Below are 72089 nucleotides of genomic sequence, written 5' to 3' on the forward strand. Positions count from 1 at the left end.
TTAAAGCGCGAGTATAAAGGAGAAGAGACAAACAACATTTTTGGATTAGAGAGCATTTGGATTTTGGAAAACCTGCACTACAAAGCTTACCAAAAAAACTTATGTTATAATACAGGCTTTAACTTTAACAGTATTAACAGTATTAGCAGTATTAATAACCAGTTATATCAATCTCTCCTGCTCTGTCAGACATATAAACATTTTCAACCCTGTCAAATTACACATACAAACATAAAAGAGGAAATCTCAACAAACAAGCAGCTTATGAGTGAAATAGCAGAGTCAAAAGAGGAGGGAACAGAGGAGAAACCACCTCAAGATTCAAATAATCTTCCAAAAAATCGTGCCAAACCTAATCTCGAAGTGGAACCTCAGCAATTAGAAACTCAGCTCAATACAGCGAAATCTTTCTACAGTTTGCGGAATAGAAAGTTTCTAAGTCAGGAGCAGTTTCCGAAAGGCATTACCCCAAGAGTGAGTAGAAAAAAACAAAAAACTTCACTCAAAGGCTACTTAAAGAGTAATTTAGAGAAGGGAGAAAACAACTTGGAGTCTACTCAGAAATCTAAAGTTAAAATAAAAGTTACTCCCTCTCTTCGGTCATACTTTAAAATCCAGCAACAAGACCAGAGCTTAAGATCTTCTAGCTCTTTAGAAGCACAAAGAACATTGGAAGTTTTGGAAAGTGAGAAAGAGGAAACAACAGCCAAACTTACAATCAAACTACCAGATACTCACCCCCTAAGAAAAGAGAAACAGCGAGCAGCTCCCATTCTAGCCGGAAAACTGAGTACAGGGAGCGCAAAGAAAGGGAGAAAGCCACGAACTAAGAAAAAGATTTTGGTAGAGAACATAAGTCTGGAAGAAATCTGGAAAATCAAAGAGAGTAGCTCGGAAGAGAAACCGGAAACACATATGGCGGAGGGGGGTGCAGACCTCTCCGCTGCTGCAGCAGCAAGTATAAATGCCAACATAACGGAAGAGGTTGAGGACAAGGAAGATGAGGATTCAAGGACTGTAGAGTTCAATAAAGATATAACAAAAACTCATACAGATGAACTTCTTGAAAGAATATGGGTAGAAATGAAAGAGAAATTCTCTATTTCCGAATCAAAACAAAACAAAATACAAGAGGTGTGTGATAAATTGGACAGTAAGCTGAACGCACTAGGTGATAGAGTTACAGCAGTAGAAAATGAAGTTTCCAGTTTAGACAAAAGGGTGGAGAAAAACAGAAAGGAGATAAACTCTCTGAGATTGGAAAATAAAACCATAAATGAAAAACTGGAATCCTTAGAAAACCAAGCAAGGAAAAATAACATAAGGATCCTAAATGTGCCGGAGAATCAAGAAGGCAAAGATGTAAAAGCATTTGTAGTGGCACTACTGATGGAACACTTCCCATGGGCGGACAAAGAGACTCTAGATGACGATATACAGAGGGTACACAGAGATCCTTATGGAAAGAGCAAAGAAAGGAAAACCCCTAGAAAGATCCTAGTAAACTTCAAAACTTATATACTGAAGGATAGGATCCTGGGAGAGGCATTGAAAAAAGGGACGTACAACAAAGATAGTTGGAACTTTAAAATAAGATCAGATATGTCAAAAGCCTCTCAGACAAGACAATGGGAATTGGGTAATCTGATGTCCGAATTGCATCAACTAGGTGCCACGGTGCAAATGAAATTTCCACCCTCATTACGGATTATGTGGAGAAATAAAATGCGTAATTTAAGAGAACCTGAAGAGGTGAAAAACTTGATAGAGCAAATCAAAGATCAAATACGCGCAGAAGAACCTCTGAGTTAAATGTAGCCTGTAACACATATAGTCCTGTATAAACTTCGAAATACAAAAAAAAAAAAAAAAAAAAATGCATATGTATATATATAACAGGAGTATAAGAGAAATAGATCTAAACTACACTTAAGGACAAAACATAAAAATAAGTATGAAAGAGTTACAATCTAACCAACTAATTTCATTATTTTAACTGTATATAGATAAAAATCACGGGGAGGGGATCAGGAAGCCAAAAGGGTTACGAAGATAACCGAAGGAGAAGAAGATGGAGGCTTCCCCGGGGAGGGTAACTTTAAAGCACGACTTAGCAAGTATAAAACTACACGAAAAAAGGGTGGGGAGCAAAATAGGGAAAAAAAAAACAAAAAATTCCTCATCTGCGAATACTCGGAAAATTAGAACAAATGGGAGTGAAACATAATTTACAAAAAGAGAACAGAATAAATGGGGAGTGCATGTAGGGATGTAAATATTCTATCCTGGAATGTAAATGGTTTGAGAACAAAAAGCAGAAGGAATAAAATCTTAGAGTATATCAGAACTGGGAAAAGCGAGATAATAATATTACAAGAAACCCACCTGTTAAAAGAAGAATGGGATCAAATAATGAAGGACCTATGGTGGGTAGACACTCTAATATGCACAACGCAACAATGTAATATAAAGGGAATAGCGATAATCTTTAAAAAGTCATTAAAAGCCACTATAACCAGTTCAGAAGTGGACAGTAAAGGACGATGGGCCATAGCTAATGTTAGAATAGGAAATTCTCCCATTACTATCACAGGGTACTATGGTCCGAATTTGGATGATGCTGATCCTCTGCGAAAATTGTATTCACAGCTATTACTAGTTACCTCTCCCATAATACTGGGAGGTGATTTTAACTTAGTGATGGACCTAAAACTAGATAGATCACCACCGGGTAGACATACTAACTTAAAGAAAATGAGACAATGGATTGGGACTTATAAAAAAGATCTAAATTTGGTAGACATCTGGAAAAACAAAGGAGAAAAGTCACAACCGTTCACTTTATATAACAAAAAACTGGGACACAAATCCAGGATCGACTTCTTTTTGGTTAGCAACGAACTATCAAAGAAAGTGAAAAGAGTATCTCATTTACCAGCTCACCTCTCAGATCACTCAGCAGTACAGCTAGAACTACAAATTATAGACAACATATCTGAAAGAAGATTCACGGTCGAAAGAGTTTTGCTGGAAGATGAAGAGATCGTAAAGGAGCTGGAAACTGAAACAAATATCTTCTTTGAGTTAAATGCGCTAGGTACCACAGAACAAATAACCTGGGATACCTATAAAGCTGTTATAAGGGGTAAACTCCTGAGCTTAGGGGCACATAAAAACAAACAAGCAAAACAAGAGATATTAGATTTGGAATCAGAAATCAGATTCTTAGACATCGATATATCCACAGAACAAGAGGAGGAAAAGAAACAAGATCTTTTTAACAAAAGACAGACTCAAAAGGACAAAATAGATCAAATTTTGGAAGAGAGGTTGCAGAAAAAATGGGATTCTAGCAAACTGGCGAAACATGAGTTTGGTGAAGGTTGCGGAAAATGGCTAGCGTGGAAGCTTAAATCGGATCTAGCTAAAAACAAAGTGGAAAGTATTATCCCGGATGATCAAACAATTCCTTCCTCTGATGAAGACACTATCAAGCATGAATTTTGGAAATTTTTTAAAGACCTTTACACGGAAGACATAAATCCCTCAGCTCAAATGATAGACTCTTACTTGAAAGATGCAGCACTACTAAAACTGGAAGAGAACGAAAGAGAAGCTCTGGATAAGGTAGTTCAAGAAGAAGAAGTGGCAGAAGCCATTAAAAGTTTGAAAAGGGGAAAAGCCGCAGGGCCAGACGCCTTACCAAACGAACTATACATGAAGCTGAAAAATTCTATACTCCCTCATATAACCAAACTAATTAACCTAATTCTAACACAACGGAAAACCATACCAGACTCCTGGAATGATGCTATAATTACAATCATTTTGAAACCCGGCAAGAACCCTCTTAAATGCGAGTCATATCGTCCAATCTCGTTATTAAACACAGACTATAAAATATTTACTAAAATAATGGCAGCACGACTAGGGAGAGTACTATCAAAATTATTACATCAAGATCAAAAAGGTTTCATAAAAGGAAGATATCTACATGAAGTAACTCAAGAACTTTTGACTTCAATAGATATCGCAACAAATGAGAAATCCCCACTTACCATACTCGCCGTTGATGCCGCAAAGGCTTTTGATAGGGTCAATTGGGCTTTTCTTGAGAATGTCTTGGTTAAGAACAATTTCGGACCTTACTTTATTAATATGGTAAACCAGATCTATAAAAATCCAAGATCAAAGGTCCTAATTAATGGTAGCTTAACAGAAAATATAAAGATAACCAGAGGAACGAGACAGGGATGTTCACTCTCCCCCTTACTATTTAATTTATATATCGAACCGCTGGCAAATAAGCTAAGAAACAACAATAATATCATTCCATTCAAATACGGTTCATGGGAGAAAAAAATCGCTCTTTACGCGGATGACCTAATGATTTTTACTGAGGATTATCCAAAAGCCAAGGCAAGTATCGAGAAAACCTTAAAGGCATTCGGGAAAATATCAGGATACCTGGTAAATCAAACCAAGACAGAAGTCATGACATGGAACACGACCTTTCAAAGCAATTTTATAAAAAGCGAAATAAGGTATTTAGGAATTTTAATAAATCATGATATAGCGAAGATTGCAAATAGAAACCTAAACAAAGTTGCCGGAGAGGTAAGGAAACTGCTTGAGACATGGACCTCTCTACCGTTGAGCTTGATTGGGAGATCGAATATAATCAAGATGACCGTCCTGCCAAAGTTTACTTTCCTATTCAACGCAATGCCAATGGAATTTGGAAAGACAGAATTAGTTCGAGCACAAAGAAACATAACAAGCTTCATATGGGCAGCAAAAGGATCAAGAATTACATGGAAAAAGATCAGGAGGAGCAAGAAAGATGGTGGATTGGCCAGCCCAGACCTGGTGGAATATTGTAGAGCTTTCCAATTCAAAAATATCAAAGTATTACTAAAAAACCACAAACACTACCCTGACTATTTTAAAGCAATCACAAAATCAGAGGATCATGTGTTGTTTAAGTTTGGACACCCCAAATACTTAAAAAAAATAAAGCTTAAGATATTAAGGGATTCAGCAAAGATGTGGACACAAATCAGAGGCATTCTAAAAATACCGTACTATAGCAAGTGCGCTCCAATCTGGGAATCTCCTGGAACCCCAGAATGCTTAAAAGATGCTCTTGCATTGGCACTGAAAAAAGTCAACATCAAAAATTGGGGACAAATACTAAATGGTTCAAACCTAAAAACATGGTTAGAACTGCAAGAAATGACAAATAATACTATATCCAGATTCAAATACTATCAAATGTTAAGCTGGTCTAGAACTTTGCCCAGTATAAACGGCAATGAAAAATTGGAAGATGACATGATCAAATCAACGCGACAACCAAAAGAAGTGGCAAAGTGGTACTGGGCTCTGATTATGGCCAACAACATTAACGTTAACATGGAAACCCAAATATGGGGGAAAGACTTTGCAATAACGGATTTGGATTTAATTTGGGAAAAATCAGTGGACAAATGCTGGTCCAACTTGAAATCCGCGGCTCTGAAGAGAAATCATTTATATACAATTCATAGGGCGTATTGGACACCAAAAAAACTCTCCAAATTTAAAAATGCTGGAATAAAGAAATGCCCCAAATGTGGTGAGGAAAAATCAGACGACATCCACATGTTTAAAAACTGCCCTCAATTGAAAGAGTTTTGGGATCAAGTCGGTAAGACCCTGTGCACTATCCTGTCCAAACAACTAACTGTGAGTATTACTCTTGTTCTTTTTGGGATATTAGACTCAGGTAATGAAGGGGGGCTTACCAAGGAGCAGGAGAATCTCCTCTTTGTGTTAATAGTTCTTGCTAGGAGAGAGATTTGTATCAAGTGGATAGGATTCGCCTGTCCGACTCATGCAGAATGGATGAACTCGGCAATAAGAATCAATAAACTGGATAAGTTAAGCAATGTAAGCAAAAGATTTAAGTTCTGGGATAGTTTTGAAACCTTCTTAAACCTCAAATAAGTACCACACTTAAGTCCTATGATTAAAGCGATACATTTTCTGGTGGACAAGTATGGTACTTGCCGAGTAGTCAAGTTGGCTAGCTCCCCTCGATCCGATCCAAGCCAGAAGCATTGTTATGTAATGAGTAAAGGAAACTCCTCAAACTAACAAGAGGTCAAAACTCCCCAGCCAAGAGAGATCAAGGGGCAGTGTCGGAAAAGATCAAAGAGGCAGACACCTGATACTCCGTAAGCATACAGTAATCGCAAGATGAGGACAAAATAAAAAAAAAAAATAATAATAATTGTATAATATGCCTACATCTCAATAAAGTTTATAAAAATAAAAAAAAAGGACTAGCCTATTTGTGAATTTACATAGTGTATCCTGCTTTGAGCATGCCCATGTGCGGGAGAGTAGTGTATCCTGCTGTGAGCATGCCCATGTGCGGAAGGGTAGTGTATTCTGCTCTGAGCATGCGCAGTGCCGATTGTCGGCACCTGCGCATTGGGTGTGGCTGTGTAAGCTGTACCGAGTGTACACAGATTAGTGTACAAGTGTAGTAACATGAGCAGGTTGAGAAATAAAGAGCGCTAACTGGGAAAAAGGACTTAAAAAGCACTGTGGGGTTAAGTTGTGAGGCCAGGTGTATTATAACTGGCTAATACAACAGAGGGACATTTAACACGGAGAGGAATCAAGAGTAGTGTTCCATGTGAGGAGAAATAATTTCATGTTTTCAGTGAGCTCCAGGGTATGGAGTCATTCAAGCCCAAACCCAGTTGCTGGGTGGAGAGGCGCTAGATCCATCTCTGTTCTTTTGTATGAAGGATCCGGTCATTATCTGTTTGGTTAATGTCAAATTGTTCAATGACAGTCCAGGACATGTCATTGGGGGTGTGGTGTGCTGTGAGGTAGTGCTCTGTTAGTCTGCTGATGTTTTTGCCACACCTGATTGTGCTTCTGTGTTCAACCACTCTAGGCCTGATTTTGCGGGTCGTCATGCCCACGTAACGGAGCCCGCAGGGGCATGTTATAAGGTACACAAGGTTGCTGGAGTTGCAGTTGGTGTGTTGGCATGGAGTCCAGATTTTGCCAGGTTCAAGGTTGAGAGTTTTCGTTGGTTTAGTGAGATGGCACACACTGCAGTTGTTGCATGGATAATGGCCAGTGACTTTGGGGAGGCCCCAATAGTTGAGGACTGTATTGTCCATAGATTTAGGACTGGCACGTGGTCTTGTTGACACTAGTTTGTCTTTAAGGTTGTTAGCACGTTTAAATGCAAAGCGCGGGATCTCCCATTTTCTTTTGCCTGAATTGATTATCTTCCAATGTTTGCAGATGATACTAGAAACTTGATTTGACGCTGTATTATAGGTGGTTACACAGGTCATTGGTGGCGATTCCTGGTATTTTGTCACCGTTTCCAGTAGCGGGGTTGTCTTTTGTAGTCCTCTAGGTGGCTGCAGTTTCTGCGTATCCGCAGGAATTGCCCAAAGGTTAGGTTTTCTCTTAAGTGTCTGGGGTGGTAGCTGTCAAAACATAACAGAGAGTTCCTAGCTGTTGGTTTGTAGTAGGTGGTAGTGCGCAGAGTCCCTTGTTCTACTCGAAAGAAAGGCCAGCTCGGTGGCACTAGAGTTGCACGTGAATCGTAGGTAGGGGTCACGCTCATTAAGCCAAGTGAGAAAAATGTTTAGTACATCCTGTGTTCCCTCCCAAATCACGAAGATGTCATCTATATACCTGTGCCAAGTCTTTATGTTTTGTGAGTATGGGTTGGTCAGTGGCATGACGTGTTCCTGCTCGAAATGGTGAACGTACAGTCCTGCCACGCTAGGAGCAAAAACACTACCCATAGAGGTTCCGTTAGTTTGCAGGTAGTAAGTGCCTTCATACTCGAAGTAGTTTTCTTTAGTGCTAGGGCTGCGCAGTCAAGGATGAATTGCCGCGGTTTATGGTACATCCAGGGGGTTTGCATCAGTACATATTGTAGGACTTGCGGCGTGGCGTCGTGTAGGAGGCTGGTGTAACGTTAAGTCAAGTCAAGTCAAGAATTTGTATAGCGCACTACTCACCCAGAGGGTCTCAAGGCGCTTGAGGGAGAGGGGTTCGCTAGTTATCAAACAGCCAAGTTTTGAGTTGTTTTCCGAAGGAGAGGTGGTTCTGTGTAAGATGGAGGTGGTTGGGGAGGGAGTTCCAGGTTTTGGCCGCTAAGTAGGAGAATGATCTTCCTCCCATGGTGGTTCTTCGGATGCGTGGAATCACGGCGAGGGCTTGGTTGGACGATCGTGGTTGGCGGGTGGGGGTGTGAAAGGTCAGGCGAATGTTGAGGTATCTGGGTCCTAGGTCGTTAAGGGCCTTGTGTGCGTGAGTGAGGAGCCAGAACGTGATTCTCTTGTTGACGGGGAGCCAGTGAAGGTCTCTCAGGTGGCCGGATATGTGATTGTGGCGGGGTATGTCTAGGATGAGTCGAGCGGAGGCGTTCTGAATGCGTTGAAGTCTTTTCTGCAATTGGGCTGTGGTTCCGGCGTAGAGGGTGTTTCCGTAGTCCAGTCGGCTTGTGACAAGTGCTTGGGTGACGGTCTTCCTTTTTTTCGGTTGGGATCCATCTGAAGATTTTTCAGAGCATTCGTAGGGTGTTAAAACATGACAATGAGACGGCGTTGACTTGTCTGGTCATCGAGAGGGAGCAGTCTATAATGAATCCCAGGTTGCGAGCATGGTCTGTTGGTTTGGGTGCACTTCCTAGGGCCAGTGGCCACCATGAGTCGTCCCATGCCGAGGTGGATGATCCTAGGATGAGGACTTCCGTTTTGTCTGAATTCAGTTTTAGGCGGCTGTTCTTCATCCACTCGGCTACGTCTTTCATTCCTTCGTGTAGGTTGGTTTTGGCGGGGTTTGGGTCTTTGGTGAGGGAGAGGCATGGGGGGGCAGAGACATCAGACGAACCACAGGAGGTGGAGCCAGCATTGTGGAGGGAAGGAACAGCCCTATTCAGGTCCCAGGTGCAACTCCTCCCTCCCATCTAGATGCAGATCGCTCTATTCACCACTGGGCTGACTCACCCTGTCTCTTGGAATCCCCCAGCCCTGTCACTCAAACTCCAGAGAAGGAATACACAACCTAGCAGAGGCAGAGCTGGATAGTTAGACAAGAAAATACCTACTTTCTAAAAGTGGTATTTTCAAACACAGAATGTTAAAATCAACTTCACTAAAAGATGTATTTTATCATTCTGAGTTCATGTATACTAAACTCGAATTCCTACCATGGTCCATGAGTCAGTTAGGATTAGTCAAGTTCATTTTATTTGATGTAGTTCTCCCCTGAGAACCACAAATATTCAGTACATAACATAACATTTTTTAACAGTTTTGTTAAAAAGGAAAGTTTTTCATTCTATACAAAGTTAAAATAGGTTTTAAAAATTTGTATAGATTGTAGCAGAAAAACTCATTTGGCGGAGCCTCACCTAGTATGATCAATTCCTGTACCTAGTTAATTCTACATTTTGTATAAATTGGTTGTGTAAACCTTTTCCTTGCCTTTACCACTTTTGCATTTGGGCAAGTGAACAACAAATGTTCCAAGTCCTGCTCACCACCATTACACAAATTACAGATAGTACTTGATTTTTCTTTTGGTAGCCACCTATATGTATAAGATTTTAAAAGAAGTATCCCAAATCGAAGCAGCGCAATTGATCTCCTGACCCCGTGTTTTAAATTAAAGTTAATATACTGTTGTGTTTTCTCACAAAAAACAATAGTTTCTGCAAATATTTTATTTACAGACAATTTCATGCAGTGTTGAGAATCAAGATCAAAGCTGAGTCTTGGGGTAAAATGCTTTAAAAAGAGCTTCAGCTGAGCAGATGTCCACGATTGTGACAAATTAATATTGACATTAGATAACTTAAAAGCAGTTAAAACATTCCTTGAGAATACAAGATTCAGAGATTCTTTTTCAAATGTTTCTGTTTTAAGAAGAGATCGGAGTGTTCCTTCTTCAGCATGGAGGAGATTTTATGCCCATCTAATGATATTGGTAATTCCTCTGGCCTAGGAGCTGGTCAATTATAACTCGAGGCGGAGAGCTTGTACCGGTACAGCTTGAGACAGCTTTGTTAGCTTCCGTAAGATCTTCCCTTCTTTTAGGTCAAGATAGTTACACTGGCTTATTGGGATGTATTCAAGAGCATATGACAGCACTGGTGGAATCTTGGCGCTGTATACCTGAAGCAGAGAAGAAAAATGTCTTTGTCCAGTTGAAGCGTATAAACGTGAGAGTGCCCCCACATGAATGTCAGATTTGTGAATCAGATTCTGAATATGGGGCATGCTTTGTAGAGACTTTGTGAAGATTCGACCTAAATAGGTATATTCATTTGCAACTTCCAATGATTTCCCCCCTAAAGTCCAGTTGAATGTGGCACTCTGTTTCTTTCCTGAAAACAGAACTATTTTTGTTTTTGCGATGTTTGGTATTACATAGTTTTCCTCTGTGTAGTTGTGGAGTGCTTGGAGGCTTCTTTGCAGACCAAATGGTGTTAGATCTAAAATGATTACATCCTCTGCATACATCATGGTGTGAATTGTGTGGAGGCCAATTTTAGGTGGAAAGTTGCATATCTGTTTAAAACATTCAGACAGGTCGTTGAGATAAAGGGAAAACAATAGGGGAGCAAGAAGGCATCCTTGCCTAAGGCAGTTTGGAGTCGGGATAGGGCTTGTGAGACCCTTTTCCCTCCCCATTTGAACCTGACACCAAGTCCCGGAATGTAATGATGTTATTATATGGAGTAATTTATCTGGGATACCCATTTTGCTGAGTTTTCTCCAGAGTATTCCTCTATCGACTCTATCAAATGCGGTGGTAAAGTCAATAAAAGCAGCATAGACGACCTGGGATTTTATTACCACATATTTGTCTACGATGGTTTGGAGCACAGCAATATTATCATGACCGAGTGCTTTGGTCTGAATCCGGCTTGATATAGGGGGATTAGTCCTGATGAAAAAGCCCAGTCCTTAAGATGGTCTAATACTGCTGCTGTGAAAATCTTTCCTGTTGCATCTAGAAGGTCTATCTGCCTGTAGTTGCCAGGATGCAGCCTTGAACCCTTTTTGTGTATGGGTATTACAATGCTCCCCTTCCAAGATTTGGGGATTTCCCCGGTGGTAAAGTTATGGTTAAAAAGGGGAGATAACATCTTGCTCCATGCTTTGGGAATGCATTGGAGGACCTTAATCGGGATTTGGTCAGGCCCTGTTGCTCCCGTCGTTCTTGCCTTTTTTATATATAGCTCAATTGAGAAGGGACCTGGTGCTCCGATATTTAAGGATTTCACTTCTGGATTTCTAGCCAAATTATTAGTTATTTCTGAATTAGTATTTAGTTTATATAGATTGGCAAGGTATAATTCCCATTCTGTCGGAGGCACCGGGATGGCTTGTAATGCTTTTTTCGTGCCAGTTTCTTTAGCAACTATGTTCCAATAGGCGCGTTGGTTATTTTGTTTTGCTGCTATCTGCATATCTACCCAGTTTTTATCCTGGGTTATTCTCTTGTTTTTTGCTTTTTCTCTCCTACGTTGATTTTTCAATGTGTTAATTTCTAACTGTTTGGATACTGAGTATTCTAGAAACTGCGATCTTATCAGTTTGTTTAATTGTTTTGTATTAGCAGCTAATTTTGGTTTTTCGTATTGATTCTTTATTGTACCCCATTGCTTTAATTTTTCCTGTAGTTTTTGTAATAAGTTTTTGATAGCCATTTCAAAATTTATTATCGGATTTATAGAATGAGTTATTTGCAATAGTTGTGTTGTATCGATTATGGTAATAATTGTATTGAGCCAAGTGCTGCTGAATTCCATTGAATCTGTCTTTGGGCCTTATTTACCAAAACTGTGCTATGAATGTACATAATATGGCTTGACAAGGAAAGTTGTATCTTCCACTCTGTGTTTTCTTGCAGGATAGCATGGTCACTGCCAAGAACAAAATTAATTTTAAGTTGTGAAACTGTTCCAAACAGGTCTGCGCTACAAATCATGTAGTCTAGGAGTGAGGAACTACAGTTCCCTTGTCTTGTAGTTGATGCTGGAATATCTCCTTCTACATTACCATTTAGTATTATTCCACTTAATAATGGGAGTAAAGCTACTAGAATTTTCCCTCTTTTATCCGCTTTATTTTCTTTAGGAAATAGTGGAATGGAGATTCCCAGAGCTTCTTCTTTGTGCCAGTTTGCCCATTTTTGAAGTACCTCATTTGAGATTTTCCCATTGAAGTCACCCATAATGAAAAATGATGGATAACCTTGTCCTTCTACTGTTTTTTCGATATCCTCGAGGATTTTTATAGCAAGTACATACTTTTTTTTTCTCCAGGGGGGATATAAACATTACAAATTAGTAGATCTTTTATGGTTTCTAGTGTGTTTATCCCAAACTTAATCTTGATACATTGAACATTTTTTGTGTTAGTTGGGGTTATTTTTTGAGCCCACTTGTAATCTTCATTAAGTAAAATCGCTATCCCACCTTTCGCATGACCCCGATCATCCTGCTCTGCGGGAATATCATATATGTAGTATTTTCCTTGATCGAAATTTGATGTAGACCAGGTTTCTTGTAGGGCCACTATCGCTGGACAGTTTTTTATTATTTCAGCCATCTTATCTTGAGTTCTCCTGGCAATGTTCCAAGATGAGATAGTCAAGCCTATGTTAAACGGAAGATTTATTATCCTTAAGTTGTTTGTTACTATTCAGGGTCTCTGAGATCCAGGCCCATGAGTAATCCCTCATTGTTATTTCCCTCTTAGGGGAATTTGTACTCCAAATTCCTCTTGCATCATTTTTTATGGAGACAAATATATTTTCTGTATAGGGGTCTGGGGGGGGTTGTTCATAGTATTAAGGCTTTGATTCAGTCGCTGCAGTTTAAGAGATTCTTTTGTTATTTCTCTCTTTTGGACTTCTCGATTTAATACTGGAGTCAAATCATAGCCATATTTGTGGAGGATCTCACTCTCCTTTAATATAATTCCTGGTATTACTGGAGACCAGAATTCTACAGTCGCTGTTGTTGTTTAAGTTTTTTCCGGGAACATAACTAGTTTTATTTAATTTCTCTCTGGTGAGTGTAACGGCTGTATCTTTTGAAGCAGACTGATAATTTGGTCGCGGTTAAGAGGAGCATTACCTGAAGGAAATAGATCTGTAATTTCCAGATGGTTTGGCCAAATCTCCTCTACTTGTGGGTTCTTTTTTTCGATGGTAAAAGTTCTTTTTGGGATATCTCTTAATGCCAGAGTCATAGGACCGTGATCTACTAATGAGAAACGTATTGCTTTTGGATTAAGTTTGTAAAGTTGGTTAGAGTTGCCTCTTTTATTTTCACTGGCGAATTCTGCTCTTTTGCCTTCGAGTTGCGAGGTATTTCTTCCCTTTCCTCTTTATCTAGTGATCGGATTGGTGTAGGGGAAATATTCTGGAACCTTGTTTTACGGGCTTTCTTTTTCTCGATCCTTCTTATCGCCTTTCTCCTTTTCGATTTGGTCTTCTTTTGTTTTCTTTTGCTATTTGAAATTTCTAGGCCCTGTGTGGCTTTGTTTGGAAGCTCAGTATCAGCCGTTGCTTTAGAATGTGGTATTGCCGGACTGCTCAAATTCAGTTGTGGTTTAGGTTTTTTTTTGTAAAAAATTGATAATATGGTATTTGCTGCTGGTGAGTCTCTGATTTGTTTTCCTCCTTGAAACGTTTTCTGAGTGAATATATCTGATTATGATCCTGTTTGTCCTTAGATTCCTTATGCAGTTTCCTTCCAGTTTGAGTTGCAATTTCTTTCTTCAATGGGGAAAGAGCTTTTATAATTTCAGCTTTTGGCTTGGAGGGATTTTCCACTTTGCCTTTACCACAATCTCCTGCTATTAATGTTGATTTTAATAGCTCGTTATTCCTTTTTTTCTCTACTAGATATTTTAGCATTCCTAGTTGGGTATCGAGCATTTGATCGGAATTTTCCAATATGTTCCCTAATTGAATAAGTACTGATTCCAGGATGTTTTGAAAAGTGAGCAGAGATTTGGATACTGGGGTATAGTTATTAGAGAGATCTGTAGTTTTAAAAAGAGAAATCCCTCTTGATTAGATGTTTTTTGTGGAGTGTTATTCTGAATGTTCTCTGGCTCTTTTTGGGATCCCGTGTGCAATATTAGATCTTTGATATTAATGTCTGGACAAGTGATGTCATACTCTTGAGATTGCTGTATTTAGAATGATCCCGGTATTATTGAGTCTGATACAGTGAGGTTAGGGTTTGACTCCTCCAGGTCTATTAGGGTACTTTTTGGGGAGACCTCTGGTGTTCTTTGATTTTGAATTTGGGATTGATCGTAGGTTGGTGTTCCATTCTTTCCAGCCTCATTTTCCCCTTTTGTTTGATGGTTTATCTTATGAGTTTTTATAATTGCCCCTGTTCATCTGAGCTTAGTTTTGCGATGTATTTTTTAATTCCAGGGATCGATACAGTCTTTCCGGCTCTTATCGTCTTCCCAGCGCTCTTTCTAGTTGCCTCTTCTGTTCCCATCCTCTTCATAAAGATAGTCGTCGATCTTAATTTTTTATATGCCAGATACTTAGCTATCATGGCAGGCTGCAGTGAAGGAGGCGAAGCAGCAAGCCAGCAGTTCTCCCAGAAATTGTCTTGAAAATACCTGTACTGCACAAAAATGTCTTATCCAAGGTGCTTTTGAGATTGCTTTGATGGATCCAGTCCAATACTCCAGATAAACAGGCTTTAAAGCTTTCCTGAACAGCAACTGATCCGTTCTCAATGATCAGGCGCTGTTGCAGGTTGCCTGCATATGAGACAACCTTAAAGCCAAAAGACTAAACCAATGGAGCAAAGGGGGGCATATAAGTATCAAATAAAGTAGGGCTAAAAGTGGAACCATGGTGCAACCGTAATGTAATTGTTTACTACCTGTACAGTAGAGTGCCATCCAAACTGCCTGCTGTCTATTTTCCAGAAAGGATTGGAATCAACTTAATGCCTGGCCACTGGCACTTATATCCACAAGATGTTGCAAGAGAATGACATGAGAAACTCTATCAAACGATGATGATAGATTAAAAAAAATTAGGGGCAGCGTTGATGCCTACATTAAATGTCAATTTGATGAAATCAGACAACTCCAGGACAGAAGACTGACTGAAAAGGGTGTAATAGTCAAACTGTTCCAAATAGCTTGAGAGTTGTCACTTAATCGGTTTCTCAAGCATTTTGGAAGCAGCGGCAAAAGTAAAATAGGTCTGAAGTCAGATAGTATAGTAAGATCCACCACAGGTTCCATCAGAAGGGGACCACTTTGCCTATTTCCATGCTAATAGAACTGTATGCCAGAACAAGGAGGCATTAAATAGCTTACTGATCTCTGGGAATCTTGCAATAATGGTGCAAATATCCACCTACAAAAGAGAGCAGTGGCAGAGGTGGAGATCTCCATATGTAGGTATGTACCTAAATTTGTAGTTCACAAGTAGCACTACTGTAGGACTGCTAAACATACTACAAAATGAAGTTTGTAAATCAGGCCCATAATTTCAAGATATTTGCATTCAGCCTAAATGTGTCTCTTGACCACGTTTTTTAACTTCAGGGCTAGACATTGGTTTTAAGATGAGAGATTTTGAGCCTTCCTATTCATAATTCTCTCTTGATTTGTGTGGTAATTGAGCACACGTGTAGAATAGTTCCAAGTTATATATTTATTCAGATACAGAACAACTTAACATCCACAGGAGGGAGTACAGCAACTACGATCTTCTTCGAACAGGAGCTCACCTTCCACTGTCCGTTCTACAGACATCAGCAATGACCTCACTGATTCCATACTATGACACATCATAGAATACCACACACCTCCCCTCTTTTTAAAAAAACTAAAAAACAAACAAAACAAAAAAACAGAAAAAGAAAGAAAGAAAAGGAAATGAACGACAAATTAGAAACGAACAAAATCCCTACATTTCATAGGAGGACATTTAACACGTGAACTCCTACGTGAAACAATCAAACCCTGATTGCAGTCAGGGGAAACACTGTTAGAATGATCATTATTTACTGCATTTTCCGAAATATTATCATTGGTTACATTTTCATGAAAGACAGAATTATTGTACATATTAACATTAGTAGTATCTCCAAAAGTATTGTCTTTACATGAAGAAAGATGATCAAAGGCTTCGTGAGTGCCACAAAGCTCTGAATTATCATTAACAGTTTGTAGATTGTTAGTAGGTGCTAAATTCGGTTGTGAAAGAGAAAACCTATGGTTATCGGATTTACACAATGAAATGCGTCCAAAATTCCAGATTTTGCCATCCTCAACTCTAACAGCCTTGCTGAAAACTTCAATGACCTTGACAGGACTGGACCATCTAGGAGCTCCTTTGCGAATTTGTCCACCAAACTTCACTCTCACCAAATCACCAATATTTAATCTGGATGAGTTCATTTTCTGTACAGAATTGTGAGACATTCTTGCTTGGTACTTATTAACTCTATCTCTAACAGTTTTCAAATCTAATTCCAAATAATCACCATTCTTAGTTTTCAACCACCAAGGCATGAGTTTGGAGCCAGGTTTTCTACAGCGTAACATCTCAAAAGGAGAAAGTCCAGTCACGGTATTAGGGGATAAGCGATAAGTCAAGAGAGTAGCTTGCAAAGCTTTTTTCCATTTCAAACCACTACGCAAAGCTAACTGACAAGATTCTTTGATTACTCTGTTAAAACGTTCCACTTGACCGTTGGCTTGAGGAAAATAGTTGGAAACTCTCTTATGTACAATACCACAACTGGAGAGAAAAGATGTAAAAACTTCACTAACAAATTGCGGACCATTGTCAGAAATGATTTCCTCAGGTAAACCTTCCCTAGAAAAAACTTCATTAAAAAATTCAACAATAACATCCGAATTGACCTTCTCAACAATTTTCAATTCTGGCCACTTCGAGAAATAAACAACCAGAACAATGGCGAACCTATCTTTACCGGACTGGTAGTTAAAAGGGCCAATAATGTCTATTCCCAACTTACGCCACGGATTTTGGACAAACTCAATAGGAGTAAAACTCACAGAAATGGGTTTCACGGATTTATCGCTTAAAGAACAAGGGGAACAATTTCTGACCCATCTGTCAATCATACAATCCATGCTAGGCCACCAATAAAATTCTCTAATTCTTCTCTTTGTAGTGGACATTCCCATATGGCCTTCATGTGCAAGATCACAAATAGACTCTCATTCCCTTGGGAGGAATAATTTTATCAGCTCTGAAAACCATCCCACAATTTTCCATTAATTCATCCTTAACTTTAAAGAAAGAAGCCAAATCGCCACTGAGTTTCCTCTCTTCAGGCCAATCGTTGCTTAGAAAAATCCTCACATCTTTCAGGACCTCATCTTGTTCCATAGCTTTTGTCCATACTGACTGGGAAATCAATTTAGATTTCTCATTACCAACAATAACATTTACGTCACACATACCAAAAGCTACATCACATTCTCCAGTGTTTTCAACCATTGGATTATCCTTTATGGGAAAACAAGACATGCAATCTGCATGAACATTGAAGCGACCTGGAACATAGGTGACCACGCAACGATATTCTTGTAACTTAGCAGCAAGCCTTGCTAGGCGGGCAGTGAGAGTTCTACCACCACCAGCAGATAACAAAGTAACAAGGGGCTTGTGATCGGTTCTTAATGAAAATTTTGTACCCCAAATGAATTGGCGGAAATGTTGAGTAGCCCAAGTACACGCAAGTAACTCTTTCTCTATTGTGGAATAATTAAATTCTGTGCCACGAAGAGACCTTGAAGCATATTCACCCTGTTTGTCCTTTTGCATTAAAACTGCTCCTAAGCCTACATTGCTGGCATCAACACAGAGTATGCATTCTTTGCCAACTGAATACAGTTTCAGGAATGGAGCACCAATAATTTTACTCTTGAGGACGTCAAAAGACTCTTGCTGGTCTTTACTCCATACAAATTTTGCTTGTTTTTTTTTAACAAAGAACGTAAAGGATGTACCAATGTAGAATATTTTTGTACAAATTTCGCATAAAATTCAGTAAGGCCAAGAAAAGACAATAATTGTTCTTTAGAAGTAGGAATAGTAGCTGATGTAATACTTTTGACATGATTGAGTTTAGGTTTAATACCATTTTTTGAAATTTCATGACCTAGGCACTCAATTTTGGATTGCCTGAACTTACATTTGGAAAACTTTATGGTTAGGCCTTTCTCTTGGACACTGCTTAAAACAGAATATAAATTGGTGTCATGTTCAATACAATCTTTACCAAAAATCAGAATGTCGTCTTGAAAAGCTAATGCACCACTACAATTCTTGAGTACATCCTTCATTAATCTTTGAAAGACGGAAGCGGCACTAGCTAGACCAAAAGGCATTCTCAAATATTGGAACATGCCCTCAGGAGTAACGAATGCAGTTAACTTTTTGGATTCTTCATGTAACTCTACTTGGTGATATGCACTGGCCAAGTCAATTGTAGAGAATACAGTGGCACCAGCTAAGGAGGAAATTAATTCATGAATATTGGGTAAAGGGTGTTTATCAATCCAAATTTCTTGGTTCAAACTGCGGAGATCCACACATAGGCGGAGATCTCCAGAACTCTTAAGTGATAAAACAATGGGAGATACCCATGGAGAGGATTCAATTGGCTCAATAATTTGTTTCAAAACAAGATCATCGAAAATTTCTTTAAGTTAGCTCCTGTAAGCTAATAGAACATTTCTTACTCTGTGTCTAACAGAAACAGCATTTTCATTGAGAATTATTTTATGTTTGAAATCATAATATTTGCCAAGGGTATCTTTGAAGACATCAGGAACATTTTTCTTAAGATTGTTAACAAAACAAGGGTCATCCACAATCACATTGGTATTTATCTCAGCAAGCAAGTTCACTTCCGGATCTACAAAACATACAGGAGGATTTGCATTGGGATCGAGTTTAATTCCTAATTCGCGTTGGTGTGGCCACCCCAGAATAGCTACTCCTTTAGTAGCTACATACACTTTCCCATTGGTGATCCGATCTCTAACTTGAAGAGTAGCCCAAAAATATCCCTCTAAGTCTATTTTTTTTTCTGTGTAACCTCCAGGAAAAATGTCGGGAACTAGGAGTTCTCTGTTGTCCCATAAACTCCTAAACAAATCTAAATTAATAATAGAATACCATGAACAGGAATCTATCATTAATTCAATTGGAATATTATCTACTAAAATGGGACAAGAGGGAAATTCTTTGAGTTCAACTTCATCTACAGAAAGAATGCAATTGAAACTATGGAGGACTTCTTCTTCCTCTTGAGAAATATAATTAACTCTTTGAGAAGAACGACACACATTACCAAAATGACCTTTTCTTTTGCATTTGACACACACTCTGTCCCAAGCAGGACAACCTTTGTAATTACCAACATGGTTGGGACTTCCACAACGATAACAAGAAATATTCTTCTTTTGAGAAAACCTGTTGTCAGGGTAGCTCTTAATTTCACCAACTTTTTTATCACCATCTTTTTTAAACAAACCTTTGGAAGAAAAATTTGGATTAGACTGGTTTTTGACTAAAAAAACTTCAGGTTCAGGAACTTGAGGTTTAACATTAGAAACTGAATAATTCGAATAATTCTGATTGTTCTATACCCTTGGCAATGTTATTAACAGCACTAAGGGTAGATTCTGTGCCAAGCCAAAGTCTTTCTTGAATTTTCTTGCTCTTTGTTCGCATCATAATCTGATCCCTTAGAACTTGTTCGTAAGAAATCGTTTCAAAGGAACAGTAACAAGCTAAAGAGCGTAGGGCTGAAACATAATCCTCAATGGATTCATCTTGTTTTTGAATGCGAGAGTAGAACTTGAACCTTTCCATGACTGTATTTATTTTCCAGCCAAAACGAATTTTCATTTGTCTAGTAGCCTTCTCGAAAACATCAATGTCTCCAGCATCTTCAATGGGAGGAAGATTATCAAATTCTTTAATGCCTGCCCCTCCCAAGCAGTGTATTAAAAGAGCTAATTTGCGTTTTGCAGAGCAACCATCCTTTTCAAGCACTTCAACGTATGCTATGAACATTGGGAACCATAAATCCCATTCAATGCTTGGATCCCCGGCTGTTTACAAAAAATGAGGAGGAGTAGCAATGTTCGACATTTTACTTGAAAAGTTATTTTGCTTAAGGATATTTAAAAATGAAGTAACAATAAATAAGAAATACCTTAAGCGAGTTATATTTTTTGAAACGTTGACTTCGGTGAAGATTTATGATGTTTGAATGTCTTCCGACAGAAATTACGATAAAAAGTGAAGATTTCCAAGATGGCGGCACGTAAATGACATCAGCGCGTCATTGAAGGTGAAGGGTAATGCCTATGAAGCTTTGCGGTCAGTTCCCAGAATGCCTGGAAGATGCGAACGTCACTGAGGACGAACAGAGGAAGATGTCTCGAGTAGGGCTGGAACACTCCGCAGATTTGAATAATGCACGCTCAACGGTGTCAATATGAAAGGCAGGTAAGGAGCGTACAAACAGCTGACAATATGCGCGTTCAAGTAGAAAATTGTAAATAAAAATTTACGGTAAATAGTACTTTCCCGAAAATGACCAAGGAGGAGTTCAATTCCGGTAGAAATAATAATAACAGGTTAGAATAATAACGTGAACGCTGTTCTGTAAAATCTGAAATCCTTGAATCTTGAAATTGTAGATCCCGATCGTCGCCAGAATTTGTGTGGTAATTGAGCACACGTGTAGAATAGTTCCAAGTTGTATATTTATTCAGATACAGAACAACTTAACATCCACAGGAGGGAGTACAGCAACTACGATCTTCTTCGAACATGAGCTCACCTTCCACTGTCCGTTCTACAGACATCAGCAATGACCTCACTGATTCCATACTATGACACATCATAGAATACCACAATTTCCACATAGTATTTTCATTTAGGAACCTAACAATTATATTTAGTATTTATAACACATATAACCTATGGAGAGTTTAATGTCTAATTAAAGTCATGGGGAAGACAAATACACAGATGTTATGTAACTAGCATGTATTTGAATGTAATAAAGAGCAGATCTAGAGATGAATGATTGTATTATTAGAAGAAATAATTGTATGAATCTGGAAACTGAAACTTTCACCACTGATGTCCTGAGGCCCCCATAGAGGTGACCCTCCAATTGGGAATGCAATATTTGTTTCTAGCATTTAACTCTCACAGTAGCCCTAGGCTCAATCAGGGCATATTCAGAACTCAACAACACAACAATTATTAGTTAATAAATCACTGCCAGCCAGTCCTTTTAAAAAAAAAAAGGAAAAGTAATTTATTGCGCATAGTACTAAATACTACACCTAACTAATAGACCTTTCCAATCTTGACCCACAATATCTGTGTTTCTTCGATCTAGGTCTGGTGTAATCATAGGGCTATTGAATCCGCCTATCGGGGCATATTATCAAGGGATTTATCTCCGCTTTTTTGGCTTTAAAAGCCAAGAAAGCGGAGATAAAATTATCTCCCTATCAGCAACAGGGGGCTAACATGCAAATTCACATGTTAGCACCCTTTTTCTCTACGCTTTCCCTTGCATCTCTAATGAGATGCAAAGGGGGCGTTCCAGAGAAAAATAATAGGAGAAATGTTGTTAAGCGACATTTCTCCTATTATCAAGGATTTCGCTTACCCTGTTAGTGATAAAAAAAAAGCAGCGCTAACCGCGGTTAGCACTGCTTTTTTTACACCTGGTATTTTCCTGACTTAGCCATGATATCCTATGGAAGGTGGATATCATCGCTAAGTTTGTGAGCCCCATCATCAAGCTAACGCCAAACTTTGAAAGTTTATTGTTGGTTTTCCAGCGATAATCTCTCATTTGGCAGTTAGCGCGAGGATTTTTATCACTTCTGAGATAAACCTTGCTAATAGCAAGTTATCTCTGCGAAAATTTCCGGCGATGCTTAGCATTAAAAAATGAGTTTCTAAGCATCGTTAGCGATAAATATCGCTAATCGTTGGTAATATGCCCCATCATTCGTAGTCTTCCCGAGCCATGCGGCCAAGGGTCCCCAGGTATTGGTCTTTCTCGATGCCTTAGAGTTTGCATCTATTTTTAGAGTGTAGATTACTGAGTCTAGTCATTTAGCTACAGTGGGGGACACGTTTGATACCCATTTCCTCCAGCTCCCCTCCTTACCAACAAGATGATTTAGAACACCAATTTATTACTGCCTTTATACAGCTTTACTGTTACTTCTGTTTTCCCAAAAGTTATTTATCCAAGGATTACCTTAATGTCCACTTGAAGAATCTCACTCATATTCTTACTCGCGTCTTTCCAATACTGTGTAAATGGGGCAGTCCATAAATAGGTGGATGTCAATGGTCTTTTCTTGGCTGCATTCCGTAAAGAACGCTGAGTCTCTTTTGCCTACATTTGCAAACGTTTTTGGGGTCCAGAAACCTCTATGAAGGGAGAAGAGATGGTTTCTTCTTAGATATGAAGGTTTTTACTGTACTATAAAATGTGCACATTGATACTTACCATAAATGCTGGATCTCCAACCTCTGCAAGTTTCTTCCCCATAATTCCTCTGGAAGAACGGAGTCTCCGTTGAGGCTGATCAAAATATAATTTTGCGGAGAACTTTCCAGAAATAATTTGGTCGATCTATTCAAAACCCTCTGCCAGAATCCTCATAAATTGTAGACGGCCATCAGAGTTCAAAAGTACAAGCGGAATGAAGTAGGGATGCCCCCTTTCCCTACTGTTGTTTAATTAATAAATAGAACCATTGCCAAGGAAGTTGAGGGGAAAGAGTGCAATGAGACCTTCTAAATATGACATAAGGAAAAAAAGATTCCCTGTACCTCGAAGACTTGATGATTTACCCAGCTGACCTGCAATCTTCTCTCCCAGGGATTGAACAACTGATATCAGACTTTGGGATGGTGTTGGAGTATGCAGTAAACACTTCGAAAATGGATAAAAAGGCTTGGAATATGGAGGTGATCACCCAAGCAGTCCAAAGTGAGATTAGATTTCCAGGGATAAAAATAATGCAAGGTGTGGATGCAGAAGTACATTTTAAAAAGGTGATAAAAAACACAAGCAGCCTGCTAAACAATTGGTCCCACCTACTGTTAACAATATTTAGTATGGCCAATTTGGTAAAAATTAATATCCTGCCAAAATGTACTTTTCATTCCAATACAATTCACTCATATTTTAGAAAAGAGTGGTGGGGAAAGTTACAAGGTAATAATAAGTCTGTCTTTGGATTCTTGCCCAAAAACTACTCACAACCAAATGCTTAAATGAAATATAAGCATTGTTAGACCTGACATCTTTGGCATGGTATTCCTCGAAAGATTATGGGCCTGATTAAGAAATCCGGTGGTCCTGGTGCCAGCGGCACACCACTGCCCCGCTCCAGGACCGCCAAAATCACAGGCACTATGTTGTGCATTCCATCCTGTGCAGGAACTGAGGGTGCAAATCAACGGAGGGTACAACATGTGCCCTCCCTGCATGCACCCCTAGGCAAAGGACAAGGGGGGGCCCTGTATGGCCCCCTTTCTTTCCTCATCGTCAGTAGTTACATGGAGGAAGAACCTCCTGTGACACCGCTGGCGGTGAGGAAAGTTGTTATATGCCTCAGGGCACCACCAAGCATATTGCAGCCCTAAGACTGCCGCAGGTCCATAGGGAGTGTGGTTCCCTGTCTGTTGCGGCGGTGCAATGGTGGTCCGACTGCCAAAGTCTTATTAGGGCAATTGGACTGCCAATGTGGTGGTGACTGGAGCACCACCGCCACACCCATGCGAGTCTGGCGGTCCTCCGACGGCCATGCTCATAAACAGGGCCTTTGCTTTCACACCTTCTGGTTGCTAAAATTGATTTTGTTGACTTTATGACTCTGTTCATTTTACTACTGCTAACCACTGCTAACGTGTGTGTGATCTCTCTTTAAAATATGGTTAAATTGGAATACATCTAATTGACGCATTTAATTTATTTGTAGGTCCCTAGTAGGTGTTACTACATTCACTAAAGACCTGTAAATTAAATGCTCCTAGTGGCCCTGCAGCGCTCATTGTGTCAGCCACTGAAGTGACCTTTTTGAACATCCCAGGCCTGCCACTGCAGCCTGTAGTACTGTTTTAAGCTGCCAGTTCAACCAGGCAAAATAAATATTTTGCTGGGTCTAGACATTTGTTTATAATACATATAGTTCACCCCAGTGTGGACCCTAATGGCGAGTAGAACATGAGTTTTTCATACCCCAGCAGTAAAAAACTACATTTTTCACTACTGCAAGGCTTATCACCTCCATTTAAGTCACAATCCTAAAATAAATGTCACTTTTAGATAGTTGGCATTTTCCTGTTCTTACGATTTGTGCCTTCGGCCAGTGCCCTAGGCCACCTGACTGTGAATGGCTCAGCTGTTGGGGTTTATGTATTCCTTCCAGACAGTGACACAAAGGGGATTAGATATGGACAGGATAGGCCATTCTGACAGAATGGTTGGGGGCAAAGCTGTGTCGAGCTGCACTTACATTTCAAAAGGGCTTTGCCACCAGCACACACAAAGGAACCTGAAATCAGTCCTTTGTCACCTCAGTATTGACAGGGTAAGGGAAGAACTTTCCAGAACCAGAGGTGGGGGTAGTATAGGGGTTTCCCTTTCTTTAAAGACTGTCACCAGATATAAATATTGAACCTCCAGGGCCAGTCATGAGTAAGCTCCTGAACCTGTGGACATTACAGAAGAAGGACTGCCTTGTTCCCCAGAGGACTGCCTGGCTGGTTGAGGCGTGCATTTTTCCCCAGAGGACTGCCCTGCTGTTTCCAAAGGAATGCTCTGCTGCTCGAGGACCGCATTGACCCCCAGTGGGCTCTCCTGCTGCTTGAGGCCTACCCTGCAATCTGAGAAGGAAGACTGGACCTCCTCCCTTCATCCTAAGCTACCACAGTGACTCCATGGGACAGCTGGCTGACCTCCAGTTATGAGCTACAGGGACACAACAATCTCCAGTGGTCTTCCTTCAACTGCCCAGCTACCCTGCTGCAACTGGCCCTACCTGGACCCAGAACTGGACTTCCCTGGATCTGCAACTTGACCTGTCTGAGCCCTACTGGCATCTGCTAGAGTGAGTTCCTGATCCACAAGAAGTGCCTCCTCAAAGTAGATCCTTGGTTGGAATGAGTTGAGCTTCTCTTCGGAAGAAAGGAAGAATCCTGAAGTTTTGTGCTCTTTGTAACTGTTAACAGACCCATTTGTGCCAAGTCTTTGCTGCCTGTGCCAACGGCTAATGCAAAGCTCCGGTGAACCTGACTCTTCGTGCTACAAGGACCACCAGCGGCGACCGGCAATGCAAGGTCTGTACTTCTCGCAAACCAACCCATGGTGACCATTAACGTGAAGATTCAGCAATGACCATCTGCAACACTCGATCAGCTGTTTGTGGCATGCTACAGGATGACAGCCAGTGAGGCCATGCCTGCTCTTCATGCTATAGTGACGACCATACACAACGCTCTTCCTGTTCCTTACGGCCTCCCCCACCACGAATGGAACACTTCACAATAGAGTTTGAGAAGGTCAGCTGGACTAACCTTGTCCCTATAGCCGGTTGGTGCCCCAAAACAGTCCCCTTAACTTGTGACTTGTCTAGGTCTAGCACGATCAGATTACAGTAAGTGGTTATTTGTGCTTTTGGGTGCAATATCTACCTAGAACTTTGAAATTGAATGTCTCCGGCTCAAATTATAGAATTTTTGTTATTCTGCTAACATTTTATTTATTAAAATGTACTCTATTGTATCAAATTGGTTTGTGATTTTTCTTGTTTTTTTTACACTTAGTAATCTTTATTGTTCAATTAATTAAAATTGTTACAATCGCTGTATTTTCATACGTAAAAAAGAGAGAAGAGGAGAAGAAAAAGGATTAAAACAAAATTAAAAGAAATACAATTCTAAAATACATACCCATCAAGCAGATTTCACCTAAAATGTCTGAATTCTCTAAGGTTTATAAAATCATTAAAACAGCGGGCCAGGCTGAGTATGAAGTGCTAGTGCCTTGAAACATTTGCTGCGTCTATAGTTCCTTTATAATTTAGACAGGCCCTTTAACACGATTTTTCTTGTGTTGTGTTTTTACTTATTGCTGTTTGTGTTCCGAATAAATACTTCACATTTTGGGCCTTTTTATGAAGCCGGGCGGACTTTCGTTCGCCTGACACCATTTCAGTATGTGAACTACCCGATCCTTGGTCCGCGGTTCCGCATAGCTAATTACAATGCGACCGCACATGGTGCAGTTGCAAACTTCCTTTTCCCTATGGGAGCTTGTTCTGCATCTGTAAATCGGCCGGTTGTACAAGCTCCCCTACAGAAATGGGAGATTGTGTGAATCCCTATACTGTGTGGCAGGTATCCATGTCTCTAAGTTAAGCCTGACTGAGTTGTGCCAAGCTAAAATGAGGTTCAGCACAGGTTAATTTAGTGACTTTTGTGGTTCACGCTGAAAAGGATTGTGGTTGTTGCTTGAGTGGGGCTTCAATGCACATCAACCAATAACTCCCTAAGTAGGCTGTCAAGGAACAGCAGTAAATAGAAGAAGGTAAAAGAAGTCAAGTGAATTATGGACTAAATGAGTATTTTAGAGTTCTTGGTGCTTCTATTGAGAGCTCTAAAGGGTTCCAGAGGAGTAGCATTAAATACAAGTGCTGGAAATAGGCGTAGGGGTGCTGCAGAGCCCTCTATATAAACAATTTGGAGTTCAGAAGGTGAATGAGCAATGAAGATGCCTTTAAAGTTTGTATTTATCTTGTCACATTTGTTGTGCCTTCAATGACAGGTCAAATGCTAGGCTATGTCTTCAGACAAATTGCTGCTTACTCTTTTAGCATGGAAATTGGTGTTCACTTTTCTCTGACTGCAGACTTAGGGGATTTTGTAATGCGTATTATGTGACAACCTTTGTAAGGGTTCATGGAGGGAGAAAGGAAAATCTGTAAGATATAATTTGCTTCTGGCACATAACAAAATGTAAATACATGTAAATGAACTATATTATTATTTCAAATTTTATAAGCAGTTAGAAAGACACAAATGGAGTGCATTTTTTTACAATGCTGAAGTGTGTTGGAAACAAAGCTTGTTACAGGATCAAAACAAATCAAGCCACTTGACATGGTGATGAACACATCAAAAGTATTCCTTGAAACTAGATTTCCAGACACATTATTGTTTTTATGCTAATAGTTCTATCAGCAAAACTGCATGTCTGTGCAAATGTAGTAGCTATTTTGATGCAAACCGTACTGTCTTTAAATAACAGTGGGCTACCATAACATGCGTTAGTAATATATTTGAGACAGTGTGATCCAAAATGCACTTCTTGGTACATACTGCACCTTTACCACTCTCTTTCTGAAGGGGCAGAGCTCATTAGATACACTTGTTCTTTGTGTGACACTCAGAGTTTTCCCTCTGACTTCAGTGATATAGCACCTTCACTGTGTAATTGTTTCTGGCACCAGTAGCATTTAAAGTTGCTATTGCAATATGATAGGCTTCAGGCTTGTCATAAAATTCAAGGGCATTGCTTCACTAAAAGCCTGTGTTTCATTTAAAAGCAGAATCATAAAAGTGGATATAAATCTAGGAAACATAAGCAATTTAGCATATGTTAAGTCCACTCTTCAACAAGCAATTATGATAAACTTTCAGACAGGCGGTTTAAGAATTCGTTGGAATTTGCCTCTTATATAAAGTTGCCAAAAGAACATGGGGTCATATTACCAACGTTAAGCAATATTTATCGCTAACGATGCTTAGCAACGAATTTTTTAACGCTAAGCATCGTCAGAAATTATCGCAGATAAACCTTGCTATTATCAAGGTTTATCGCAAATGCGATAAAAAACGGCCGCAATGCATGAATATCACTGAAAAGTCCGCGATATTCATGCATTACCGAGCTAATGTTCTTAGCCATGTTATCCACCTCCCATTGGATAACATGGCTAAGAACTGCTCAGGGCAGGTGTTAGATTTTGGAGATATTCGCGCTTAGCGCGAATATCTCCAAAAGTTGGTAATAGGAGATAGCAATGTTAGCGACTGTTTCCAGTCGCAAACATCTTGGCACGCCCACTTTGCATGTCATTAGTGATAAATATCACTGACATGCAAAGTGGGGCCCAAGATGGTCGCTATCTCCTACTAGCTGTCGCTAACTGGTGTTAGCGACAGCTAGGTAATAGGGAGATCATTTTATCTCCGCTTTCTTGGCTTTTAAAGCCAAAAAAGCGGAGATAAACCCCCTTGATAATATCCCCCTGGAATTTGCAATCTTTGTATAGTGCTATTCAATACATGGTGCATGCTTCTGTTTGTATATCCTGCTTTTTCAGGAAAGAAAACCATTTGGTATATGTCTCTTCTGTTTGTATATCCTGCTTTTCCAGGGCAAAAAAAACATTTGGTATAGAATTCAAAACTGTAACAATACATTTGCAACTTTTGTACATTTTACATATTATCAGTTCGATTATCTGTTTTAGACTTCATATTTATTCAATATATTTTTAGATGTTTGACAAGTGCAGTACTGGACTCAATCAACTCGTTAAAAGAGACTCGGCTAATATTGTACTCTTTCCACCAGATGGAGAGGCATACAAGAGCTGTTCTTCCTGAAGTCTGACTCAGCAGGTAATATCTACTCTGTGTGTGGCCTGAAAGCCCTAGTGCCAATTATTTTCAACCTGTCAATTACCGCTAGAAATATCTTGTAGCAAGGGGAAGTGGGGGCATCGCCCTATTATTAAAATGAAAAACCAGGACAGTGGAATAGTAGAAAACTACTGTCTCATACACCTCCTCCCTGCATTTGGGCAACTGCTAAAACAAGCTTTGGCAATGCCAATAGGTCTTGTCTTTATAATGTGAGTGCAAGTCAATGGCTTTGAATGCTTGCTTTTAAAGAACTGTTACTAAAAAAAAGACGGAAAAAAGCATTGAATTTAGTATTTTCATTTTCTGCAACTCTGTACAGAATTAAAAAATGATAATGATGGGTCCTCTTTTTCTTTTTTTTTTTAAAGCGCTTGCAGATGCCTAGTTCACTTGCTACAGGACTAGGAATTAAAACAAATGCCAAATGCCAAATGGTAGAGCCATTTGGTGCTCAACAGCAAACAAGGGAGCAGAAATTAGGGCCCCTAGGAGAAAAGCCATCTCTTTTTCTTTTAGACAAGCCAAGTACACTTTCTGCCTCAAAAGCAGCTAGATGAGTGCAGTAGTTTGTTCCTCCTGCTGTTCCATATGTTTTTATTTGTGCCAAAATCTTGGCTTTACGCTTTAATACAGGTGGGGTGGAGGCGATAAAACAAAATCAGGTAACAAAAAACTTTTTATTTAATGAAACCCTGGCAAAAATACAGCTCTCACTCTACTTTTATGGATGAGTTGGAAGGCCTGGGGAGCAATATTGAGAGGGCAAGGGTGAGATATGTTGGGGCAAGCAGGACACAAGGGAGAGTAAAAACCCATAGGGGCATATTCTCAAGGACTTTTTGCCAATTTAATGGCACTTTATCGCAGCCAAAGTGGCGATAAACTTATCGCCCCATTCACCAGCTGGTGCTATCAGGCCATATCACCAGTTTACCTGCGATAGCAGCCGCAAAAAACATCGCCACAGATGAGCCATTCAACTATCCATAATGAGATGCAGAGTAGGCGTTCCCATGGCAAAAGCCGCAACAACACCACTCCGCAACATTCTTAACGACCAGCCAGATCGACTTTAAGAACCCAAAACAGGTGATGAGGCGCGTTAGCAGCAGGAAACTAACACCTGCTCTGACCTGGTGTAAAGTTGGACTACAGCCTGCACCACAAAAGGGAGTCCAGCCCAGATCCACACCTGAAGGGCTACAGATGACATGGAGCCAACAATCATGCAGCTGGGAGCTCCAACAGGGCCACAACAAACCACCGCCACCACCCCCAGGACCGCCCTTTCCGGGCACCCAAAACCCCCCGGGAAAAGACATGCCGTATCAACTACACGAAACATGTACCAACTAATCAGCCTGATGTTGCACAATCACATCTGGTGACATTCATGTGTCATCACAAAAATTAGCATCACACATTCACCTTCGAATTAACAATCGAAAATGTATTCACAAAACACAGAACAGAAATGAAGACACATGACAGCTCTCCTCAGGACAATCTGTAGGTCACAGCCTGCAAGACAAAAATCCAGATGAAAATTTGTGTCTTGGGCTCATCAAAGGACAGAGAGAGAGCGAAGGAGAGCGAGAGATACAGCGAGAGAGAAAGAGAGGGAGAGAGAGAAAAAGACAGACAGAGACGGGAGAGAGAGAAAGACGGACAGAGAGGAGGAGAGAGAGAAACACGGAGAGAGACGGAAGGAGAGAGAAAGACAGACAGAGAGGGAGAGAGAGCGAAAGACGGACAGTCAGGGGGAGAGAGAGACAGACAACAGACGAGATGGACAGGGAGAGAGAGAGCCCACACTGCGCACCCAGGCCTCACTGCTCACCTGCTGACACTGGTGTGTCTCCAACCACTTACCGGTATGTAGTGAAGTTCACCTGGTCCCACATTTGAAACAGATCCATCATGTGAAACAGAGTCCAGATACATGTATGGCAAAGTACATACAATTGCACATGACATCATCGCCTGTCTGCCCGTACGCCCCCCGACAGCTGCACCCTAGCCCCTCCCACTGCCCAGTGTTGCATGCCCGCCCCTGAGCACCCAGGCAGCTGCACCCCCAGCCCCTCCCGCTACCCAGCATTGCATGCCCGCCCCTGCGCACCCAGGCAACTGCATCTCAGCCCCTCCCACCGCCCAGCATTGCATGCCCACCTCTGTGCACCAAGGCAGCTGCACCCCAGCCCGTCCCGCTGCCCAGCTTTGCATGCCCACCCCTGTGCACCCAGGCAACACTGCTCACTTTCTGCCACCAGCGTGTCACATTGAGGGCCCACCATGTGCCGGTGCAAGCCCCAAGCCCGGGGCCCGCGGACATGGCACCCTCCACATCATGCAGCCCCACTCCACAGGCCACCAGGTCTCACATTTGTTTCTGGGTCTTGATTTCACCATGGCAGGCGGCGAGAGTGGGTTGGGGCGGCGAGAGTGGGTTGGTGGCAGCTCCCATGCTGACCTGCTTTGCTTTGTGGCCATATTCCTGTAACTTTTAAAATTTTAACTTGCTGATTGACCTGTTACATTTTCGAATCGTTCTGCATTATTTAGCACATTTTATGACTCGTCTCTCGAGTCCGTGTATTTTCTGCTGCTGTTATTTTAAAAACCTGATTTAAACATTTGGGGGGTGCTATGACCTACCTGATCTCTTCCGTAGGGTGAGGTGAGCCTTCCCTGCCCCGTTCCACCGCGGCTGCTGTGCCATTTGTGTGGAGGGCGGCGGCCATCTTCCTAGTAGTCCTGTACCCCGGCTGAACCTGTGGCAGCGGTCTAGCTGGGGGGAGGGAGGTGCTTCTATAAAAACAACATGCCCCTTCAAACGCGCAGCGGTCGTGCGTGGCGTCCGTGCCTCGGCTGTGGCGGACGCAGGACTCGCTGCCCTACAGTCGCAAATTCCCAACAGGGTTGTCATTTCTTACACGCGTGAGCAGTTGTGCTCTCTGCGTCCTTTGAGCTGTTCTGGCTCAGGACGGGGGGTAGGGAACTCTAATATGTTTAATCCTTGCTCTGCTTGTGGCTTCAGTTGTGCTACCACACTGATTGGTCAATCTCCTCCGTCGATTGTCTCTCATTCTATTTCGGCGGCTCAGGTTAATGCTCGATCGCTGAGCAAGCATGCTGCGGACATATTTGAACTTCTCGCGGAGGGCTCTCTGGACATTCTGTTTGTGACTGAAACCTGGCTTAATAACGCCAGTGCACCGGATGTCGAGTTGGCCATCCCCAGAGGCTATAAAATATGCAGGAGAGATAGATGACTGGGAAGGGGAGGGGGTCTGGCCATTATTCTGAAAGAATCTTGGGTTCTTCAAGTTGATCTCCCGGACGAGTTAGGAGTCGGGGAAGTCCTGAATTTTTCCCTGGTCCTCTCTCCCCATTTCACTTTAGGTGGCACCTTAATCTATCGGCCTCCAGGGCCTTCTGGATCTTTTCTGACGGCATTGCTGGAGACCATGGTGCCTCGAGCTCTGAGGTTCCCGTGCTTTTTACTGCTGGGTGATTTTAATATTCTTGCTGAGGTAGCGGAACTCCCTGAGTGTAAAGCTTTGTGGGATTTTTTCAATCTGGCACATCTGTCCAAATGGGTTTCTCTGCCTACGCACTCAGGGGGTAATACTCTTGATGTGATCCGTTCAAATGTTCCCCTTCGGGTGGAACCTCCGCAAGCCCTCACGTGGTCGGATCATCGGCTGATCAGATTTGCGTGGTCAGCCCAGAAAATTACCGCTACAGCGGTTAAAACCGTGTGCGCCAAGAAAATCAATATGTGTACTCTGGCTGCTGCCCTGATTGAGAGTAGGCCTGTGCTCGGCGATGAGCTTGCCAAGGCGGTGCTGACTTTCAAAGAATGGGTTGAAGCGGGTGTGGCCTCTTCATCCAAAGGTGGTAGCACTGGTAGAGTTCGCTCTACCCCTTCTAAACCTTGGTTTTCCCCCCGAGTTGCGCACACATAAGCTGGCCTGCAAAAAGCTTGAATGGGCCTGGCGTCAAGCCTACTGCCCCCTGGCTAAGGCAGCTCTGCGTGGGGCTCAGAGGAATTACTATGCCTGCATTAAAACAGCTAAAGGCGAATACTTTGCTAACCGGATTGATAAGGCAACAGCAGCCGCGAGATCTTTGCGATTGTTAAAAGCTTTCTCTCCCCCTGTGCAGAGCAACGGGTGGTCCCGGCCTCGGGGGCGTGGTGTGAGAGTCTTTCCTTGTTCTTTGAGCAAGAAATTACTGCTATTCAGTCCAGTTTTAGCTCCAGTAACATCTTGGTTGGCATTCCTGATCTCTCCCCTCTCTCAGGCTCATCCTTTCCCAGGATGGTGGAGTTTGTGCCCCCTTCAGCAGCTGACACTCTGGCTGTGATTAAATCCCTGAAATCAGGGTCCCCAACTGACCCCTGTCCGGCACGGGTGCTTGCCGGAATAGCTGAAGTGGTGGTGGTTGGCCTCTCATTCAAGTCGGCCATAGTGCCTGCCGATTGGAAACAGGCTAAGCTGCTGCCTTTGCTCAAAAAGGCGGGCGCTGATCCTGCTGTGCTGGCCAATTATCGGCCAATTTCACTGCTGCCGGCTATGGCTAAAATTGGTGAAAAAATGGCATTCCGGCAGCTGAACGAGTTTGTTGAATCGTCAGGGGCTCTCCACCCGGCACAATCGGGGTTCCGTGCTGCTCACAGCACGGAGCCTGCACTGGTGGAGATCTCTGAAGCGGCTAGGGAGTGTCTGTACAGTGGCGGCAGAGCGGCTCTAATTTTATTGGACCTCTCTGCCGCGTTTGACACGGTGCCACATCAGCACCTTCCCGCTCGGCTTGCTGATATTGGTGTCACAGGCTTAGCCTTGGACTGGCTGAGCTCTTTTCTCTCGTCTAGATCCCAGCAGGTCTGGCTTCCCCCCTTTTCGTCTATGGCTAAGCCACTTTCGACGGGGGTCCCTCAGGGCTCCACACTGAGCCCTTTGCTTTTTAATGTTTATTTGACCCCCCTGATAGAGTTGGCCGAACAACTGGGGGCCAAAATTATTGCCTATGCGGATGACACACAGCTGCTATTTACGTGGCCTAGCGATGTCTTAGACACAGGGCGGATTCAGTTCTGTCTATCCTCCGTTTTTAATGGGCATGCTTCTTCACAACTGAAGTATAATGAGGATAAGACGGAAATTTTGCTGTATGGTCATTTTCCCCCTAGTTTTAGAGAATTACTTTGGCCGGTTGGCTTTCCGATGCCCTGTTTAGTCAATGTCCTCGCTAAGAACTTGGGGGTCTGGTTCGGAGAAGACCTCCGGTTTGAGGCACACATTAAGAAGCTGACGGGGGGCTGCTTTGGGACCCTTAAAGCGCTTAGGAAGTTTTTTCCCTATCTTCCTTCCTCAGCAAGAGAGTCAGTAGCGAGAGCTTTAATCCTCTCGCGTCTTGACTATGCCAACACCTTGCTGAGTGGCTCCCCGGCTTACTTGGTGAGGCGTCTCCAAGTGATTCAAAATGCGCCCGCCAGACTGTTAGGTAATATCCCCAGCCGGGTGAGCGTAAAGAATCATTTGCAGAGTTTGCACTGGTTGCCAGTTCCACAACTGATTATTTTTTAAATTCTTATACTGGCTCATAAAGCCATAAATGGGCAAGGTCCTGCATATTTGATGAAACGATTTAGTCGCTACTCTCCCAATAGACCCTTGCGCTCTGCCGCTCAACATCTGCTGCAGGTCCCACGTTTCCGGCGTGCCCGGCTGGGAGGGCAATCAGTGGCGGTGAAGGCCGCCTCGGCCTGGAATGAGCTTCCATTATTCCTGCGAGCTCCCCTGAACTTCGGTTCTTTTAAAAAAGCGTTGAAAACACATTTGTTCAGGTTGGCCTTTTAGCTGCCTGCTGTCTTATAGTTTTGTTTTATTCTGTTTCTTCTTTTTCATCTTCGCGGCAGGATACTCCGGCAGTTATTGAGCGCGTAACAAAACAGCATAATAATAATAATAATAATACCAGTGCACTGGGCATCATCGCAGGCTGCGCACCTGCTCAGCCCTTGAGGTGCCACTAACTCTGTGATGCAGGAGGCGACGCCATGTGGTGGTAGGCTCATGCTGCCCGCTGGCTCTGGCCTACACTGTGGTCCAGCAGGGCACAAACATCCTGAGCAGTCCGGACCGCTGCGACGGGGCATCATCGCAGGTTGCGCACCCGCTCATCACTTCAGGTGCCCTTACCTCATACACCGAAAGTCACCGTCCTGTGGTGGGGTGCCTGTGCCGGTCGCAGTGATTCTGGTGCCACCAAGTCTGTGCCCTGCAAGTCATGGACCCTGTATGATTGGGTATCGTGGTGCGCACACCATCATGTCACCTCTGGGCCGGGCGAATGTGATGTTGGAGGGCCCTAGGCCCTCACGCCTGCATAAACACCACATGGATACACCCAGAGAGAGGCTGGAAAAAATGGCATCGAGCATGTGCTCCCGGCTCTATTTATTGGCAGGGTCACAAGTCCTGTGATGCGTGAGCTGGATGGGTGTGCTGTGGGTGTACACCAGCCGTGAGGGAGTGGCTGTGGCATGCTGACAACTAGACCTGTGATCAGCAGACCACTACAGGGTAGACCTGGGGCATGTAGCGTTTCCATCCCCCCCTGTGAGCGTCAGCGGAGTGGGCTGGCCTGGTGTATGCCAGTCTAGGGTAAGGGTGTGGACAATGACCCCAGGGATCTGGGCATGGTTTCGTACGGGGCTGGACAAGGAAGTAACTAATGCGTGTTATCCCTGTTGTTGTGACTGCGCCACCCGGACCGCATTCGGCAATGTGTCACCCTGTGACCCAAGTCCAACGACATGAGCCACATGGACGTAAGAGGAATTCACTGAGCCTATATTCATCCATACTTCCACACTTGAAAACCATAGACATGTCACATCTGTGTAATTATGAATGTTTAATGCACATTCAGTGGAGTGTTGCATCTGGAGCAGTACAGGCCGTCCAAACCCCACATGACGATATTGGCCCGTGGAGGGGCAGCCAAAGTCCTTCAGGGAATGACAAGTCCAAAGGAAGGGGAAGAGTTCAGTCCGCTGTCAGATTGCTGTGTCATTGGTGATCAAGCATAATATGGCAGTCCATGTCGAGGTCCAAGGTGAGTGTCGCAGAGTGCATCGGGGGACAGTGGAAGGTGATGATGCAGAGGGCAGAACCAAGCAGAAACAGGCCCTATGGCGGAGATGCACACTACTGCGTCCTTCGTACCACAAAGGCAGATTCATCTGCATCTTCATCCTCTGCTGTTTCATGTGCCTCCCATGTGGGTGGTGGTGTTCTGTCTCCTGCACTGTGTAGCAGTGACACCTCAGGGCCGGAGGTGGAATGTCTGCTGCACTGTGGGGCACTGACACTTCAGGGTGCGGAGAAGTGGATGAAGTGGTAGCAGCAGCATGCATCAGTGGCAGCCTTGTGGCAGCCATGCCATGAGGATGGTTTTGAGGATATTGAGGAACCGAGCTACCACTCACTGGTGTGCAGCCGTAGTAGCCGCTCTTTACGCATTCGCCTGCTCTATGGTCTCCATAAACCTCCACATGTTTCCCAACTCCTGTGTGACATCACTAGAGCCACTCTGACTGGACAGTTGTTTGATTCTCTGAGTCAGGGCTCCAGTGATGTCAGCCATGGACCGTTGGAGAGCATGGAGCAGACTGTAGGTGTCCGTTAGGGACTGTGAGTGGTCCCTGATGGGCCTTAGACACCCAAGTATGGCATCTAGTTTGTCTGCCATGTGGTTGAAGCCCACCTACACCTGTTCAGCTAGCTGCTCCTGGCACCCAAACACACGCGTTGGAAGGCCATGTGTTCTTCGTGGGGTCCTGGGAGGCAGCCATGGTGGTGGGTGCTGCCTGCTGTGTGGTCTGTCAAGGGGGTGGGGTCTCTTCATAGCCGTTGGGCTGCCCAGCTCCTGAAAGTAGGCTGCGTAGGTTCTCCACGAGCTGTTGGAGGGCGTCGGAGTCAAAGCTGTGGTGGTCCTGTTCGTCATCAGAGAAGAGAGGGTTGGGCTGCTCTGCAGGAGGTGTTGATTCTCCCTCTGCAATGTGAAGGGGAGATGCAGTTTAACAATGTGTCCACATGTATGTCGTCACATTGTACATGTTTTCATGCAGACTGCATGACTGTGTACATCGTGGCTGTTTGGGAGGAGCTACCTATTTGATAGGGACAGTGGACATTTCGACAACAGACTTGTGTGTTTGTACTTGTACATTATCAACTCACATTTCCCTGCAATGCCAAATGTGATTGGCCAGTGTCTACACCTAAGCGGCACCAGTTGTGTCCTGTGTTCTGTTGTGGACGTGTTGCGGTTTGTACCACATTGTTGTCAGTGTTGGTGTGCTCTGCATGTTGTGTGTGTGCTGCATTTTGGGGGAGTCGCCCCTGCTGCTCTGATTTTGCTGCCCCTTATCCATTTCATGCGGTGTGCCTTTGACTTCTGTGATTGTACAGTGCTGAGATGTTGCATACTTGGGTACATTGGTCTCTTAGTGGGAGTTGGGGGTCTGAGGCATGGTTTGTCTGCAGATGTTCTCTACTCAATTGTGCATGTGTGCCATTGTGCTCACCCTGATGCTGTTGTGTCCGGACATATTGAGCAGTGTCCGGTCCCCCAACTCCTGCCACCGTCTCCCCACTGATGACTGTGGACACCATCTCCTCCATATTGTCTAGCTACTCCTGTGATGCAGGACCCCCACCTCCAGTCTACATTGCTGCCTTCCGGTTGTTGGGGAGTTTCAGCGTGGTTTTGCACTTGACATCATTTCAGCGCCTCTTCCATTGTCCTCTTCAGCACTCCCACTGCATTCACAGTGTCCACAATGGACTGCTATGCTCCATTTCTGGTGGCCAATGACACAGTGGAGGTGACGAACAGTTGTTGATGGTGTTCTACCATCTCCGTTATCAGGATCCTGTTTTCCTCCAGACTGAACCTCTTCTTCCTACTCTTCTTCTCTTTGGCCTTCCCTGACCCGAGGTCCCAGGCTGGTCCTCCAGGGGGCTTGTGGCGTTTTGGTTCTGCTTCGTACTTGCTCCGGCAACATCCATTGTGCTTCGCTGTTGTTTGGCATTTGTTTGTCTGGTTTTTTTCTACTTTTATGGTGATTTTTCCCACCTGACGCGTATGAATTGCTGGTTTTTGCTGATTTTTGTATCGCGATTGGCCTCATCGCAGCTTGTTTGCGTTCGTGTTTCGCATTTTTGCGGCGTGGCGTTCATTTTAACGCGGTCATTTGACACGTTATCTGGAGACTATCGCATGGTACAGCCGTGTTGTGAATACTTGGTTAACACTCCGTAATTTTGTCACGGTAGACTACGATGTTGAGAGTTGCATTAAGTTACTTTTGTGATGGTTATCACACGTTCTTGAGATTATGCCCCATAGAGTGCAAAATGGAAAATGAATTAGTTCTCTAAATGTGAGCAGTTGAAGGATACAAGCCAACCTATACGATTGAGAAGAAAGCCAGCCATTGGTAAGCAAAGGGCTGGCAGAAAGCCCACTGTACGTTTTTGGTTTGGTTCACAAGAAGTCTTTCAACAGGCAGCTAAAAGTTATGTGTAGGTACCTAAAAAGTAGATGTAGAGAAATTATCTTCCTATCTTGAAGGGTTGTTGTAAAGCTTTTATTTGACATTTTGCCATAAAGCCAACACATAAAAATACATTTATAAACATAATTTTTAAAAGCAGAAGTCACTTTAGAAAATTCAATATATACATGATCAATACTCCGGACAAAATCACAAGTTATTTACAATTACATGGGGATGCATTACTTTTTCACCATCCATAGATAACAGGGTTTCTTCCAGTTTATAATTAATTTACAAGACCTTATAATAAAAACAACTAATTACATCAATTAAATAATTAAAATGCCAGTGATTAAAAAGTACTATAATCTATGTTTTCAGTCCGTATTTTTTCCTAATCAAGCAGACATTAAAAAGGTACCGACTAACTCCAAAGGTTATCAACCGAACAGTCGAAGATCTAAACAATCTTTCAGCCTCTTTGTAAGAACGTATGCCCAAATTTTTACAAAGTGGTTTAATCCATTTCATACGTTGTGTTTTATATGACGGGCAAAAGAATAAAACGTGTGCCTCGTCTTCAATTTGTTTCAGATCACACAATTTACAATATGAGTCATTCCCATCGGTATTAGAGTTTCCCCACCTGCAAGTATTTGCATTTACTTGTAGAACCCCATATCTGTATTGAAGAAATATGGTTTTAGCCAAAGGTGGTTCAACTTCATCCATAAATTGCTCAAATGCAGGGGTATCCTTAAATTGCAAAAATGTGAGTGTTAGTGAAGCAGTTGTTCATTCATATACATTATTATTCATATAATACCAATAAGCATGTTTTACCTGATCTTTACAGTTAGTTTGCAGGGTAGTTGGATTTTTCCAGAAGTGTAATAGACCTATTTTTGTAAGCCACATGGATATATGTCTCAGCCACTTGATCGAGTTAAAAGTGTCCAGTTCCATAATTTCCATTAAACCAGCTCTATAATCACCAAGTTCCGGGGTGGACCATAGTCTTACCCAATAGAGCAATGGCCTCAGCCGGCATAAGTGGTCTGTACGTTTTAGATTAATATCTAAGAAGACAGGAACTAAAGGTGTTCTTGCAGGTAGTCTCAATAGGCGCCTACAAAACGTATTCTCATCAATCTCAAAAGTTTTATTAGAGTAAGGCCCCCAAATCTCGGCACCATATATAGCAGCAGTTTGTGCTTTAGCTCTAAACACTTCAATCGCCGGAGTTATGGCTTTTGAAGTGCTCTCTCCATGAATTTTTAAGATAGGGAGAGAATTGTGCTTAAGTGTCAACCTACTTTTTTCTAGTTGTTTTGACCAAGACAGTTTACTGTCAAACCTAATACCAAGGTAGTCGAAAAACTCCACATACTCTAATTTAGTGTTGTTTAAGGCCAAATTTTTCTTGAAAGTTTTCGGGGGTTTAATGGCCATATACTTAGTTTTTGATGAGTTAATTTCTAACCCCTTCATTTCGCAATAACTATTGAATTGATTTATTAAATTTTGTAGGCCTTTGGGTGTTTGTGATATTAAAATGGTGTCGTCTGCAAATAGCAGTGCTGTAATTGCCTCATTACATAGTTTTGGGGAATCGTGATTGCATTGTGCCAGATAGGGGGGGATATCATTTACAAATAAGGAAAAAAGGGTTGGGGCCAGAACGCAGCCTTGTCGTACCCCCCTCCTAACTGGTATGGCTTGAGTAAGTTCACCATTTCTCCCCCATCTTACTTTTGCGAAATTATCAGTATGAAGTTTTATAAGGTTTAACAGCAGATCTTCTGGGACACCCATATTCTTTAAAGTATCCCATAAAATGGAGCGAGGGACAAGATCAAACGCTGACCGTAGATCCATAAATGCTACATATAGGCTGCACTTCTTTATTTGTACGTATTTCCAACAAATACACATAAACCTATGTACCTGGTCCACAGTACTTATCTTATTTCTAAATCCTGCTTGGAATTTTGAGAGGATTTTAAATTCCTCTGCCCAATCTAAAAGTCGATTTAAAAGATGTCTGGCAAAAACTTTTTGTAAAATGTCAATTAAACTTATCGGTCTGTAATTACCTGGGTTATAGCGATCCCCTTTTTTATAGATGGTAACTATTTCTGCCCCCTTCCATGATTCGGGAATCGGGGTTCCTAGAAAAATAGAATTACATAAAAAATGTATGTCGGGGCACCATACTTCAATGTTGTGAGTAAACAAATCCCCAGGTAATTTGTCCGGGCCTGGTGCCTTACCGGCCTTAACTGCCTTTATTACACACAGTGTCTCTTCAATACTAAATTTTACTAAAACAATGGATGGAGGAACAAATCGAGTATAGTTTTCATCTGGGGGCACCTCTGCCAGATCATATAATTTTAGAAAATGATCATACCAGGTTTTTTCATCAAGGAAAAAATCTCTGTTGGAGCTACCCGATTTATTGTTTTTTGATATCAGGCTCCAAAAAGTGCATTGGTTGTGCTTTCTGGCAGCATTTAAAAGCTCTTCCCAGATCGAATCATCCCATTCTTTTTTTGCCCTAGAGAGGAGATTTTTATATTCATTTCTACACTCTCTTACCCTCATCTGATCTTTTGATTTTACGGCATTAATTAAATTTCCTTTAGCTAGACGACACTGTTTGTTGTACCACGGTGTCTCTAATTCCAATTGCCTTCTTGTATTACCATTGCTATTACCACAAGTTTTGCTCAGGAGGGGGATTAGTGATTCTACTAGATGGGAGTGCATTTTAAGAACTTCATCGGATCCCATAGTCAAATTATCATATAAAGGGATAATCTCTGAGAAGGTATCATAAATGCCCACAAGTGTATCTTGTTTTGCTAGAATGTGTGTCCATTTTATAGCTCTCCTGTTATTGGAAACCTCAACCTCTCCCACCTCCATATTTGATTCCTTTCCACCATCAGATTTTATGAACAGATGAGGTAGTAGCCCTAATTGTAGAGGGAAGTGATCACTTTCTGATCTGTTTATAATAGAGAAGGCCAGCAACAGATGCCACAAGTTAGTAGTGATCAGTACAAAATCAATCAATGATTTAGATGCTCCCTTACTGTATGTATAGTTTGCTGGCTTGTCTGGATCTAATCTACCATTACATGCCCTTAGATCATAAGAAACCGTCAATTCATAAATCTGCATAGCTGCCACTGAGCTTTTTACTTGTTTTACACTGTCTAGGGGGGATATATCAAGGGCCCTATCTTCATTTTCAAGTAAATTTTCGAGCCCCAGCACAGGCTCGAATTGGCAGTTGAAATCCCCACCTATAATTATTTTGGAGTTTGGCTCTAACTTACTCAAGTGCGAACTTAATTGTTCCACAACCATTGACTCCTTTTTTTGGGGATTAGGTCTATTGTAGATATTTATCAAAAAAATATCCCCCATGTCCTTCGTAGTAATCTTTACCCCAAGCAAGTCTTTGGAAACAATATTCAACGGTGATACAACAACATCCAAACTTATTTTTATCCAAATTAACAACCCTCCTGAAGGTCTGCCTCTTACAGATGCAGTAGCCCCACAGTGAAACGCTTTGTATCCAAGTCTGTGCACCATATTAATTGCCCATGTTTCTTGAAGGAGCACGATGTCATGCTCTTCCAAGAAGGAGCTCCAGTTTCCATCACACAGATTTCTTGACAGCCCTGCAACGTTCCATGACAAGATTTTTAAATCACGTTTTTAGTTGTGCTGTTAACTGCTTCTGCTGTTTTCCGTGTCGCTGGCTGAGGGTGCGCCTCTCCGAGGGATCCTGCTCTCATTGTTCGACTCCTAACCTCTGGGGGCTTTCCTGACCTCGCCGGACCCGCTTCGCGGGTCCCACAGCGCTTGGACATCTGGGGCTGTTGACTGTGGAGAGTTTGCGGCGGAGGAGCGGGCAGGCAGAGGAGCCGGCGGGGCTGCGAGCTCAGGCAGGGACTCCAGTATCCAGGAGCCCCTGCGCGCCCATTGCTCACACCTGGGCTGCTCTCCCCGCTGGCCACGCCCCCCGCTTCGGTGCTAGAAAACTGGGTTGTGTCCATTGTCCCGTGGATCACCTGTTAACTGCTTCTGCTGTTTTCCGTGTCGCTGGCTGAGGGTGCGCCTCTCCGAGGGATCCTGCTCTCATTGTTTGACAACTAACCTCTGGGGGCTTTCCTGACCTCGCCGGACCCGCTTCGCGGGTCCCGCAGCGCTTGGACATCTGGGGCTGTTGACTGTGGAGAGTTTGCGGCGGAGGAGCGGGCAGGCAGAAGAGCCGGCGGGGCTGCGAGCACAGGCAGGGACTCCAGTATCCAGGAGCCCCTGCGCGCCCATTGCTCACACCTGGGCTGCTCTCCCCGCTGGCCACGCCCCCCGCTTCGGTGCTAGAAAACTGGGTTGTGTCCATTGTCCCGTGGATCACCTGTTAACTGCTTCTGCTGTTTTCCGTGTCGCTGGCTGAGGGTGCGCCTCTCCGAGGGATCCTGCTCTCATTGTTTGACTCCTAACCTCTGGGGGCTTTCCTGACCTCGCCGGACCCGCTTCGCGGGTCCCGCAGCGCTTGGACATCTGGGGCTGTTGACTGTGGAGAGTTTGCGGCGGAGGAGCGGGCAGGCAGAGGAGCCGGCGGGGCTGCGAGCACAGGCAGGGACTCCAGTATCCAGGAGCCCCTGCGCGGGTATACACCCATTACAACGCATTTTTTACAACGCACTACCATTACAACGGAACTTTTACAACGCAAATACTATTACAACGCATTTATTTACAACGCATGTTTTTACAACGCAGGTACTTTTACAACGCATACCATTACAACGTAAGTATTGGTAAGTATATAATTATATTTAAAATGTTATATGTTAGGTTTTTTTTAAAGGGGTATTTTTAGGGTTTAGGGTCAGTTTTGGGTTTTTGGGTAAAGGGGTATTTTTAGGGTTCAGGGTCAGTCTTAGGTTTTTGGGTAAAGGGGTATTTTTAGGGTTCAGGGTCAGTTTTGGGTTTTTGGGTAAAGGGGTATTTTTAGGGTTCAGGGTCAGTTTTGGGTTTTTGGGTAAAGGGGTATTTTTAGGGTTCAGGGTCAGTTTTCAGTTTTTGGGTAAAGGGGTATTTTTAGGGTTCAGGGTCAGTTTTCAGTTTTTGGGTAAAGGGGTATTTTTAGGGTTCAGGGTCAGTTTTCAGTTTTTGGGTAAAGGGGTATTTTTAGGGTTCAGGGTCAGTTTTCAGTTTTTGGGTAAAGGGGTATTTTTAGGGTTCAGGGTCAGTTTTGGGTTTTTGGGTAAAGGGGTATTTTTAGGGTTCAGGGTCAGTTTTGGGTTTTTGGGTAAAGGGGTATTTTTAGGGTTCAGGGTCAGTTTTCAGTTTTTGGGTAAAGGGGTATTTTTAGGGTTCGGGGTCAGTTTTCAGTTTTTGGGTAAAGGGGTATTTTTAGGGTTCAGGGTCAGTTTTCAGTTTTTGGATAAAGGGGTATTTTTAGGGTTCAGGGTCAGTTTTCAGTTTTTGGGTAAAGGGGTATTTTTAGGGTTTAGGGTCAGTTTTCAGTTTTTGGGTAAAAGGGTATTTTTAGGGTTTAGGGTCAGTTTTGGGTTTTTGGGTAAAGGGGTATTTTTAGGGTTCAGGGTCAGTTTTGGGTTTTTGGGTAAAGGGGTATTTTTAGGGTTCAGGGTCAGTTTTGGGTTTTTGGGTAAAGGGGTACAGGGTAAAAATAAAATAAAATTAAATTTAAATTAAATTAATTAAATGAAATGAAATTAAATTAAATTAAATTAAGTACAATTACATTACATTATATTAATTTTAAATAATATACAATTAAAAAAAATATATATACTTACCAATACTTACGTTGTAATGGTATGCGTTGTAAAGGTACCTGCGTTGTAAAAAAATGCGTTGTAAATACATGCGTGGTAATAGTATTGGCGTTGTAAAAGTCCCGTTGTAACGGTATGCGTTGTAAAAATATGCGTTTTAACGTCATATATCCCCCTGCGCGCCCATTGCTCACACCTGGGCTGCTCTCCCCGCTGGCCACACCCCCCTGTCCACCAACCCACGATAGCCACTACTAGTGTATAAAACGGACCCTAGTTCCTGCGGCGCGGGAGCGCGCGGGAGGGCGCCGGGAGAAGCCCGGGACAAGGGCGGGACCGTTTGAGGCCGTTCGAGGCCTAAGAGGACTGGCCTGGCCCACCCCCCTTGGTTCGTGTCATTGTGCCTCCACATCGATACTAGTGAGCACACTTCTGGAACTGTAACTACCACACATCATGTGCTCTCGGGGTAGTCGCAGCAAGACTGCACTGGGATTGAGCAAGCCAAATGGGACCTTGGATGATTTTCTTGTGAAAACAAATCTGGCAATTGACGCCGAAATTACCAAAATGCAGAAGAGGGTTTCAATTGAGCTAGATGCTGCGCGCAGGCTTTCTCAAACTTTTGCAAACTCTAAAAAATCTTCCTTGGGAAAAATTGCGTCTGCTGCATCCCCCCAACATGCCTCACGCCCTCTTCCTTTGCTAATTCACGCCGATATCCATCATCCTTCCCCTTCTTCTCCACTCCCACCAGAGCCCACCTTTATCTTTACCTCCATGCCCTCTAAACCTGCTGAGGGACATGTGCCCACTGGATCTGGAATCACTATCACTCGGCCGGACATCTCCACCCCTGCCCCCCCCTCCTCTGTAGTAAAAAGGAAAAATCTAGATGGCCTAGCCCTGAAAAAGAAAAATTATGCAAGATCTGCTTACGCCCGCAAAAAGGCAAAAATTGCAAGGCAGCAGTTTTTCAATCACAGAAGAACACTGCCCAATACAGGGGAGCTCACACAAACATCAAACTCAGTCATCCAGCTAACAGGGGGTGATAGTGAACACAACCATTCTAACATCACTCTCGCCCCTGCTTTAGAGCACCTCCCTGTTTGTAGAGAGAACTTAATAGGGGGAGGGCAAAATAAGCTAGGGAGGGATACGGACAAGGCGGGTGACGATGAAGACTTTCTCAAAACAGTCTGGGTTACTTTAAAACAACTATTGTCACCTTTTGAATTAAGACTGTCACGTATTGAGAATCATCTCCTTGAGATGGATAAGACCTTAGTATCCCTGGCCACTCTTAGCCTAAAACAACTGGAGGCCACATATCCCCGTATCGCTGAGGGTGTCCCCCAGGAAAGCAATGATGGCATCCAATCGGCTCTGGACCCTAACGCTGGCATCCAACCGGCTCCAGACCCTAACGCTGCCTCCCCTGTTCTTCAAACTTCGCTCCCACCACTACCAAAACCTACCCCAATTCCCAAACCTCGGACAATTCCAAACGTTTCTGTTCCCCCTACATCAAACCCATTAAAATCAGACATAAAACCCCCCAATAAACAGATACAGCCCAAAACTATTTCTAGGGCAGCCCATAAGTCGAGTAAGATTACCAGCCCTCTTCCTCAGCGTATTGTCAACCAACATCAAAGTCACCAGAATTTTCGTGGGGGCTACATTGATCTCCCCCCTGATGCCGGGCCCTATGTTGTCATCCTGGCTGGGGTACCTTCACTTGATCCTCATTCGGTGGAGACCCAGTGGTCTCTAAAGAATAAGGTGATCCACTGGTTAAACCTCAATAAGCAGCTCTCTAACACCTCCAGGAGCGGGGTCCTAATGGTCAGGCGAGTCCCCTGGGTGGGTCGCACTCATAAATCCATACCTGGAGACTGTATTGTGGTCTCATTTGCAGACCCCCATACAGCCCAACTTATCACCACATGGGATCCATATGTTACTGACCAATCTATCGTCACCAGACCCCTCACCTTCTTTTACCCTCCTAAACAGACTGCAGGGTTACCTGGGGCCTGGTCTATAGCCCACAATCACAGATGGAAAGGTCAGGGGCACGGATGGCAACTCACTAACAACTGGTGGGAAGGAGTACCTACTAGGAATAGGTTTGAATGCCTAGACCAGGTGGATTGACTGGGAACTACTGTTCCTTCATCCCCTTTTAGTACCCATAACCACCCAATGGATGCCATTAAGAACGATAAATTATTGCCCATTAACAAAAATTCAATCCTAATGGGGGTAGATCAGTCCCGCCCTGAACAGCATGCCCCTCCTGTACAGGTCACACAACAGATAGAGATGGCACACTCCCTAGATCCGAAAGATATAATGGGGAACGAGGGTCAACTTTATCAGAAAAACAGAAACTCAACGCACTCTCTCCTATCCTGGAATGTAGCAGGCTTGGGTAGTAAGATCACCCACAAACCTTGGTTGGAGATTGTGAAGAAGTATGCCATTCTTTGTCTGCAAGAAACCTGGCTTATGGAGGAAACTCACATCCAGGGCTACCGAACATTTCACTCACCCGCTGTTCCATCACCCCAGGGTCGCAATAAAGGGGGCCTGTGCATATACATCTCGAATGTCGGGGACGTAAAAGTATATAATTTTCATTCTGATCAGTATTTCCAAATTATTTTATTTAAATGGGGCACCACACAAAAGGTGATACTAATAAATTTTTATAATAACATGCCACCTAAGGACGTGGAATTGATCTTGAATAAAATGATTCACCATATTCACAAACTGAGAGATCAAAGCACGGGGGACCACGTAGTACTGTGGGTGGGAGATTTCAATTGTGCCATCTGTCCGTCTTCTGAGTTAGGTTTGTGCGGCCTTTCAGACCTCGGGGAGGATGGTCCTTTTCACTTCTCACACACCAATCTGGGGACTCTCCTAAACAACATCATATTCTCTTTTGACCTCACTTTTATCAACCAGGCATGTTCCCCCCGGTTCCCTTTGCCCCAACATATATTGGAAGAGGCTGTGAAACTACAATCGACTTTGCACTAATATCGCCCACTAATCCCAACTTTATAACTTTTTGGGAGATTGGGGATGACCCAATAAGCGATCATTATCCTATCACCTTTGGGGTAAGGTTGACAGAGGGGATAGCAAACGAATCTAGCGGGGCTCTTTATCCACTTGAGGTAACCCTAACAAAGATCAATGGGTATGTAATAAAATGGGAGAAAATGAATCCTACAACTTTCTTCCAGAATTTCATATCGTCTTGCTCTACAGACATATTTGTCTGTTTAGAAGAAGACACTGACCCAAAGGCCATCATGGCTGCTTTCTCTAATATCCAGCAATACATAAAAGACGCACTAACTAGGAGTCACAAAGAGAATGGGAAGCACAAACGCGGGTGGTTTGACTCCAGGTGTACAGCTGCTCTGAAAAAACTAAAGAAAGCTCTATCTGCTATCCCAAAAGACAGGGTTCAAATTTGCCATGCGAGACGAGAGTATAAGCAGGCAATTAACCAGCGCAGGGCGAAAATGAAAATGGAGGCCTGGGAAGCCCTGGGTGAAGCCGCTAGGAACATGGACACCAATCTTTTTTGGAAAGTTATAAGATCTGTATATAGCCCAAAAGATAGTGACAATTCCATAGACGTAGCAATTACGGCAGAGCTCTGGGTAGAACATTATGGCAACCTTTATACCAACAGCCAGGGTGACACCCAGAATCAACAAAAGGCGACTTCATCCTTGGATGAAACAACGGAGGATTACCCGTTAAGTGCCTTCTCAGCACCCCCCTATCCAATTGAACTGGTTTTTACCACTCTAGAAGTGGAAGATGCCCTTAGGGAAAGCCCGTCAGGGAAAGCTCCCGGCCCTGATCAGACACCAGTGGACGTCTATAAATCAAATCTGGATTTCTGGGTTCCATTGTTAACCAACGTTTTAAATATGGGAAACAAATGTGGCTTTATTAATACCTGGTCAGATGCAATCGTAGTGCCCGTCTTTAAAAAGGGGAACAGGGACGATCCTGCTTGCTACCGTCCAATATCGCTATTGGACGGACTCATGAAAATTGCAGGAAGGATCGTCCTTAAGAGGATTCAGTGTTGGGAAGCAGAGAAAAAGGTCATCTCGGAGCTCCAATATGGGTTCCGAAAGGGACTGGGGACACAGGAACAATGCTTAAACCTGTCTTTACTGGTCTCTAAATACACTGAGGCCAAGAAAGGGGACCTGTTCGTTACCTTTGTTGACCTTAGCTCCGCATTTGATTGTGTGGACCATGCGCAGCTCTGGTCAACATTGGAACACATTGGGGTGGATCCAATCATTATCATATTCATAAAAGAATTATACAGAGAGGCCGGGGCAAGAGTGAGGTTCGGGACCCAGGGGCAATGCACTCAAAAATTTGCCATAAACAGAGGGGTTAGGCAAGGCTGTATACTTGCGCCCCTGCTGTTTAGTTTTTATATAAATTCCATCGCAGAGAATTTAATAAACTTGCCAAGTGATTACCCAGCTGTCAATGGTAGGCCTGTACCCATTCTCTTATATGCCGATGACGCAGCAATTATGTCTAGGACAAAGTTGGGCTTGCAGAGAGCTGTAACAGAATTTTCATCCTACATGGGTAAAAGAAACCTGAGGGTGAATATCTCTAAGACTTTCTCCATGTCCTGCTCCCAAAAAAACAAGACACCACAATGCTCAATATACTTGGAGCAGCAAACAATTGCGATCACGGACACCTTCTGCTACCTGGGCGTTGTTTTCAATAGGAGAGGAAGGTGGAAACATGCAGTATCTGCTAGGAAACTTGCCTTCACCCGTGCTATAGGGGCCCTTCGAACCTTTGCAGCCAAAATTGGGGGTAAACCTATCGCTGAGATGTTACAGATCTACCGGGCAAAGTGTACAGCGACGGCCACCTATGGAGCGGGTTTATGGGGCTTCGAGAATGTGTCCTCACTACAAACTTGCGAGAACATTTTTATCTGCTACTTCGTAGGCGTGCACAAAACCACTTCGACTTTTAAGATCCACATTGAGGCTGGCCTCAAATACCTTAGTGACATTATAAAGTTATCACCCTGTCTGCTTTGGCATAAAATTTGGACTACCGTGGAATGCCAATTGAACAGAGAGCTTATCAAAGACTGTTTGACTTTGGATGGTGTATCAAAGGTTAAATGGTTACGATACGTTCAGACAATGTTCTCTAATATTGGACACCCCGAATTTTATGATGATCCAGAGTCTTTAGAATCCTTGTCTAGGCCGGCTCTCAAAAAACTTTTAATTACACACCTAGAAAGTGCCAGATGGAACACTGAGAAACTTAAAAATACCACCCTGAGCTACCAGCAAATTACCCCCACTGAAGGCCTTCAACTTTATCTCAGGACTGAAACTGCACCCTACCCTCGCATGCTCCTTACTAGGTTGCGCTTAGGGATTTTCTTTCGCATGGTCACTTTCCCAAAACAGAATGATTGGGCCTCTTTGAACTTAATTTGCCCATGCGATGATCATTCAGCACAGAGTAACATCCATATCATGTTCTTTTGTAACCTGTACACCACCCCGAGGAAACTGTTCCTTTTACCACTACTCAAACGCTGGGGGATAAGAACATGTAAATCTGCATATTTGAAATTACTCTTGCTGGATGAGGAGTACGTCATTTTTGTTGTTTCTCGCTTTCTAATGTCAGTGATGAAATACAGAAACTCAATGACTTAAGCTTTACACGCTTAAATTAACTGAACACTGCAAAATGAGGCCTTCCGTTCAAATGTCTATTACAGACTTTTAATTTTCGGAAAAATGTTTTATATACTTCCTGCTTACGTGAAAACTGTTTTTAGATTTATGGTATAAACTGTACTTGTACGCTTTTATGATTTTCTGATAAATCGAATAAAGCTTATTTTACTTACTTACTTTACTTAAGTTGTGCTGCACTGGATCACTGTGGCAGGTACTACATGTATCCAATGAACTTGGTATTTCCCTCTCATTAGGGTCGTCAGACAAATTGCTATTTGATGCCAAACCTTGCCGCTCTATATGTACCATTGGTGTCCTGTTTTGACCTTGTGTAATACAAACATTCACTATATCCCTCCCACAATGGTCTTCGCAAAGGCTTAAAGGCAAAGATCTAACCTGTGTAATCTTGGCTTTGTCAGATACAGGGGGCAATGCACAAGAATTTAGGCTAAATTTTGCACAATGATTCTCTAGATGATTACTGAACAAGGGGAAAGAAGTTCCATAATATCCATATTTCCCTGTTCCTGTTTGTCAATTGCCCCACCATGACCAGTTTTTATCCACATCCCTGTTTTCCATATATTCTGGGTACATTCTATCAACAGGGGTCTGAGGATCAAAAAACGAATATCTATTATTCGTCAAGCATGGCCGGGACAGATCTCTAGTGTCTTGTGGCCGCTGCATGGGATAAAAATAGCTGAGGTCACAGGTACCAATTCCCAGGTGACCTCTTCGTTGATTCTGACCATACACAAGGTGGGCGACGGAGGGGTCTTTGAAGTTGACCAAGATACAATCCCCTGCTATGTCTTTTGGTCTAGTGCCCAACCAACTTACTCTTCGGACTTGGATAACCTGGCAATTAACAGAATGTGGCAAAGGTCTGTTTTCTCTCAACCAATATAGGGTCTTGTTTTTCAGTTCATCATAAGACTCCCTTTTGTTGGTTTTCAAGGGAGGGACACCAGTAAGTACTACCACGTATGGTTGACACCCCGGAGGTAGGTGAGCGTTTGGGATCTTTTTAGGCACGGGTCTGTCTCTGTTGTGGTCAACTACCTGAGCATTATTGACCAAACCACCATTGATAGTGCAAGTTGTAGTTCCTATCACATCAGCTTGTTTTGACGATACAGGGACTTGAGAGATAGTGGTACTAGTCACCTGTTTTGCTTTGCGTGGCGCAGGTTTTGGGGGAACAACCAGTTGAGTTCCTTCATTGTTTGACTGTGAGTTGGGAATCTCTACTTGACGTCCCCTCGATGCAGTGTTAATGCTATTCTGGTCTGACGCTTTATCTCTCCTAGGTGGTCCAATTTGTTGCGTTGAATTTGTAGCTATGGTACTCGGTTCCACCCTTGTGGTATCTGCTCCAATCTTGGAGTGTAATTTTACCAAAGTTTTTAGGGAAAAGAAGTTGTCCAATGAAGTTTGCTCGAATTTATCCAGACGTTCCGATAGCCCTTTTAGTTTTTCATTTACTGGTAACAGCAAGGTTGTCATGAGCAATTGGATCTGGTCAAGTAAAGAATTTGCCACTGGTGGATCTTTTGGGCAATTTAGCAATTCGTTATCCAGCACCAGGCGTTGTTGATCGCTTACTTCTGGCCCAATCTTCATTGTTTCTGGCTCTAGAGGTTTATAGAGCACGCCCCTATTCATATAATTCCTGCGTATTCTCTTCAGAGTTTTTAGTCTGTAGGCTTTCCTCGGAGTAACCAATCTTTTCTTCTTTATTGCAACTCTACTTACTTTGTGAAGGGGAGAAGTTAAAACTTGTTCTGCAGGCATTTCATGTACCAATATTGCGGGTAGGGCCGATCGGTCGACTACTGTGTTGTCTGCGCAATTTGTTATATCAATATTACCCGCAATTCTGTTGATGGATGCATGATCAGAGATGATATCAAGCAGACCATTATCTTGCCTTGGATCGACAGCGCAAGGTTGCACGTGCCTAGGAGTTGTAGAAAATAAGGGTTCTACAGGGATAACGTTCTTTGGAGATTTAGCCTGTGCCAATGTTCCTAGCGAAGAGCGTTTATGTTCCAAGTATTCGCGTGATAGCCTGCGTTCTGCTAAAATGATTTCTTTTTCCACAACAGAAACGGCACGGGTTATAAAATTGTCCATTGTGCCTATCGTGGTCTTCCCCCCACGTCTGTAGGTTCTGCCTGAGCGAGTAGACATTGGGGAGTATGTAGACATATAAAGTATTATACGAGAGAATCAATATTGTATGATCCACAACAGCATGCCACTGTGTTACCTGAATTGTTAGAGGGGTGGTCCGTCCCGGCCCCTACTGGCCCCGGACGGCCACAGACGGCCCGACCTTTGCCCGGGCTTCGCCCGGCGTCCCGCCTGCGTCCCGCAGGACGGACTCTGTCCTGAGGTTATAGGATGGGCAGTGGTGGGCGGGGCACGCAGGGGGGCGCTGACCGGATGTTACCTGGTCAAGCAGGGACTCCTGGGATAGTGAGTCCCTGCAACGCTACCCCTGCAGCCTCCACAGGTGTTCCTCCCTCTCGGCAACCAGGCAGGAGAAAACAGCGTTGGTGGGTCCTCCCACGAAGCGGCTCCCGCGAAGCGGGAGCGGCGAGCAGCTGACGGCAAAAGGGGACAGGTTAGCAGGTTAGCACAAACACTCCCTCGGCGTCTCAGTGTTCAGTATAGGGGTCACTTGAAGGGTTGGATGCCCTTCAATAATGCTCAAATTGGTTTTTGGCAGAAGCAAGAAACAGAAACGGCTTGTAGTATTTACTTTGGAGTGTTTCAGACTCAGCAGGCCTAATTCAATCAGATGTGACTACCATCTTTGATACAGCCACTCGCTTCATTTTAGACTAAGTGAGACAGGTTTATTTGAGCAAGTGGCAAGCTGGTTTATCTCTTTTTGTGCATTTTTCACCCAATGTGTGGTCTTGCATCCTGTCCGACCCAACTTCACTGTTATTAAATGCAGTGTCCCACAAGTCTTCGCACTATCAAAGTTGATGTTTAACATCTATGTTGCTCCCTCTTCACATGCTACCTGAACACCATGGCTGCTGAACAGTGTTATATGCCAATCATATGTAGGTTGTTGTTAGACTCAGCAAAGTGGTGTCCAACTCCCGACACACCCAAGCCTATTCTTAGAAGCTATGCAAGTTTCGATGTCTCACAACATTTCAAAACAATGATCCGAACACTGGTAAGACCCAATTTGGCCGGAATTTCTTGGCCTTCACCCATTTCTGCAGGCATTGTGGTAAATCCTTAGATCTAGATTGACTACTCCCTACCATCAATGAACACATTATTGCCATCTTCTCCACACCATCTATATCTTGAGTTCGATAAAAAAAAGTCCTCCTATTCATTCCCAAGCCCTTGCATAAACAAGTAGTCACAGCTTGCTCATTTGCATCCCTTAATTATTGGAACTGTGTGTCTCACAGTTTTTTGACACATCCAAAAAAGTTCACGGAATGTCTTCACATGCTTATCAGGGGTTGTGCTTCATCATTGAACAACTCCGGGTCTCCAAAACCCCGGTTTGATGGAGAGCGCGCCTGCACCTTTCAGTCAAGGAGGCACTTTCCAAGGTCCTATGGAGCTAGGGATCCAATAAGTAGGTTAGTTAAAAAACCGTGTTAAACCGGTATGGATTTTACTTGGCAGAGTACCACTTGGTGTTATATCTGGGCGTGTAGTGTAGGGGAACTAGTTCCACCAACACCACTAAAGTGTCTACATGTTTCTATTAAGGTAGTTCCTAAGAGTCCACCACATTCATCAGGACATGCACAGGATCTTATTAAAGTATACACAGCTTTCATACACCTCTCATTCCAGAAAACACAATACCTGCAACTGATGTTTCTCTCAGGTCCACTAGTCACCCAAGGTAAGTTTCAACTGATCCCCATGGAGGAAGGTCCCAGGAACCCCTATAGTCATACTTCCACCACGGTGCGTTCCTCTCAGTTAGCCTAGTGCTCATAGCAGTAGTAGTAGATGAGCGTTATTCGATAAAAGATTTATCATAAAAGCATTACATTTATAAAATCACAGAATAAAATGGCCAAATTTAGAAAAAAAACACAGATGCCATAGTAACCATATAGATAAAAACCATTAAAAGAAAAAAACACACTATATATAATTTAAAATTCATGATTACATTCATAAATCCATTATCACAAATACATAAAAGGAAGGGAATAGGAGTCGAATATTTTCCCAACATTAAGATATTACAACAGATCAATCGCCCCATATCTTTCAAATTTAAGGGTCCACTACGTTCTTGCCTAAAGCTTTTATTCGTATTAACCAAGCACACCCCAGATATTTGGCTACTCCACAAACCAGTGTCAAAGAGGAGGTGTCAGTTTTCAGGATGCGTAAGGTATCGACATGGCTCCTGAAGCCCAGTGCTTTACATACTGGCTTGATCCACTTTTCTCTAGCATTTTTATAGGCCGGGCATGCTAGAAAAAAGTGAGCAATAGACTCGTCAGGATGTGCACAGCTTGGGCAAGGTGCAGGAACTGAGTTTGACCCTTTCCATGATGATGTTACGGTGTTAACTTGCAGGGTTCCAAATTTCATCTTCATATATACGGTCCTGTCCCTAGGGACCTGGATGAAGTCGAGATAGGGTTCCAGTCTACAGATGTTTTTGTGTTCAAAGAACCCCTCGGTGAGTTTCCCTGTCTGTTGGGTGGATAGGTCACGTTTCGACACCCAGTCCCAATAGGCACGCTTTAAGTCCTGCTTAGAAGGTGGAATCTGGCTAGCCCAGGCCTCACTTAATCCAATAAGGCCAGTAAGATGCCTAAGGTCAGCCAACCATTTTATCCTGCGCCCTGTGTCAACTGACAGCAACTCATCAAAAGCTGCAGCATAATTGGACAGCTCAGTAGACCTCTTAAGGCGGGCCCAAAAGAGCAAGGGGCGAAGCCTAGCAATATCCTGAATATGCCTCCTTCCTGTATCGTAGAACAATGGCTTCAGGGGGGTGGAGGTAGGAAGCGAGGTAAGGTCTCTTAAAAATTTATTTTCAGACCTGGATAAATCTCGAATATTCTCCATACCCCAAAGTTCTGCCCCGTAGAGTGCCGAGGGTAATGCTTTCCCATCGTAGATAGCAAGCGCCGGGACGACTGGCCTACTCACAGAAAGATGCTGCTCTCTAACAATTGCCCCGGACACCCGTTTATAGTTTAAAAGTATCTTGTCTAGATGGGAGGTCCACTTCATGCTTTTCGAGATTCTAATCCCCAGATAATCAAAGTACTCAACTAGTTCCCCAACACCACTAAAGTGTCTACATGTTTCTATCAAGGTAGTTCCTAAGAGTCCACTGCATTCATCAGGACATGCACAGGATCTTATTAAAGTATACACAGCTTTCATACATAGTCACCCAAGGTAAGTTTCAACTGATCCCCATGGAGGAAGGCCCCAGGAACCCCTATAGTCATACTTCCACCAAGGTGCGTTCCTCTCAGTTAGCCTAGTGCTCGTAGCTTTCCTCCCAATGGGAGGGTTCCTGGGGCCTTCCTTCATGGGGCTCAGTTGACCCTTAGCTTGGGTGACCAGAGCACATGAGAGAAAAGGCAGTAGCAAATATTGTGTCAAGCTGATGAAACTCAAAAGCCTACTCAAGTTTAAGGGGAGTGAATACCTCATACAAGAACACTAAAAGCGCACTAAAATCAGAGTTTGGGACATATAGGTGTGCTGCCGTCTTTCGCCTCTTCAAAGGGAGGGCCGGTTGAACCTACCTTTCTAGCCTGCCCCAGTGTGCTGTTGCTACCTTCTGACTATTTGTAGAGGCATGGAATTTCAAGGAGAAGAGCATTACAGCAGGCTGCCATGGCTCTTCTCATACAATATGTCTGCTGTTCCAGTAGTTATAGTTATAGCTGTAGAAGATCAAAAGCTATTTCAAAAGTGGCACTCGTGTTTCAGTGCCGTGGAAGTCCATTGTAAAGGATAACGTCACCATTCAGCTGCTTATTCCTGTTCTGATTCATAAACTGGTATGAACAAGCACAACCTTTGCCCAGATATGGACATTCATACCACAGGCCTTTAGAGTGTTATATTGGGAGACTTTGGCATGGGGTTGCACTTTGGGTTTATTTTTGCTGATGTTCTTTTTTCTGTGTTACCCAATTAACCTTGCCTGCAAGCATAATGCGGTCGGGTCGAAATCACTATTTTCGTAGTACAGCACGTGGGTAAATGCAAACACAAGGTGTTGGAGCATACCTTAGTTGAATTAACATGGATATTTTGACATGCAGTTCTTACTCAAGTCACTTTTGCTAATCGTGTATAATGACTCAAATGGTGTGATGCTCCAGGTCCCACTACTCTGCAAAATTAAATAGATTGTTTTGCTTTCAGTGACCCCTGGAGAAGGGTGCTATTTCTCAAAAATGCCTTGGGTCTCTTGGAACACTGGTATCTATTGAAAATAACACACATCTTATTGAGGATCCATGTTAAAGGAATGGTTTTCGCACTGGATGTTACCACATTGTTTTGAATGGATTCAATAACTACGCATTAAAAAACTTACATTGATGTCATCTTTAATCAGTGTATTCAGTGCTAAATGGATGAAGTTCATGGGCCTATTTGAGACTGCGCCTCTTTGGACTGGCTAGTAGGCTTGTTGCCAGTAACCTAACATTGGGCCAAATTACGATGGCAGTCTGTCTGACTGTCATCATATTGGGCAGGTGACCGTCTGTCAATGAGTCTGTGGTCCTACCTGTCCTATTATGATGAGACCTCCAGCACAGCAGTCTGAAAGTGCTTTTTTCTACTGCGGTTTACGCTGCAGCCCAGGAAAAGGACCACAACACAAGCCGAATGAACCAAACATTCATCCCCATTTAATAGATCTGGGTTAAATTAATCTTTCATTTTCTCACTACGCCACCCCAGTTTGAACCCAGCCATATGCAAATCAGTCTTGACCATGCTCCTCATGGGAACATTCCAGCCCAAACTGTCAAGCCAGGTTCTCCCTGGACCGGAAACAAGCATCCTGGGACTGTTTTAGGGTAACACCCCTCAGTAGCCAAAATAGCTTGAATCCAGTGGTACAGAGGGCAAGGGCCCCATGTCTAGGCATACAATTCCCACTTAGGGCAAAAAGTGCTGCGGCAGCATATGATGAACAGAATGCTGAATGAATCAAACATTGACCCCCAGTCAAGAGATCTGAGTTAAATCAGTCATTCTTATTTCTCACTATGCCACCACAGTTTGGACCCAGCCATATGCAAATCAGTCTTGACCCTGCTACTCATGGGAACAGTCCAGCCCGAGCTGCCAAGCATAGTGAGGAAAAGATCAATGGATTCAACCCAGATCTCTTGACTGGGTGGGGGTGAGTGATTGAAAAGTTTCAGCACTTCGTACATCATCTTGTTTTTGCTAAAAGGATAACCCTGGATCATAATTGTATCCTCCAGTTCCACATAATTCCAAAAGCCCTGAATACATACTGTGCCTTTGACAACTGCACCTCACTTGTTGGGAAGCAGGAACTAAGAAATAGCGGTTCGAATTATCAAATTCTCTTTTGCCAAATAGGTATGTATAAATAGCTGTGAAAAGGAAATATTTAAAGAACATCCACCTTTGGTTTGTGCTGCACAGAATGAAAAAAACATGAATTAAATGCAAAAACTGTCTTTTGTCTATAGTAACTCTTTAAACTCATTATGGTTAATATGGGTGATCACCGATTACCAATTGATAAAGTGATCTTCAGTGCTTTTTAAGGGAGAAAAACAACATCTAACCGAAGGCTGTAAAAAACATTCTCTAAACACTAGATTAGACTGTGAAAAAAATGATACACAGTATAAGAGCATTTATTTGTGATTGCCATACCCTGCACGTGTGAAAAAGTCTCATTTTGATAATTACGTGTCAGCAATAACAAGAATGAAGCAGAGGATATTCAAAATGGAAAGAGCTAGTACATTTCAGTAAAAAGAAGAAAAAAAAAATCAAAAACACTCAACTTTGATTTCCTCTAATGGCTCTTTAAGTCTAATTATAAAAAATTGGCCAGAGCACAGATTGCAACAAGCATGCCAAGTGTTATTGGTCTAGGTAGAGATCTGAAGCAGCAGGGATGCAAATTAATTATAATTATTGTTATTTCAGCAGCAGCCCAGGACTCGTTCTGTGGTCTTTACAAAAAGCAACATGATGAGTTGAGCGCAGGCTTTGGAGAGGACATTATTGGAGAAAATGCTCTATTCGAGAGATGCTTAGAGCAGCATTCAGACAGCAGCAAAAGGACACAATTACAGAGATTACTGTATGCGACTTGACATGTACAGTCATTATCTTAATGCTCAGGGTTAAGATGTACTCTTTGCTGGGGAAATATTGCTTTTCCTTTTCTTCTTTATGATAGAATATCCAAGCAACCAAATAAAGCTGTGATATCTGCAGATTTCAAATATCAGAAAAACAGAAACAAAATATAGCAGTATTAGACTTCATCCGACCGCGTTTGATCAACCCAAAAGAGGTCATGTGCTGTTTGTCACAGCTATTTCGGAATGTACACATATATATATGTATATATTCACTGAAAAAAACACAGGTTTCAGGGACGTCATAGTAAGAATTACCATTTGAAAAAACCTTAGACATTCACAGAAGAAAAAAAGGTTACAAGGACATTATAGTTAGGCTGACATTTCAAATCAGGTGTCAGCTGTTATAGTTAGGGGAGCTAACTATAACTCACGCCCCTGCAATGTACTGCTTATGACCTCACATATTACATCACTCATGACAAGATCAGTGGTATCATTGAAGGCATCACTGATGACATCTCAAACGACATCACTGATGATATCAGTGATAATATCATCCAGTGACTGTTCTTTAAAAGGTGTATGAGTGTTAAATATATATACCAAGGTGTATTGTTGAATCAGTGGGTGTATGAGTGACTGTCAAGTCAATTCAAATATACTTTTATTTGATTTCATTAAAAAAAATCATAAAAGGGTGGGAAAACCACCATGGGTAAAACATTCAGAAGTATACATTGTTGCTATTATTATTATTGGTTTTTTTTAGTTTTTTTTTATAAAAGGTATAAAAAGGCGATATTTTAAAAATAATTAACATATAGGCAAGGCTATCGAGGGATTTGAAAGTCAAATGTTCTAGCACTGCATGAGTTGGTTAGCAGGTTCTGCATTGGCCAGTTCTTTTGCTGCATTTAAAAAAAAGTTTATGGCTATGCAGGAAAGTGGGATAGATGAGCCAGTGAGACAGTAAATCACTGCTGTTCTGCAAGATCTTATTTGTTCCTTCCTGAAGACCTCCCGAAGGCCCATTTTGCGAGTTTCTATTAGAGCGGAACAGATGCATAATAGATGCAGTAAAGACTCATCCCAAGCTCAGCGCAGGTGGCATTCCTTTGATTGCCATGCGATTTCCATTTAGGGGTTAGGTCCTTTGATGGATAAGACCCAAGCCTTAGTAGTGTGATAAAATGCTTTTTCTGATGCGGGAAATGGTCTAGCAAGTAAGGTTGGGTTTTCAACCTCTGGTATGTTTGTATCACGGACCAGGCATGTTTTTTCTTTGCTAGGGCTATTTTATCTAATGATAAAGAATTCAGTTTTATGGCTTTGTTAAACACAGATTTGAAGCCGGGTGTAGAGGCAGTACGCCAGGACTCCTCTAACTTCAATGCCAAGAGCAAAGCCTTCAGCGCTTCGAAGATTGAATTTTTGAGCCTGGCTTGCTTTTCAATTTCTACCCAACAATAGTGGGCGAGTGTGTTCTCCTCTGTGTCCCGCATCCTCCAGTAGTACTTGACTAATGCACCTTGTCTATCGGGGATCTGGTTTCTTAGGCCATATTCAAGTCGAATTTGAGCTTGCAAAATATGGCGGGGATTGTAAACACTCTCTTGAAAAGAATTGATTGTGATAGGTTCAGGCCGGTGGCTCCTTGCCGTTTAAGATTTCTGTGCCATATGAGATGGAGGGCAAGAATTTTGCTGCTATGACCTTTAATAGGTGACCTGTGGCACCGCCTGCAAGCTTGTTTTTTAAGATTTTGAAGGCAAACTGCAGCTGTTGAGATTATAAGTGACTGTATGGATGACTCAGTGGGTGTGTGACTAACTGTATAAGTGAGTGATTAGGTGTCTAAGTGAATGTATGGGTGAGTGACTGGTTGTGTGAATGTGTGTATCTGTATGTCATTTGATGTTTAAGTGAGTGTATGAGTGTGCTAGTGGATAAATGGGTATGTGAATGGCTGTATGGGTGATTGATTTGTTGTCTGACTATGTCTATGGTTGTCTGGGTGTCTGTGTTTTTGGGTGAGGAGGTGTGTTACTACCTGTATGGATCAGTGAGTGGGTGAGTCAGTGGATATATGGGGTACTGTTGCGTGTGTGAGATGTTGTATAGGTGGGTGAGTGTCTGTATGGCTGTGTCAGTAATTGAGTGCATGTGTCAGTATGGGTGAGTACCTGAGTATGTGAAAGGTAGTATATGTGACTGACGGCATATATGAGTGACTGTATGCATCAGTGACTGAATGTGGGAGTAGGTATATAGATGAGTGCATGCTTCTATCAGTGACTGTTTAGCTGAGTCAGTATGTGTTACCATTTGTATGAGTAAGTAAGTTGGTGGGTTTGTAACTGTTTGGGTAAGTGTCTGTATGATTGATTGTATGGGTGAGTGTCTAGGTATGTGAGTAGTTCTATGGGTGATTTACTCAGTGTGTGATCACCTGTATGCTTGTATGAGTGGATATTATGACCCTACAGAAAACAAAAATATGCACAATCACTGGCTGAATATAAGAAACTAATACTGGAAGAAAAAAGGAAATACTTCACAACAACAATTTTACAGGCAAAAAACCTCCAGCAAGGAGCTTTTCTCAACAGTTAAATACCTTGCTAAACTACCAGAGTTGCCTAGAACAGAAAGCAGTGCCGGATTTTGCAACCTACTGGCACAATCCTTTAGGGACAAAGTAGAGACAGTGTATAAATCTTTTAAGGACTGTGACATAACCCAATCAGGCAATTTTTTAACAGCGAAGTCTCCTTCCCCACCGACTCTGTTTACTTCCTTTTCCCCTCCCTTTCACCAACAGATCACTCAGGTGGTAAACACTTCTAACTCAGGAGTCCCATCCAACCCTTGCCCTCCCAAAATACTGCACCTGGTAACTGGAATTATCGATGAACAACTAGGGGTGGTATTCAAAAAAGTAATCTGCTCAGGTATTTTTCCAGACAATTGGAAAATAACCTTGTTCCTTCCACTCCTAAAAAAATCCAATCTCGCTCCTGCTGCTCCCAGAAGCTATAGACCTATTTCCAGACTACCTTTTTCAGCAAAGGTGTTGGAAAAAATACTTAACTTACAACTCACAGCTTTTATCTCCTCCATGGACCTTCTAGATCCCTCTTAATATGGGTTCTGGGAGGGGCATTGCACCGAGACAGCTCTGGTCATGAAGAACTAAGAGCAATGCTGAATGCAGGTGGTAAGGCTGCCTCTTCGAATCTTCACGTCCTCGTGTTTGTCGACGGAAGTCACGGCACCACAACAGTAAAGTAATTTAAATTTTGTTTATTTTAAGTACACCATGTGCAAAAGTGCAAAATGGACAGCCTACGCGTTTTGACTGCAATCAGTCTTCAACTGGACCATATATAATTATAAAACATATTTTTATACTTTACAGAAACAAACATTCACTGGATGATGTCATCAGTGATATCATCAGTGATGTCATTTGAGATGTCATCAGTGATGTCACTGAGCATGTCATGAGTAATGTAATATGTGACGTCATCAGCTGTGCATTGCGGAGGTGCGAGTTATAGTTAGGTCTACTAACTATAACGGCTGAATTTATATGGTTTTGTACAAGTGAAATATCCAACTAACTATAACATCCCTGAAACCTATGCTTTTTTTCAGTGAATATACATATATATGTATATATATATATATATATATATATATATATATATATATATATATATATATATATATATATATTTTGTCACAATGTGATCCCAAACCATGCGAGAGCGCTCAGCAGTGTGTGCTCAGCCCAGGGGTCGGATCCTGACCCAGGGAAATTTTTTCAAACAAAGGAGGCGGCACATCAGGAATTGATTTAAGTCTTTTTATTCAAGACTTCACCCCACCAACGCGTTTCAGCCAACACTGGCCTTGCTCACGGTTGGTTAGTCCCTCTTTAGTGTTTGTTTATATACTGTCCCACTTAGAGCCATTTAGGAGGCATTGTGGGATTTGTAGTTGCAGTGAAAAATAATAAAAATAAAAGAAAGACAATATTGTGCTTTTTAAATAACTGCACATTGGTGACAAATAGTTCACTGGGGCTGTGTTCTTATCACAAATTCTTGGTATAGTACCCAAGTCCTAAAGGCATGTTCTGCATTGTCTCAGTGTTCATGATTTCTGGTGTAGTACCCCATTATCCTGACGAGAACACATTTTCTATTCAAGATGAACATGCAGATCTTCGCCAAAGTTCATCCCTTTCGGGTGTTTCGTTCTGAGTCTGACTATCATGCGAGATTCAATTTGTCGCAGTCTGCGAACCACATCACCACCTCTCTCCATTTTGTCAACCATCTTTACACCATAGAAATGCATTTGTCTCCAGTCTCCATTTTGGCAAATGCTCATGTGTTTTGCTGTCGCATACTGCATATTCGAATTTTTGACTGCTCGGATGTGTTCCAAGATTCGTTTTTTTAACATGCAGGTTGTACATCCCACGTACTTCAGTCCGCATTTGCACTCAATGATATATACAACATTTTTCGAAGTGCAAGAGATCTGTTGTTCTATTCTCATTAGTTTTCCATTTGGTTCTTCAATCGTTTTCATGCCTTTTCCAATTTTGCAAGCTTTGCAAGAGTTGCATGGTGTGAACCCTTTTCGTTGATTTTGTAGCCAATTCATCTTCTGTTTTTCTTGAAAATAACTTCGAACCAACAAATCTTTTATGGATGTGTTCTTTTTGTACGTTATTTGCGGTGTTTCACCGAGAGCTGTTCCAATGTCTGGATCCCCAGACAGTAGGTGCCAATATTTTTTCAATATGCGTGCAATTTTGCCACTTTCCTTACTGAAAGTTGTGATGAATCTGGGGGGTGTGTGGGTTTCAGACTTTTTAGGCTGTTCCATTAGTGTTTGTGTTCTTGTTTTCAAATCAATCTTTCTTTTGCATTGTGTCAGTACTCTCTCTTTGTAACCTCTTGCTCTGAATCTGCTTTTACTCTCCTTTATCACTTTTTCCGCATCTGCCGGCACAGAGCAATTTCGTTTCAGGCGTGTAAACTCTCCATAGGGTATGCTTTGTAACAAGGATGTTGGATGGAAGCTTGTGCCGTGGAGCACACTGTTGGTAGCGTTTTTTTTCCGAAAGAGAGTCGATTCCAGTTTATGGAGGACAAATTATCCAAAGAAACCAATCAGGATGAAGTAGTCAAATTACGCAAAGATATGGAAACAAGATTAGATGCCTACGAAAGTGAGGTCGAGGAGCGCAAAGAGCGCAAATTCCATCGAGATGAGCAGGACTACATTCATGGCAGAATTTTGACATTTGCCAGAAAATATGATACCCTGAAGAAGAACTACCCCACGCAAAAATTAATGTCGAGTGCAAGTGAATCCAGCATCAGTGATGATGGCTCAGCACGCAGTACATACCAGACAAAAAACTTGTCTGTTTTAGAGGAAGTCGAATTGGTCAATCTGGAGAAGAGCATTTCGAGAGGCGGAGGAAGAGGCAGGGGAAGGCGACCATACCCCAACCGAGGACGCAGAGGAAGAGGCAGGGGACTACAAAATCAAACAACCCCAGCATCAGCCACCGAAAAATCCGGAGGGCAAGACGCAGAAAAACGCCAATACCCCCTCCGCAATCGCAATCCGAAACAAACCTAATAGTGAATCTTGCAGACTACCAACTGACAGAAACTGAGAGAAGTGTGTTGAATAAAGGACTATCATTTTGCCCGGAAGCGCATTTTGACTACACAGAGACAAGAATAGATCTGTATAAATATGTTAGAAAGTTAAAACTGGCAAAAATACATGCAGGAAAATCCATTGAAACATCTAACATTCCGGAAGAAAATATAAATGATATCACTTTCAACACCATTGCAGACATACCGGATTTGAGGAGCAGTTTCGAATCACTATTTGATCTGAATGGTACATCATTATCAGACACAGAATTGCTGGAAGAGCTACAAATAACAACAGATGAGAGACCAATCACTGGCTTGAAAAGGAAATCTAGATATTATCCAATTTTATCTCCCGGCAACAAAATCGATCTCTTCGCAGAAGCAGTAACAAAAGAAATTGACAATTTAACCAAAGTAAGGAACAAAACGCGTGAAAATCTCACAAAATCTGAGCGAGCAGCCATAAAAACATTGATGGAAAATGATAAAATCACTATAAAGCCAGCGGACAAGGGGGGCAACATCGTGCTGATGAAAACATCTGATTATATATGTGAAGCACAGAGACAACTGAATCAAGAAAATAACTATCAGAAGTTGGAAAACAATCCATATGCAAATATGCAGAGAGAATTACAAAAACATCTGGAAGCTTGGCATGCCAAGGGTCTAATAGATGACGATGAAAAAAAGTATTTAACAATTGACCAACCAATAATACCCTGTATATATTTTCTCCCGAAGATTCATAAAACCTTGAACCATCCTCCTGGGAGACCAATTGTTTCAGCGTGTGGGTCACTATATGAGAACGTTTCCAACTATGTGGATAAATTCTTAGCCCCTGTTGCACAAAGTCTTCCTTCATACATTAAGGATACTGGGGACTTTCTGAGAATACTGATGAATGTAGATTGGAACCCAGAATATTTATTAGTCACCATCGATGTAGTCTCACTCTACACTTCAATCCATCATGAGATCGGGATGCAAGCTGTAGAGTACTACCTGAAACAACGCAGCATTAATTATTTGGAACATTCACAAATGCTGATCAAAATGATTGACTTATGTTTGAAAAATAACGTGTTTTTCTTTGACAAACAGTTATTTAAACAAATCTGTGGCACGGCCATGGGCATTTCTCTATCTCCCAACTATGCGAATATTACAATGGGGTGGTGGGAGAAGACTGTGGCGTGGAATGAGGAGAATCAACAGGATTTGGACCGAATAATATTGTGGGTGCGTTACATCGACGACCTCTTTATTATTTGGCATGGCACAAATGATCAATTCCAAGCTTATTTCAAGAAATTAAATCAAAATGAAATTGGTCTACAGTTTATATGTAACACAAGTACGACGGAAATAGATTTTTTGGACACCAAAGTATATGTGTCGAATGATAAACTGGAATCGACTCTCTTTCGGAAAAAAAACGCTACCAACAGTGTGCTCCACGGCACAAGCTTCCATCCAACATCCTTGTTACAAAGCATACCCTATGGAGAGTTTACACGCCTGAAACGAAATTGCTCTGTGCCGGCAGATGCGGAAAAAGTGATAAAGGAGAGTAAAAGCAGATTCAGAGCAAGAGGTTACAAAGAGAGAGTACTGACACAATGCAAAAGAAAGATTGATTTGAAAACAAGAACACAAACACTAATGGAACAGCCTAAAAAGTCTGAAACCCACACACCCCCCAGATTCATCACAACTTTCAGTAAGGAAAGTGGCAAAATTGCACGCATATTGAAAAAATATTGGCACCTACTGTCTGGGGATCCAGACATTGGAACAGCTCTCGGTGAAACACCGCAAATAACGTACAAAAAGAACACATCCATAAAAGATTTGTTGGTTCGAAGTTATTTTCAAGAAAAACAGAAGATGAATTGGCTACAAAATCAACGAAAAGGGTTCACACCATGCAACTCTTGCAAAGCTTGCAAAATTGGAAAAGGCATGAAAACGATTGAAGAACCAAATGGAAAACTAATGAGAATAGAACAACAGATCTCTTGCACTTCGAAAAATGTTGTATATATCATTGAGTGCAAATGCGGACTGAAGTACGTGGGATGTACAACCTGCATGTTAAAAAAACGAATCTTGGAACACATCCGAGCAGTCAAAAATTCGAATATGCAGTATGCGACAGCAAAACACATGAGCATTTGCCAAAATGGAGACTGGAGACAAATGCATTTCTATGGTGTAAAGATGGTTGACAAAATGGAGAGAGGTGGTGATGTGGTTCGCAGACTGCGACAAATTGAATCTCGCATGATAGTCAGACTCAGAACGAAACACCCGAAAGGGATGAACTTTGGCGAAGATCTGCATGTTCATCTTGAATAGAAAATGTGTTCTCGTCAGGATAATGGGGTACTACACCAGAAATCATGAACACTGAGACAATGCAGAACATGCCTTTAGGACTTGGGTACTATACCAAGAATTTGTGAAAAGAACACAGCCCCAGTGAACTATTTGTCACCAATGTGCAGTTATTTAAAAAGCACAATATTGTCTTTCTTTTATTTTTATTATTTTTCACTGCAACTACAAATCCCACAATGCCTCCTAAATGGCTCTAAGTGGGACAGTATATAAACAAACACTAAAGAGGGACTAACCAACCGTGAGCAAGGCCAGTGTTGGCTGAAACGCGTTGGTGGGGTGAAGTCTTGAATAAAAAGACTTAAATCAATTCCTGATGTGCCGCCTCCTTTGTTTGAAAAAATATATATATATATATATGCATATATATTCCAAAACGTTTCTCCTACGCAGACCACGGACCCTAGGAAGGTGGTACATACCCCAGTGAAGCACCCGGCCCATTAATCAACAAAGCAAGTTCACAAGAGGAATCACATACTCTCAAGATGCAGAGGGATAGTAAAGTTCAGGATTTATTTGGCTCTCCTTGTTTCAGCTGTCAAGCAGCCTTGCTCACAGGTAAAAAGCTGATCACCCACAGTGCAATAAATATAGTGTTCAAACACAAAACAAGGACTACATAATGCACTTAACATCAAAGTAACCTAGTCAGCCATTATGGAAGTTCCACATTACATTGAAATGTTTGCTAATATACATACCTCATTGATAAACTTAACAACAATCAATCATAATGAAAAAAGAAAAGGAAATGTTCATATGCTCTTAACGGATTGAAAATAAAAACAATTAAAAAAGAGAAATAACTTAACAGGTAATCCTGGCACTTTCAATGTACGTAAAAGGACATCACAATAATAGTAAGTAAATAATAGGTTCACAAAATATTAATATCACATGCATTGTGCATCATTTCAAGACTCCGTCTCTGGCTGTACTAAATGTCTCCTTCAAAATGTTGTGTTGCTATGTGTCAGCCCTAAGAACAATAATGTTATCATTATTGTCTAGAAACATCACAGAAACCCCAAAACAGTCATCTTACAGCAATGTCAATACAAGTTGCGAGCAATAATACTGCTGTTATTGCACACACCAGGCACAAACAGAATAAATTACATAGTGTATCCTCATACAACTCAAATAAAGGTATATATCAGCACAGAGATCAGTGCAAAAGCCATGCTGGTGGTCATAGACAACTATCCCCCGTATACACAAGTTTCATCTCAGCTAAAGGGGTAATACAGGTCTTGGTAGATGGGGGACTAGCAGGGTGTAATGTACAATCATGGGCATGTGCCCTATCAACAGTGACTATCAGACAGATTGTTGGGATAAAAATCATTTCTAATGAACACAAACTATGAAAGGGTGTCAAATCTTATCTCAATTGGCGTGCCATCTCCTAGTGCCTCCGATGAAAAGGGTAGGGTACTCGTGCAGTGGACTGTCAAAGTGGGATGGGCCCCTTCCTTTCCTCCTGTAGTAGAGAAACGTAAACAAGGGAAAGAAAAAAGAACAGTGTAAAACATCTAACATGTGTATCATACAATAAAAACAGATATATATTAGAATATTCAGATACATTCCCTAGAAGCGAAAAATCTGCAGAGAAACATTACTGTCATGGTTCATATAAATGGACTCCCAAATCTTAGTCCACGTTAGGACCCCTGGGACTTTTAGTTTGAAATTTAATTAACAACTTAGATTCACGTTGCCTGAGTTTGAGGGTCCTATTATCACCCCCTCTGCATGGCTGGGGAATGTGTTCTTTTGCATAATAGCTCAACAAAGCGCTATTGGAATAGTGGTATTCCTGGAAATGGCTTACTACTAGGTAGTGTGGGTCAGTGTTGGTTATCGTTCTCATGTGCTCCAGTACAAGTTTTTCTCACTGCCTCCATGGTACTGCCAATGTACTTGAGTTTGCACGGACATTCCAAAACATAAATGACAAAACGTGTACTGCTTGTCAGGAACTGAGTATTCATCTTATTACTATCATGTCCTGTGGTCAATTCTTTACTCACGTAGCTATTCCTACATGCCTTGCAGTGACCACATGGAAGAAAGCCCACCAGTCCCTGATCTTTAATGGTACTGTAAAGGGTGATTTCACTGTGGACTAATGTATCTCTGAAGCTACGTCCCTTTCTGTAAGTAATGCTGGGTCTTTCTTTAACTGTGGGACCGATAACTGGATCACTAGTCAATATATCTCAGTTTCTGGTGAGAATTAGCTTGATCTCTTTAGCATTTTTTTTGTACGTGAGGATAAACATTAGCACTTCACTGATAAAACCACCGGTTTCAGGGACATTAGAATTAAAAATGAGAATTTAAAAAAAACCTGTAGAAATTCACTGAAAAAAATAAAGGTTACAGGGACGTTATAGTTAGGCTGACATTTTACTTGTACAAAACCAGAGGAATTCTGCTGTTATAGTTAGATGAGCTAACTATAACTCACACCCCACAATGCACTGCTTATGATCAAACATATTACATCACTCATGACGTTGTCAGTGACATAACTCATGACATCACCGATGACATCTCATATGACATAATTTATGACATCAGTGATGACATCATCCACGGCATCTCTGATGTACCCACTCACACCACTATAGAATCTTTTATATAACCACTGCCACTCCCACACAACCATTTGCAAACCCATTCACAAAGCCATACCAGTACTTACACACCCACTCACTGATTCATTGATCTAATCACACATCCACTCACTCACCCATACTGCCACTCATAGACCCACTCAACCACTAATACAGACATTGACATATTTGATTTGATTTGTACATGTATATAAGGCATGAATACTTTAGGCACTGGAACCAGTGAATCCAGTAGGTTGCCGTAGAAAACAGAAGTAGATGGTGAAGAGCCAGGTTTTTAACAACTTTCTAAAGGAAAACAGCGGTGGGCTGTTATTTATACATACCGGAAAGCAAATTCCATGTTTTAGCTGTCCCTAACAAGAAGCTTCGTCCACCCCATCAAGCTTTTTTGAATCTGGTTGTTTGTAGTAGCTTGTTCTGTGCCGACCTTGGATCTCTGGAAGGCACGTACCAGTTCGGAAAGTGAGGGATAGCTGCATGCAGTGCCTTGTATGCTAGGCATAGAGAATATAATGTGATCTTCTGGTCACTTGGAAGCCAGTGCATGGCGAGTAGCTACATGATTGTCTATATGGGTTATTTATTGGTTGTCTGGGTATCTGTATGGGTGCCTGAGTGTCTTTGTGGGTAGGTGGTGGGTGTGTGACTCTGTGCATAGATATGTGAGTGGTTGTTTCACTGGGTTCATGGGTTCAAGATTGCATATAGAAAGAGCTGTATGAGTGGGTGAGTGTGTGTATGGGAGTGTTGGTGAGTGAATGGATGTCTCAGTGGTGCATGTGTGACTAACTACATATGTTTTAAAGCAGTATATGTGAGTGTTGGAGTACATAAATGACTATACGTGAGAGTGAGTGATTGTAAGAGTATCTGTATGGATGAGTGTGGGTTTCTATGAGTGATTGTTTAAGAGAGTAAGTATGTGTTAGGAGCTGTATAAACAAGTGTGGTGGTGTGTGTATGACTGTATAAGCAAGGAAATGGGTGTGCGATAGTTTCTTTGAATGACTGACCAGGTGTATGAGTAACTCTTTGGGTGAGTGGCAGTGTGTGAGTATCTATATAGGTGTATGAGTGGATATCTCAGTGGCTGTATAGATGAATGACTGTGTATGAGTGACTGTATGGGTTAGTGGGTGGATGTGTGTGTAGACGTATGAATCACTGAGAAGGTATGTACTAACTGCTATTGGTCTGTCTATGGTTTCGATATTGGTGGTCTGTTATAAAAGTTTTTATTAGGGTATGAGGAGGTGCATCAGATGATCACGCGGATGATGTCTTCAATGATGTCATCAGTGATGTCATGTGAGATGTCATCAGTGATGTAATCAGTGATGTCACTGTGCATGTCATGACTGATGTAATATGTAATGTCATCAGCAGTGTGGGGGTGCGAGTTATAGTTAGGTCTACTAACTATAACAGACACATTTCTATGGTTTTGCATGAGTGAATACTCCAACTAACTAGAATGTCCCTGAAACCTATGTGTTTTTCAGCGAATTTCTAAGGTTTTTTTAATGTTATTTTCTAACAATGACATTCCCAGGCTAAAACCCATAGTTTTTTCTTTGAATTTCTAAGGTTTTTTAAATGTTATTTTCTAACTATGCCTACAAAGGTAGGACATGTGAAGAAAGAGGAAGAAAAGAGCAGAACAAAGCAAGACACATGCAGAAAGAGGCAACAAAAGTCCAGAAAGACAAAGAAAAGTGTAGGAAGAAGAATATATGTGCAGAAAGAACCAACAGAGGAGCAGAAAGTCCTCCTGTGCCTCCAACTTTTTGCTGATTGGTACTGGTGGTAACTGACGCTGACTAACCAGGCTTAGAGCCAGTGCTATGATAAAAGACGTACATGGCTGCCGGACAAACCAAAAGGGTTGTATAGCTGCACTCGGTGTAACATGTGTCTGTTTACGTGCAACAAGATCAATGAATTTAGATACAACACGACTAGTGTACTCCAGATCAGATATTTTATGAACTGCAACCCTAAATATGTAGGTTATTGTATCCTTTGTCAATGCGGACTAATTTACATTGGTAGCACAATACGTCCTCTCAAGGAAAGAATCCAAGAACACATGAGGGCTGTAGCAACAACGATATGAGCTATCCGCTTGCAGTCCATTTCAATACATGCCACCCAAACTTAAATCTGGCTAGTAATAGCTTCCATGGTATTGCTCAGATACAGAATGACCCTATGGGTGGGGACAGAACAAAAGTACTTAGGAAAGCAAAATCGCAATGGATACTTCGTCTTTGGGCTGTGGAGCTGGGTTTGAACATGGAGAGGAAATTACACGTATGTCTTACAGACTAAAATCTAATAAAGATCTCTATGCCTTTGATTGAACATGCTCTATCTATTGGCTCTATCGTTTATACATGTTACCCAATCTGTTTCTAGTTTGGATCGCCTAGCTCTTCCCATAAAGTACTGGAACCTAATATTTGTACAAACTACAGTTACATTTTCTGCTTTTACTAGAAGTCAAGTATGTCTCTATCCAAATAAGGGAGATTGTGTGTATTACAATAGATTCTGTATGCCCTAAGATTCATGTCAATTTTCTGTGAACAAAGTAATGTCTTAAATCTGGCTAGTATTAGCTTCCATGGTATTGCTCAGATACAGAATGACCCTAGGGGTGGGGGACAGAACACAAGTACTTAGGAAAGCAGAATCGTAATGGATACTTTGTCTTCGGGCTGTGGAGCTGGGCTTGAACATGGAGAGGGAATTACACATATTTCTTACAGACTAAAATCTAATAAAGATCTCTATGCCTTTGATTGAACATGCTCTATCTATTGGCTCTATCGTTTATACATGTTACCCAATCTGTTTCTATTTTGGATCGCCTAGCTCTTCCCATAAAGTACTGGAACCTAATATTTGTATAAACTACAGTTACAT

This window comes from Lissotriton helveticus, chromosome 3_1 (genome assembly GCF_964261635.1).
Source record: "Lissotriton helveticus chromosome 3_1, aLisHel1.1, whole genome shotgun sequence".
NCBI classification, from domain to species: Eukaryota; Metazoa; Chordata; class Amphibia; order Caudata; family Salamandridae; genus Lissotriton; species Lissotriton helveticus.